This window comes from Balaenoptera musculus, chromosome 6, assembly GCF_009873245.2.
Source record: "Balaenoptera musculus isolate JJ_BM4_2016_0621 chromosome 6, mBalMus1.pri.v3, whole genome shotgun sequence".
Classification (NCBI taxonomy): domain Eukaryota; kingdom Metazoa; phylum Chordata; class Mammalia; order Artiodactyla; family Balaenopteridae; genus Balaenoptera; species Balaenoptera musculus.
In genome coordinates this window covers 101,704,078-101,776,166 of record NC_045790.1, presented here as the reverse complement: position 1 = coordinate 101,776,166, position 72,089 = coordinate 101,704,078, and positions in this window count along the sequence as shown.

Here is a 72,089-nt window from a genome sequence, read left to right as displayed (position 1 = left end):
TCTTTCCCCCTTCCTTCCGTCCTTCCTCCTTCCCTTCCTACCTCCCTCCCTCCTTCTCTCTCTCCCTCCCTCTCCCTCTCTCCTTTTCTTTCTTTCTTTCTTTCTTCCTCCCTCCTCCCTTCCTCCCTCCCTCTCTCTCTCTCTCTTCCTTTCTTTCTTTTTCTTCCTTCCTTCCTCCCTCCCTCCCTCCCTCTCTCTCTCTCTCTTTCTTTCTTTCTTTCTTTCTTTCTTTCTCTTTCTTCCCTCTCTCTCTTCCTTTCCCAGTACCACTTAAACCTCTTTTCTTTCCTTGATGTGCTTAGCATAGGGTTGATGTATGATAGTTGGTTAAGAAATTCTAGTTACTATACTAACAATAATGATAAAAAAGTGCTTCTATCATGTATCATCATCGGCTTCTTGGACACCAGCTGCTTGTCTGTTCATAACTTCTTGAGATGGTTATAAATAATAACAGCAAAATAGTAATTCATGGTAATTCTTCCTATTTATTGTGTGTTTACTTTTTGCCAGTGCTTTACATAAATCTATCATCTATCTATCTATCTATCTATCTATCTATCTATCTATCTATCTATCCATCCATCATCTATCTATTTATCTTCCTGTATCCCTATCTTCCACCTACCATATTCTCAACACTCCTATAAGGAAGGTACCATCATTTTTATTTTCCCAGAAAAAAAGGAGGCTTAGAAAAGTGCAGCAACTTGCTCAATGCATATCAGTGCATCTAGTTAGCAACTGGCCATCAGTGGGACTTGCACCCCAGCCTGTCTAATTCTAAAACCTGTGCATTAGCCATCAGGCTACACTGTCTCCCAATGCCTACTGACTGGTCTGGACTTCCTCCAAGCCCTTGCTCCCGGGTGAGTCCAAACCCTTGCCCATTTTTCTCACTTTGCCATGTACTTATCTACAAACTTTCCACTTTCCACCAGAAACAGAGGCTGAAGACATGCAGCAGGATAGAAGACCAGAGAGGTTAAGGAAATTCCCCAGTGTCTCCCAGCCACCAAGTGACAAATTCTGTCCATTAGCTCTCACTCTCTCTTTCTCTGGGTGGCAACCACTAAGCCAACTGCCTTTTTTTTTTTTTTTTTTTGCCAACAGCTGACAAACAGGAAGCCACATATTGGGTACTTCAAAATGTCACACAGTCTGCACAACACTGGAGTTCAAAATAGCAGTGGGCTCCTGTGACATTAACAGCATTGTTTCCCCGCCTGTGGAAAGTACTGAGTCAGGGAAATGCCTGGATGCTTTCAAAGGGTGAGATAATTTGTGTGACCAACAATAACGTTTACAGTTATTTAAGCTTAGATACGGGTAATTAAATCTCACGCTTCATGGGCTAAGCTGATTGCCTGCAGGGGTCAAGGAGGCCCCCCTCCCCAGCTCAGCACCCACAGAGCGATTATCCAGGTGCATTGTGGGTCCTCACAGAGGGCCCGGGATTTCCTCTAAGGCTGAGGCACCAGAGAAGGCAGCTCCCATCGCAGCATCTCAGGAGAGGGTCTCAACGCTCCCCCAGTTCACTGCTTTTCTGCACAGGATAAAACTCAGTCTCCAGAGGCAGACAGCCCTGGATTTCAATTCTAACCCTGCTAAGTGCAGGGTAAACTTGCAAGCCACTTGACTTCTATTAGAATTAGTATCTTTGCCTGTAAAGTGGAGGGAACACTACATCACTGGGCATTTAATAATACGAAGAACAATTCGTATTTTTGGATGTTTTCTAGAAACCAGACACTGTTTAAGTGCTTTTCCTTACTTAATTCTCACAACAGCGGTGCATTTCATTCTCCTTCCTTTCATTATCCCCTCGTTATCTTCCTCCTTAGGCAGATTGAGGAGATTCAGGTTCAGGAGAGGTGTGACTTGCCCAGAATCTCATTTTATTTCATTGATTGATTGGTTGAGATATAATTGACCAAAAACATTTGCAAGTTTAAGGGGTACAGTGTGTTGATTTGATTTGATACACTTAAATATTGAAAAGTGATTACCACCATAGTTATGCTAACACCTCTGTCACCGCCCATAATTATCTTTTCTTTTTTTGTGGTGAGAATATTTAAGATTTAATCTCTTGGCAACTTGGAAGTATCTAATACTGTGCTGTTGACTGTAATCACCATGCTGTACTTTAGATCTCTAGGACTTATCTTCTAATTGCAAGTTCGTCCCTTATGATGACATCACCTCTGTTCCTCCATTGTAGAAGTCAGAGTGTGGCAGGAAATGGATGACACACTCAAACTGGAGTAACTAAGGAGAGTTAAGTCTATTTACAAAGGGGTGGGCCGAGGAGGTGGGCAGTGAGTCATCCCAGGCTAAGGGGCGAGGGACGGAGCAGTTACCAGAACCTGGAGAGAGCAGCGGTGCCCTAGGAAATGGTTCCCCTAAAAGAGCTGGTGTCCTGGCCAGATGGGGAGGGAACTTGGGGTGCGGTGAGGGGGATGGTGATTACCCTGTCCTCACTCTCCTCCAATGCATTGGCTGAACCCAACCCCAGCCTGATCCTAGAGGTCAGCTCCCAGAGCACAGAGCAGGCTAGAGAAAGGTGAAAAGGATACAAAGGAGCAATCAAAAAATATCCAGTCCTCTGGCTGGCAGTGATAGAGCCCGAAGGGGAACTGGGGCAGTTTCCATGTTATGCTGCTATCACCAAAGGGCATATAATACATGTGGAATAAATGATAGCTATTACAGTTTGCCTGCATCTTTTCCCCATCCCCAAAGGAGAAGGGGGATACATCATTGTCTCATCTCAAGTGGCGAGCGGAGCCGTTCCCCACCTCAAGTTGAGAACAGAGACTTACTGACAATGGAGAATAGAGACTTATTCCTTACGGGGAATGGGGACATGTATGTCCCCGTCCATGAGGAAGATGGATAATTGCCATCGCATCCCCGGACTGGTAGAGCACTCTGGCTGCAGTGTGAAGACTGGAGGGGGACCGACTGGAGACAAGGTGGGGTGAGAGGCTGGGAAGGAAGATCCAAGCCTGGAATGCTGAGGGCCTGACCCAGGGCAGAGAAGATGCGGAGGCCAAGGAAGCAGCAGAAGCGAGGGCTACTTCAGGACGTGAGGACTGGATGCAGGGAGAGAAGAAATTTGGAGTGAGTGAATGCTGACCAGTGGAATTGTGTCCTCCCCTGGGGCCAGAGAAGTGGGGGATAGAGATGTAAGCAGACCACACTCAAGAAAAACTTTGGTGTTAGTGACCCAGTTGCTGATGCCCACAGAGGTGGAAGCTGTCAGAGAGCAGCTAGTTGTTTCAGGAGGATGGCGGAGTTAAAGGATGAATTGACAAAGACGGGTTTTCCAGCCCCTTCAGGTAAAGGCAATTCAGTCCAATTTATGTCAGGTGAAAATGCACACTTAAGAGGAAAATATTTGCAGATCGGTATAAATTCAATCTTGCCCCTAAAGCCAGCCCCAAGCTGAGGGGGAAGAGGAGGAATTTTCCTTGTTTCTTTCTTTCTTCCTTTTTTCTTTCTTCCTTCCTCCCCCCTTCCTTCCTTCTTTCCTCCCTTCCTTCCTTCCTTCCTCTCTCCCTCCCTCCCTCTCTCTCTCTTTCTCTCTCTCTTTCTCTCTTTCTTTCTTTCTCTCTGTCTTTCTTTCGTCTCAGGGCTTGGCCAGGGCAGCCTCTGGGTGGAAAGGAAATTCAGTTTCCCTATATTCTTTCACCATCTGCAAAATGGGAAGAATTAGCTCTTTCCTCCCAGTGCCAGGGGCTGTTGTGAAGATCGAATGAGTGGTTGAGAAAACCCTTTGAGAAGTGAGATGTGGTATATTCATCTGATGGATATATTATTTAACTTTTGATATTATTAATAGATTTCATGCAGTAAAAGAAAAAAGAATTGGTGACTTGGGTATCACATGAACCTGATTTCAAATTTTAGCTCTTCCATTTACTTGCTGTGTGACTTAGGGCAAGTTATTTCACCTCTCTGAAACTCTACTGCCTCATCTGTAATGTGGGAATAACAGCACCTTCCTTGCAGGGCCTGTGTATCCTATGAGGACCTGTACGTAAGCAGGTCAAGACAGTGTCTGGCACATAGATGGTACCACGTGTAGAAATGGAAGATGATAGCTATTAATTGATTGATAAGCCCAGCTTTCTCTCATTAAAGAAAGCTTCCTGAAGTATTTGCTGCTTGCCTCCTCTGAACACTGCAACTTATGGTTGGCTTCAGAGAGGCTTCTCAAGAAACATGGAATGAGTTACTTTGGGGAATAGGAAAGCTGTCAAAGATGACTAGACTCTGGGTACGGGTGGAAGAGCAGAAAATCAGATGTTCTAGAATGAGAAGGCACTTTGAGAGTGGGAGCAATGATGAGGATGAGAATGGTTCATTTGGGAGGCAGGAGGACCACTTATATAGAACTTCTGGGCTGGAAAAGTCATTGGAATGATTTAGTCCAGAAGTCAGAGGGCAAGCACACACAGGGGCCTGATGAGTGATAGACATGAGTTACAATGGCTGGGGAGACATGAGGGAATGGTGAGGACTGCGGTCACTGGTAGAGCATGTTATACCTTAAAGCATCCACGTTCAAGTGCTACAAAACCCTGTGAAGACAAATAAAGCACACAGTCCCTTGGATCACAAGTTTGAGATCCCCTGATTTAAATCCACACCTTCTCATCTTCCAGAAGGCAAGAGTGACACTCCAAGGAACAGTGACTTTCCAAGAAGTTTAGTGGCTGAGTAGAGACTTGTAGGATGAGAAAGGATGAGTTATTATAGAGTAGGGACTTCCACCCAACCAGGGAAGCTCCGGACAGACTTAGTGGAAGGAGACACATTCTAGAGGAGGCTGGGAGTTAAGCTTGACCAGTAGGATGGACGTTAACATGCATGAACCCTCAGAAGCCACCAGGGAATCTAATATGTGCTTCAGCTATATTGCTCTCATTTAAGCTTCGTAGTAATCCCGTGAGGAAAAGGTATTGCTGTCCCCACTGTGCAGATGAAGAAACTGAGGCTCAGAGAGGTGAAGTGACTTCCTTCTGGCCGCACAGCCAGATGGGTGTAGGAGCTGAGATTTGATCCGAGTCTGCTTGGTGACCACACTCCAGTTCTCCCTTCCATCCCACTCCTGACCAAATGGCCTCCTGCTTTGTACAGTCGCCCTTTTTTCTTTCTTTGTGCTGTAGAGCCTCATGTTCCCTGGGCAGCATCCTCTCAGGGCTATAAAAAGACTGGAGCCCGATGTGTTCTCTTGAATCCGTCCCCCGGTGGCTCCCCGCCTTTGTACCTTCAGGTAGGGCATGGAGTGTGGGCCACCCACAGACACTTTTAATGAAATGGAATAAGAACTAGGCCAGCGAGTCAGATGCTGTTGGAAACCTTGCGTCACTGTCTAAAATAGCCCCAGGGCAGCATGGCCCATGAGAACCAGCACAGACCCAGGGGGTGTCTGGCATTCAGTCCTTCAGTTCCCTCCATGGCCTCTATGTTCCTGGTCCTTTTTATTTTTCTGGATTACAGTGAACTCTGAGACATCATGATGCCTGCAGAGCTGCCTGCTGGCCAGCTTCAAACATTTTAGAACTCCAGAAAGGCTTTTCTATCACCAGTCTCATGGCTTAAGACGTACCCTGTAGGATGTGTCACTGAATCCTCTGGCCCCAGCTGGCCTGTCTAGTCCCATCACCTGCCATCTCCTGCCCACTACACACACACACACACACACACACACACGTGCATACACACACCCAAACACACATATATATCCGTACACACATGTGCACATATACACACAAACCCACACACGCACACATACAAATACACACATTCATCCACACACACAAACACACAATACATGCCCATACACACACCCAAGCTCACATACACACAAACACAGAGAGACACACACACCTGTACACACATGCACACACAGGCACACACACCCATACACATATGCACAGACACACAAATACACATACACACCAGTACACATACAAACACACACACATCCACACACAGGCACACAGACAAACGCACATATACACACAAACACAGACATGCACACTCATCCTCACACATACACACAATACATACCCATACACACACCCATACATACATACACGTGCACATATACTACATAAACACAGACACACATCCATATACACATGCTCATACACACACCCATACATACATACACGTGCGCACATATACTACATAAACACAGACACACATCCATATACACATGCTCATACACACACCCATACATACATACACGTGCGCACATATACTACATAAACACAGACACACATCCATATACACACGCTCATACACACACCCACACACACATCACTTTATGCTCTAGCAAGAGTAGATTTCTTTTTCTGTTTTTTGCATATTACACTTCAACAAGCCATCCCACTGTATATGCCATTCCTACTTCCCAGAGCAATCACCCAGCAGACACCTCTCGGTTACTCCTGTAGAGCACTTTTTCCTTTGGGAACAGACCTTCCTTAACTGCTGGGAATCTGAGGAAACTGTCAATCACGTGGCCCTGACGCGGTGACTTGGGGTATCTAAAAGAGTACCCCACTTCCCTTCCCTCGCTGCCTCCACACACACCAAGATGTGCCCCTTGATTTGAGGTCAGAGAGTCTTTTTGCTTTTTGAGTCCTGATGTAGCTGTTGAAGAAGCACCTCCTTCTTGCTCTGCAGTCATGTTAGCTTGGAGCTGCCTGGAGCTCTCGCCCAGCCTACGGAAGATCCCTGATTGAGAATGAAGACAACCAGAGTCAAGCTGGGTTGAGAGAAAGAGAAAGAGACCTAAGGACATAATTTCCTTGGATCCAGCCATTCTGGAAGTCAGCTCTGTCCCTTAGACTTCCCAGTTATATTGGCTAATTGATTCTCCTGTTTTTTAGCTTGAGGTATCTTAAGATTTTGTTGTCGTTGTTTTTGTTATTTGTTAACTCGGAATCCTGATGTTAGAAATAATACAGTGCCAATTGTTTGACCTCTACTGTATCTTTTAATTCTCCCGATGGTCCTTTGAGGTGGATATTATGCCCATTTTGGTGATTAGAAAACTGAGGCTCAGGGAAGTGAAGACACTTGCCCAAGATCATATCTCCCCCTGTCCTCCTAACAGCCTTCATCATTTTAAAAGCTTTTTTTTTTCTGGAAGTGACATGTGTTTCATTGGCTAAGGTGAGTCAGATCAGCTTGCCAGAGTCAAGTAGGTAGGGAAGAGCAGTACTACCACGTGCTTAGAAGTAGAAAAGCCAGAATATGTACAAATAGCCTTAAAGACCACACAGGCCACCATGACACAGTGAGCACCACAAAGGAAGGACATTGTCTTATTCATCCCTAAAACCCCAGCATCTGGCACAGGGGCTGCTGTAAAGAGGAAGCCTTGGGAGTGTGTGTTCAGTGGATCCCAGAACTTACTATGGAGTGCCCGTCATTCCCATCAATGACAAACGTCTCTAGGGCAAGGATTAGCATTATCTCTGTACCCCAGTACCTGGCACAGTGCCTGGCATTGAATAGACTCTCACTAAATATTTACCAAAGGAATTACTATGGAATTAGTGACAGGCGATCTCTGCTCACAGTGGTGGCTGTAGTTTCTTTATACCTGGTTAGGCACCATTTGAATTGCTAGGGTCAAGGCCAGATCAACACATTTGGAGATAGGGACACACCAAGTTCAGATTCCAGAGAGAGAACGGATGACATATGCCAGCCTGGAGCAAAAAGAAAGTCTTGGACAAGCCTTGTAGGAAACAAACCAGATACCAGGAGACTCCAACGCTGCGTTGGGCTGATGTAAGAAATAAAAGTGTGGGCTTCCCTGGTGGCGCAGTGGTTGAGAATCTGCCTGCTAATGCAGGGGACATGGGTTCGAGCCCTGGTCTGGGAAGATCCCACATGCCACGGAGCAGCTGGGCCCGTGAGCCACAACTACTGAGCCTGCGCGTCTGGAGCCTGTGCCCCGCAACGGGAGGGGCCGCGATAGTGAAAGGCCCGCGCACCGCGATGAAGGGTGGCCCCCACTAGCCTCAGCTAGAGAAAGCCCTCGCATGAACCGAAGACCCAACACAGCCAAAAATAAAATAAAATAAATAAATAAAGTAGCTATAAAAAAGAAAAGTGCTTTTAAAAAAAAAAAAAAAAAAAAAAAGAAATAAAAGTGTGCGGTCTCCAGTTTAGAGCATAAGGAGACATGATCAAGGGAACCAAGAATCCAAGAATATATGTGAAAACCCAAGGTTTTGTTTCTTTGTTTGTTTTTTGGTGGAGGGGCTTATCTATAGTTTGACTTGTTCCATGTCCTTTTCCTTTTTGGTGAAACTGTGGTCTTTCAGCATAGTGAGAAAAATGGAGCTCTTGAGTTGTGTTAGCATCTGATTCTTTCCCAGATCATCAACTCCTTGAAGGCAACCACTGTATCTTACTTATCGCCAGTCCCACATCAGCATCACCCAGCACAGGATGTTACATACAGGGGTAACTATGTACGTGTTAGTTTGTATTGAATGTGCACATATGAAACCCCAGAGAACAGGGAGACTATTCCCAGCCAAGTCAGAAGATACAGAGTAGCAGGTAAAACAGAAGGACTTCACTGGGCATTATTATGATTCAGAAAAACTACTGAGTCCCCATTATACTCAGGGAAGAAGTGAGTCTTCACAGTAGGGGTCATTAGATAAATAAGAGTTAACCTCTTCAAATACAGAGAATTGAAAGAAGGAAGGGAGGAAGAGAGGGAGGGAGGGATGGAGGGAAGGAAAGAAAGAAAGGAATAAGGGAGGAAGAGAGGGAAAAAGGAAAAAAGAAAGAAGAGAAAGATCACTGTGTGGGGTATCCCTCTAAACAGATCACATACTTCCCTGATTTTTAAGCTGACCATCTACTCCACCATTTTGTGAGCACTCAGCGTTGCCACTACAATCATCCCATGCTAGAGAGTATCATCACACAACAATGCTCTTGGGGGACTCTGGTGTGTGCAGGACCACCAGACCCTACACTAAATGGCACCAGACCTCTTTGCTTTGTGAATGAATTGGGCTGATGTTTACCATCCTTTGGTTTGTTTTTACTGCCCTCTCTCAAAGTCACATTGTCAGCTATTATTGGTCATTTCTCACTGGTGTTGGGGTCCTTGCCTACTACTAATCTCCTGGGGCTTCATAAACGAGGTAAATAAGTCTTTACATTCATTTGGACAAACACCCAGTGAGCACCCCTATTTTTGAGACACTGTGCAGAATGCAATTTGGGAGTTATGAGGTCTTTGCTAAGACAGCATAACATTCATGTTAAGAGTGTGTGTTGCACCTGATGCACTGGGCGTGTTCTGGCTTTAGTCACCGCATGACCTCAGGCAAATTAACAGCCCTCTTCAAGATACAGTTCCCATGTCTGTAGATTGGGGATAATATAACAAACCTCCGAGTGCCTACCTCAGAGGTTTGTTTGGGGGAATTAATTGAAGGATGAATGTAACTGTTGAATATTGTTTTATTTATAAGTAGCTTAGAGTCTGCAACGGGTGATAAAACTTGTGGATAAAACATGTATGGGAAGGTCACTTCTTGGAGGGGTTATCAAGGAAGAGGTACTGGGCTTCAGGAACCGGGAGGATGTTTGGGAAGGGCAGAGAAAGATAATCCAGGCAGAATGAACAGGCAGGTGGTACAGAATCTGGAAATGAAGGGGCTTGTGCATGGAAGAGACGGCCCTTCCTATTCACAGAGCCAGAGGAGCCATGAGGTGGGGCAAGAAATGCAAGCTGAGACTAGCCCAGGGTTTTGCAAACTACGACCTGGGGGCCACATTGGCTTGCTGCCTATTTTTAAACAGCCTGAGAACTAATTTTTTTTTTTTCATTTTTAAATAGTTGGAAAAAACAATCAAAAGAAGAATAATTTTTTGTGGTACATTATAATGATGTGAGATACAAACTCCAGGGTCTGCACATAAAGTTTTATTGGAACACAGTCATTAGCTATCATGTATGTTTTATTTCTGGCTGCTTTCTGACTACAAAGGCAGAGTTGAGTAGTTGAGACAGAGCCTATAGGGCATGTAATGCTTAAAATATTTCCTATTTAGCCCTTTACAGAAAAAGTTTACTGGTCCCTGGTCCGAACCCTAAAGTGACTTGAATACCCAACTAAGGGATTAGATTTGAGCCCACGGGTGACAGGGAGACATGGTGGGGTGGCAGCGCCAGGAATGAAAATACCATTTTCTTCTGATGATCACAGGCTCTCCATTCTCCCATTAAGCACCCTCTGTAATGTCTTCTACATATGTGCTTCCTTCCACCAAACTTCTATCTTTTGAAGAGACAAATGTGTTCTATCTTTTCATGTTAGGATTTTTTTTTTTTAAAGAATATTCACAAGGGGTTTCTACCTTACATACTAAGTGCAGAGAGATATGGGTCCCACGCTAATCAGACTGGGTGCCACTCTGTAAGTCATTTTGTGCAATTTCATGTTCTCTTTCCCTGAAAGGAGGAGAATTACTTTGATAGATTAAAGCCTTTTCCTTATTGGAATGGGCGTTCTGTCTCTCTCTCTCAGAGCCCGTCCACTGTCTCTTGATGTCTCCCAGATAGGGAGGTCCTCATTTCCCAGAGTCGCTCTTGGTGAAGCAATTTCCTATCTCTGCCAGCCCTACAGGGTCTCATTTGCAGAACGAGGGGGATTCTGGTTAGGGTGGAAAATGGAAGGGGCTGGAAGGTGACCCGTTTCTTTCTGCTGCGGTTTCATGTTGTAAAATATTTTCGACTCAGAGGCACATGCTCCTGCTTGCTGGTCAAAGGGGTTGCTTTTAACTCTGGCCTTTGCAAGGGCTCTAGAAGGGCATATGGAGACTAATTGGGCTCCCATTGTGGAATAAAGTGGACACTGGACTCAGTGAATTTAAACCTAACTAGCTACATTTGCAACCCAGCATAATACACAGATGTAATGTGAGTAAACGCCTGCTTTTAATTGCTAATTCTTCTTTCTGAGGTTTTTGATGAACTTAGTAGTGCTTATACTTTAGTGTTTTCAAGACTCACCCGTGGAGCATGTTAAAGTGCAGATTCCTAGGCCGCGCCTCCAGAGTCTGATTTACTAAGTTTGAGGTTAGAAAAATCTGTACATTTAAAAAAATCCCTGGATGATTCTGATACTAGTGGTCCCGGAACACTCCTTGAGAAATGCTGTCTCATGATAACATTTTGTCCTGGTTATTTTTTAAAGCTGGCATGAGACACAGTAAGTGCCTGGCACATAGAAGGTGCATAATAAATAGCAATCACTGTCACTACTGGTGTAGGTTTTGCGATGCTAGTCATTATTGCTACTTTCTCTCTTTCTTTTTTTTTTTTGTACTTCTGATCCCTGTGGTTTGCATTTATACCCTGTGCTGATTGATACTGGGCTCACGATGAACTTTTTGGTACTTCTGTTTCCTCCTCCATAGAACAGAAAGACGAATACCTAACTTCTAGAGAGCGTCTGTTATGTTAAATGCTAGGCATTCTTAAGTAATTAGCTGAACTTCTATTGCTTTATTCTAGTTCCTAATTACTTTTGCATAAATGCACGTATTGATACGTGAAGGCAATTTAGAGGGACCACTCTCCTAGGCATGGACATGGGCTTTGCCTGGCAATGTTCTCTGCTAAATTAAGGGCTGTTTTGGCGACCAACCCCCATGAAACACATGCAGTTTCATTCATCACTTTCTGCTACAAGAGGTGAAGACTGTGCCAGGAATCAGGAAACCTGGGTCAGCCCAGACCTTACACCTGGTAGTGCAGCTCGTTTCCATCAACGTGCAGCCATCAATAACACACACTTTTCTTTTTATTTTTCTATTTCTATCATTTTTTTCTATTCATACTGTTTATCTTTCCATTCATACTATTTCCTATTCACACTATTCAGGGTTGCAAAACTGTACTCATAAAAGAAATAATTACAACCGGATTTAAATGTCCATCTGGGCCCATTGTTATATTTTTCACATTAATAAAACCTGTAACTATCACTATGACCACTTCATCCCATCTTGGCTTCCAAATGGAGAGAAATAACTCCCCCTGAATCTTTCCCGGAGAATGTAACTTCTCCGAGGTGTGTTCAGGGTTATGATGAAGTTCATTTTAGACTTACAAACCCTTGGAACGTCATGTGAAAAGAGTTCTTTATACTAGAAAGGCGGTCATCTAGTGCCGCCATACCACTCTGTATCGAATATTGTTCTGGGCTACCTCAGGGCTACAAAAATGAACAGGACAGCATTTCTGGCTTTGAGAAAGCCTAATAGAACAGTGAGAAAGACACGTCTAAAAGAAAAAAGAAGTCTTATGGACTAAACTACAGATTTGTGCAAATCTCTTCCCTGGGGAAGGGAGTGGAGGGGAAATCTATCCACAGGTGATGCCACCTGGAATCAGACTTGAGAGGAAGAAGAGCTCCGGCGTGAACTCTGGGACTCAGGGAGAACTTAGGAATGGGCATGGGCACATGCAGAGGCCCTGAGGCAACTCATTCACTTAGTCATTTGCTTAACCATTCAAAAAAAAAAAAAAGCAAAATGATTTTTGCGGAGACGAACTAAATCAGGCATAATGTTCTGTGTTTGCATGAAGGCAAATTGAATGTGTAGGGAAATAGGATGGGTCTTATTTTGGTAGTAGGAGTGTCTGCAGAGGATGAATGTGGAAAAGGGCTTTAGGGCATATTACACAGAGTTTTATAAGTCAGTAGAAGATATTTTGGGGGACAATATAGAGACCCCAAAGTGTGAAGAAAAGGAGGGACTCAATCCAAGTAATGCAATGGGGACCGTAGAGAGGATTATGAGATGTGGAAACAGACAAATAGATCTCTGACATCCTCAGGCCTTGCCTCCACCCTGCCCTTGTCAATCAAAGACCATTCCTGAAAGTACCCACTTCACCCCAGTTCTGAAGTTCTCCCCAGAGCCTGGACTCACATCAGCCTTCTTTGGGTGTCTTTGCTATGTTTGATAATTTGTACCAAATCCATTTTGGGATGTGGTTTCTCTTCTCCGACATACATCACAGGATATTTTTATAGCTTGATGAATCTAACACATCTGTGTAATCACAGAGTTTCCAGAAATCCAGATGTTCCCCAGAGCACCTCTGGCTTCCACGCTCTTGCAAACATTTGCTGTAAACACCAAAGGCTGTTTGTTGGTTTTAATGTTCTAGCTCATCTATTACCCAGTGAAGGTGAAAGATTGAAGCCAGAAAGTGTTGCCAGTAAATGTTTTCGTCCCTAATGCATCTATTTCTACAGACTGATTAGTATGCTGTGGATGCCCACAGCCCGACGCTGCCTATATGGCCAATCGTGTTCCACCTGCTGCGGTGCAGAGAGGGAAGGCAGGCTGGGTGTGCAGAGCCCCTTCTGTTTCCTGGCCTGAGGTCCCCAGCTGAACAGAGGGCTCAGCCAGCTGAGGTGGGACAGGGAGAAACAAGGGGCCAGGATCAAGCCCCAAACCACTGGGTTACTGGGACGACTCTAAAAAAGCTAATGCATGTAAAATGTTTAACTGTACCTGGAATATGGACGCATCTAAACAAAAGATGGCTATTACTATTAATGTTACAGCCATTCGTCCATAACAGAAGACCCTCACACCCTGTCTTTAAGAAGCTCCGTGGTAATGGAATTTAACTTTGAAGCTGGAAAAAGAGCACCTACCTGGGAGTCAAGGGCTCAGGCTGGAGTTTCCTTTGGCCTTAGGCAGCTCTTCCCCTTCTCTAGGCACCAGCTTGTCCGTTTGTAAAGTAAAGAGGGTATTCCAGATGATACCTAGCGGCCCTCCTAGTTCCAATGCAATTAATTATCTTATCCTAAAACGTTTGTTATAATGTAAAGCAAGAAGAAGCACCTCTAACCTGAGATGCTGTTAACTGATCGTCGGGAACGGAGAGTGTGGTTGCTTTTCCTCTAGAGAACTTTACGCAGTAGGCAGGAGATAGTTTTGGGTGAACAGCCTTTCCCCTGTCTGTTCCTTCTGCTGGGTGTACACTTTCAACCTCCCATCTCTGTTCACTTCTATACCTTATGAGGCTTTATTTTGACCCTGTCCGATGAACCCCACCCATGGGATAAATTAGGGTCCCTCTGTTAGTACGTTGCTCAGCATCGCAAATTGAGACTGTATATTTTGTAATTATTTGATTAATGTTGATCTCTCCCACTACACTGAGATCTCTCGCCCTCTGTGAAAGCTGGGACCATGTCTGTTTTGTCCATCACTGTATCACCCTTGCCTGGTGAAGCTCAATCTGCATTAATTGAATGAGTGAGTAAATAAATGAATGAAGTCTTGCCTGGAGGAAGAGAGATGGATTAGATAGCTGCCTTCTGAGAACTGAGAGCCTTGGGATCTTTCACAAAGTAAATATGGGGATGCAAAGTGACGAGCAAAGGCAAAAAAAAAAAAAAAAAAAAAAAAAAGCCAGATGAGCAGAAAGGGACCACCTATCATCAAGGACGAAATTCAACTTTAGAGAGAGAATAGATGGCAAACAGAGAGAAATGAAGGTGCTATTAGATTAAAAAAAACAAGAAGAACAAAGAAAAACAAATGCAGGGCATAATGTCTGAGTGAGGAAAGAACGGGGAATAATTTTCTGACTAAAGCGTGAAGATCAAAGATGGCACTGAGCACATTAAATATTTCACAATGATTATCAACTTATTAAGACAGAAAGATTGATTTATTCTTATGTTCTTGAGAGAGAATTGTGAAAAGCAATAACCCATCTCGAGTACAGTAAGCTCGTCTTAATCGGAACAGATAAGGCTTAGAGGATTGAGGGAGATCCAGTGATGAAAGAATGAGTCCCTTGGGTTTCTTGGGAGGCAGTGTGGCAAAGAGACCCTGGGCAGGGGAGTCCTACACATGTGGATGGGAGTCTGGCTTATCGCTGGGCAGCTGGGTGACCTTAGGCAAGTCCCCTTCCCCATCTTAATCCCAGTTTCCTTTTCTCTCGAAGAGGTTGACAGTTTAGGACCCATGGGCCAAATCCAGTCGGGGACTTTCTTTAAAAATAAAGTTTTATTGGAACATGTATTGTCAGTGCTTGCTTTTGTGTTCCTAGGGAGGGTAATTGCAACAAAGACCACATGGCCCTCAAAGCCAAAAATCTTTACAATACCAGTTTTTACAGAAGAAGGCTTGTTGTGAGTATTCATTCATTCAGTGTCTGGCATGAGAATGTGCTCAACAACTGTTGGTGGGATTTGATTAAATCAATGGATCAGTGAATAAATGCAGAAATGACATGTTAAACTGGAAGGGTAAAGACAGACGTGGGCGAAATTTCAGCTTCACTCTCTAAGAGCTGTGCAAATTACCTCCTCTCTTTCAACTTCTTTATCCTCTGTAAATGGGAGATAACAAATCTATCTTGTGTAACGGTGGCTGGTAAATGAAACATAGTTTGATTACTCTGAATACAAACATTCAATAATTTTTTATTCAATTAAAGCCTTGGATAAAATGAAAATAACTGCCATTGGTCAATCATTGCCTTGGAGGCATTAGAGTCTCAGGGCGAGTCGCTGGTGTTCTCACACCAGGGTCAGAAACCACCTCTACTAGTTCCCGACTTGGGACCACGGTTCAGAAACAGGAAGTCTTTGAGCTGGAGCCATCACCTGAGTCTGAGCACCATGCTTGGCATATAATAAGAGCTTGATATTTGTGAGTGAATAAATGAATGCAGCTTTAGGTATCAACTCTCCATTGGGTGAAGTCATGCCTTTCGGGTCCTCTGGGGGTCATCTCTTACTCCTAAGCTATTTCAGAAAAGTAATTTGATCCTTTCCACCCTGTTTGGTCTGGAAGGGATGCTGGAGCCATTATTCAGAGGATCCTCTGACAGAGCTTTCCCACTGGCATCTATAGTCGGCAGTTCCCAATCCTGCCTATGCATTGGAAATCCTGTTGTGCCTTCTAGACAGAGGGCTAATGTAGTAGGGTTGAAGTTTTGGAAATACCTTTTGACTGCAGTAAGGAGGGTAGCCCGGAGGAGGTGGCTGAGGCCCTGCGTGGAGAATAAGGAGGCTTCTGCAATCCAAGGTCCAGGCGAGAGATCACGCTTGCACTTCCAACAACACGTGAGTGTTTTCTATGTGCCAGACATTGGGCTTGGTTTAGGGATTCAACACAGAGTCAGACGGCCACGGCTCCTTCCATTGGAGGAGATCAGATTTTGGCTAATGAAGACATCATTCAAGTGATGAAGTCAAGGAAGGGTACTGGAGTGGGGTCTGTAGGAGGGTTCTGTGTATTAGAGTTCTCCAGAGAAACAGAACCAGTAGGACACATTTAGCTATATAGAAAGACTTATTATGAGAGATTGGCTCCGGCAATTACAGAAGCTAAGTCTCACGATTTGCTGTCTGCAAGCTGGAGGCCCAGGAAAGTTGGCGGTATTCTTCCAGTCCAATCCCTAAAGCCAGAGACCCAGGGAAGCCAATGGTGTAAGTCCCAGTTTGAGTCCAAAGGCCTGAGAACCAGGAGGACTGATGTTGGAATGCAGGAGAGTATGGATGTCCAGCTCAAGCAGAGAACAAATTCACCCTTGCTCAGCCTTTTTGTTCTATTCAGGCCCTCAACAGATTGGATGAAGCCCATCTGCATTGGTGGGGGCCATCTTTACTCAATCTACCCACTCAAATGCTAATCTTCCCCCAAAACACCATCACAGGCACACCTAGAAATAATGTCTTATCAGCTATCTCAGCATCTCTTGTTCAGTCAAGTTGACACGTAAAATTAGCCATCACATCCTGTTGCCATATGTTATTTACCCCAGAAGGTTTTGTGATTGGTACCCTAGGATGGTACCCTCATCCTTTCTTCCTAAAAGGGGAGTGAGAGGAAAGTAAGTTTTACTTGACTCTGATCCATGATAGTAGCAGCTGTAATAAAACAGTAACCCTTTATTGAGTGTTTTTAAGTGCCAGACACAATGCTACGCACTTCTCATAAATTTTTCTGTTTAATCCTCACAACAACCAAAGGAGTTTGGATTATGTTGTTCTCACTGTGCTGCTGATGAAACCTCATTATGGTTCAGAGATGTTAGGTAGCTTGTCTAAAGCCTCACAGCTGATAAGCAGCGGACCTGGGACTCAGACTCCAATCTAGCCAGGCTCGGAGCCCACATGCTTTCACCTGACGCCACCCTACTCCTGTCTCTGCCGTCAGCCGCTCCCATGGGCCCCCTTTGCAGCATTAAATAGACCCTCAGGCTTTCTGATTCCACAGTGGTACTGCCCTCTGATTGTTTCTCGTTAGCAGTTGTTTTCCCTTGCTCTGTGTGCGCTTGGTTACATAATACCAGAAAATATTAAATTAGTTTGCCTTTATAGGAAATTATGTTCCATTAGAGCCACTGACATAGCTATTCCTAGACCTCCAAGAGAGTTGTGTGCTTTTTGGAAGTGTCTGACAAATCCGATTGCTCTCAGTCAAGGAGCTCTATGAAAGCCTTGTGGCTGGTTGAATAATTAGGCATTAAGTGACTTTAATAATAGACATACGAAGCCCAGACAAGAGGGTTCCACCTTTGATCATCAGAGCTGCCTTGGGTCCCGCTTCTGGTAGAGAAAAGAAAAGGGGCAGAGGCGCTCTGTGGTCTGCAAAAACCATCCTGCGACGTCACTTCCTATCACTCGGCCTGTCACTCAGCACAGATGGGAGACTAGCTCCAGGGCGGAGACTCTGCGAAGAAGCCTCCTCTTCGTCATCCCCTTCCTCTAGGGGGCGCTGCTGTGGTCAATTGCACCAGGATCCTGCTCTGCTTGAGTCATGCACCTGCTCAAATGACTTCTCAAAATGCAGGACAGGGACGTCCCTGGCAGTCCAGTGGTTGAGACTATGCACTCCCACTGCAGGGGGTAAGGGTTCAGTCCCTGGTGGGGGAACTAGGATTCCACATGCCGCCTGGTGCAGCCAAAAAAAAAAAAAGCAAGGCAAAGTCCACCTTGGCTTGACATCAAAATCCTACTAGATTTGGCTTGCATTTACTTTTTCAGAATGCTTCTTTACATGGAGCTAGTGGCCTTCATGATTTCCTATTTGTCCCCATGTTCGCCTCCTAATGTCACCCTCTTGGCCTTACCTGTTATTGTTCCCCCACCAGGAGGAACTTCCTTCTATCTCTGCATTTTCAAATCCTACCTAGGGTTCAAGCCTCAGCTTCAAGACCACCTCTTCCAGGAAACTTATTTTAAATCATCTTGCCAAAGAATTCTCTCACTCTCCTTTGCATACCCATAGCGCTTTATAGCACGTAATCTAATCATCTTATTTCCATTCACCTTGTATTAGAATTATCTTATACAAATCTTCTCTCTCTTGCTATATGGTAAATTCTTCAAATGGAAGGAATATGTTTAGCCTCTCTGTCAAGTTTCCCTGACTTCTCTTACAAAGCCTTGCAGGCAGTAGGCATTTGACAAATACAGGCTTTACATACCCATCAGTTTGGTGATAACTAGAGACTAAGGTCCCACGGCCATTTCTCCATCCACTCCTTCTTCCTCTAGTGGCACTTATGAACACCCTCCAACCTCTCTCCACTCTCATGCGTGATATCTCTAGTATCAAAATTGTATTGAGGGCTTCCCTGGTGGCGCAGTGGTTGAGAATCTGCCTGCTAATGCAGGGGACACGGGTTCGCGCCCTGGTCTGGGAAGATCCCATGTGCCGCGGAGCGACTAGGCCCGTGAGCCACAATTACTGAGCCTGCGCGTCTGGAGCCTGTGCTCCGCAACAAGAGAGGCCGCGATAGTGAGAGGCCCGCCCACCGCGATGAAGAGTGGCCCCCACTTGCCGCAACTAGAGAAAGCCCTCGCACAGAAACGGAGACCCAACATAGCAATCAATCAATCTTTTAAAAAAAAAAGAGAAAAAATTGTATTGAGGCAGGTGGGGAGATGGGTTATGGGATGTTAGGACCCGGGGTATGGACATGCTTTGAGCACAAGTCTCAACACATAGATTGATAGGCAGGCCCCTTAAGGCTGGATCCTTATTTCCCAAAGAGAGGGTGCATTTCAAATTTCAGATGGATTTGATATTTGGTATGGGGGAAAGGGCACTGAAATTGCCTGATGGCTTGGATCTTACCTGCTCCATTTCCCAAGTCCACCTTCCCAGCCTCATCTCCCACCATCCCCCACCTGCCCTGTGATCTAAGCACACCCAGCCCTGCACTGATCCTGCAGCACACGATGGGAGGGCCAGGACTGCCACTCGCTGTCTCCTATCCACCCTCCAGGTTGGACCCAATGAACGTCAAACATGAAGATTCCGGTAGGAAATAAAACCACTCTCAGATTCACTAACGGTTCAGCTGCACTTGGAACTTCTTGCCTGAATCTGGACTGTGGAAGTCACCCACCCTGGGACAGACGGACAAGCTGCACAGCAAATACAGGCCTATTGTGGTAGCAACACCCACCCCTCCTGGGCAGAGGCAGGGAGCGGGACCCCCGGGAGAGATGTATTTACTCATCCCTGGAAGGCACCGTTCTTGCTCGCTCTTTCCCATGAATGGCCTTTGGACAACAGAAAGAGTTGCCCTTCAGTCTCCCAAATCCAACTACTCCTTCACAGGGAGAGAGGAAGGTGGGAGCAGAGAGAGGAACCCAAGGAGTCCCCATCTCCTTCCAGGAGAGGACCAGAAACTCCTGCTTCTCTATAGATCGGCCATAGCAGAGCCTCGAGTGATTTTCCCTGACATATATTGTGTATCCATCTGCCACCATGCCTTTGCCCAGGCTGGTCCTTGTTCCCAAATTGTCCCTTTCTCTTATTTCCACCTGACGAGGTCGTACTCAAATGCTGCCTCTCCCCGAAGTCTTCCCAGATCTGTCCATTCTTCTCAGGTGTTATTCAGTAACCTCTTCTGGGCATCCTTTATCACACCCCTCACCTGCTTGTGTTCTGAAGACACGTGATGTATCTCTCTGCCCTCTCCCCATTCTTACCCCTGCTCCCTGGGCTGCAGTCTCCACAAAGGACGGCCCCTGTAACTCCAGGGCCCACCCTAGCCTGGCTCAGGGTCTGTGCTGCTGAATGTTGATTGGATTTGCTCAGAGAATCAGCTGTCTGGGGGCACGGGGCCAAGTGCTGTGATGTGTAACCCTGGGCCAAACACGCTGCTCTCCTGCTGATGAGAGCAAGGTTTTTCGTCAGCGTTCCAGTTCCCATATCGGGACCCCAGAGCACATGATGCTGAAGCTCTTGCTCTGGACCAGCATGTGAAGCCCTGCTTCTCAGCGGCCCGCCTAGGAGCTTTCCTGGCTTTGCTCACGGCCGACTCTCCTCCAGCCAAAACTCCACTCTCTTCCTCCTGCAGGTTAAGCAGTTCAGTGAGTGACCCCATGTCCTCCCAGGAGCACATCCGCGGCTGCAGCCTTACAGCACGAGCTTGCTACCTAGTAATGCAAGCAGTCGTGATTGTCTTTAATTGGGTGGGTGTTTTATAGCCAGGGGAGTTCAGGCTTGGGGTCTGACAGCTCCAGGCTCTTGGAATGTTCTTGGTGTGAACAAGTGGTCCATAAAGGCTGGTTTCCTTCTCTCTTAAGCTGGAAAAGGGGTACCATTTAAACTGGTCCTCACGACAACCCTGGAGAGAGTTGTTATTTTTGCCATTACTAGTATTCATTTTTTCATTGCCTGGTTTAAGCTAATGAAAAGAAAAATCTGTGCTTTAAAACAAATGAAAAAGAGAGAATGTTTATCCAGTGTTTAGGAAACCAAAGGTTATATTAGACGACGTATGGGAAATGCTTAGTTCAGCTCACAGTAAGTAGATACGCAATAAATGGTAGCTATTGTTATTATCATTATCATCAGAGAGGGGGAGTGACTCACTCAAGGTCACACAGCTGGTTCATGACAGAGCTGCACCTGGAATTCACACCTGGACTTTTAGGCTTTGGGCCCTTTGCCTTTCTCTTGCCCTCCCCCTTCTCCCGTGGATCTGTGTGTACGACCTTCCAGATCCATTTTAGGTCTTGGCCAGACTCATTCTGCCACTCAGCAAAAAAAGAAAAAAACCCTCTTCTACCACGATGCAGGGAAAAAAATTACCCTTAATTACTGGGGCTTCTCTACAATTATAGGACGTGCATTTGAACTCTGAAGGGTCCTCTCCTGAGGATAACCTTTATTTGCCTGATTGCGTCTGTTCAGTTAATTCTGGCTAATTACTATTTTCTTCCTATTAGATTCTAATTATATACAGTATTTTCATTATAAAGCGTAATGTTTCCCAGAGAACCATGTCAATTATACAGGCAATATTACCGGAGGTCTAGTTTACCTCATTAAGCCCAAGCAATGAAGCCATGCATCTGATTAAACCCGCAGTTTGCGGGGTGGACTTTAATGGTATGTGGGTACCAGTGACTTTCACCTAGAACTTGCTGGGTGTGGGAGAGGGCTAGAGTGCTTTGGAGGAGACCTAGAAGGGAGGTGGAGGGCCATTTGGTCATCTTTGGGTATCTGCCTGAAACATAAGCACTGAACCATGGTGTCCTTGGTGTTTGTGGATTTTACATTCACAGTTTTGTCTATTTCTGAGAACTCTATGATTTTAGTTTGGCTGAGGCATGGATTTAATGTTGTGGTACAAAAGCAAGGCTTACTCTCGATTCAAAGGCTGCCGGTGGGCCACCCAACGTTGCCATCTCCACCCCTCAGTATGCTAACACTGTAGCATCTTTCTTAGCTCCTGATTCATCCATCCATCCACTGTCTGACATCCCTTCTTGAATGTCAGTAGACATCTTACCCTTCACATGTCCAAAGCAGAATACATGACTTCTGCCCTCCCTGAACCCTGAACCCAATCTTCCTTGTATTGCTCCCATCTCAGTAAGTGTCACAACCTTCCACTCAGATGCTCAAGCAAACTGCCAGGAGGTCCTTCTGATTCTCTCTTCCCTTTGTCTTTCATATCCAATCTCTGAGCACATCCTGTGAACTCTAGGTCCCGACTACATCCTGGATCCCTCCTCTTCTTCCATCTCCACTGCTACACCCTGGTCCAGGCCATCATTATCCCTACTATATAATGGCCTTCTAATTGGTATCCTGTTTCCTTCCCCTCCCAGCTCCTGTATCCTGTCTCCTAACAGTAAATCAAGGTGATTTACCAAAAAAAAAAAAAAAAAAAAATCAGACCATGTTACTCTCCTGCTTAAAACTCTTAGGTATATTGTTTTTTGAGTTAAAGCCAAACTTTTTACCATGTCTATAAGACATGATTATTCTCTTTCCTACTTATTGGATAAGTATCTATTGAGGGCCTACTATGTGCCAGGTACTGTCATGTACAAATGGTTCCTGTTTGTATGGGAGTAAAATAGACAAAGATCACCCTGCTAAGTACCACTTTTTCACATCACGTTGATAGTACTTAGTACTTCATGTGTTCGTCTTATCCAGCTGGATTGTCTAAGAGATCTGCATCCATATCTGTCCCCCACACTCCTGAGCCAGGTCTGGAAGCGTCTTAAGAAATGTGAGCTGCTTTGCTATGATTTAACACTCGGGCAGGAGTTGGAAAACAAAGTTGATTAAAAAATACACTTTTATTGGATTCTAAAGGAATTAATAAAATCCTCCCTTTGGGGATTAATAAAGCAGGATTTTTTAATATTAGCTTTATTTTTTTCTACTTTGTAAAAGTATTTTAATCAACATTTTAGGCTTTAAAAGATGGACTCAAGCTATGTTCTCTACTGGAGGGATGGGGATTTCATCAGCTCATTTGTAGATAAGTCACATTTTTTATATTGGCTGCCTTGTCTGAAAAAATGTTGTCACTATTATTTCCCTAATAAAAATCCATGAAAACTGTGAAGTTCAAGCAAAAAGGGAAGTAACCGTTCTTGAGCACCTCATCATCTAGGAGTTAATTTTTTGTACCAATCATAGGCCATGATAGTATTGCTTTTGTTCAGAGAAGTTGAAGACATTGTCTAAAGTGCTTAGTGAATTAGTTGTAATAAGATTGATCCTGGGCTCTGGTGTCAAGATCCTCCATTTATTTGTTGTGTATGACCTTGAGGTCATTTATTCAACCTGTGCTTCACTTTCTCCATTTGTAAAATGAGGATAATAGCAGTTCCTAATCCCTAAGGTTGTTTTAAGAATTAAGTGAGTGAATCCGCTTAGAATGGTGTTTGGCATATTCATGCTTCCTTAAATGTTGGCTGTTAATGTCTGGATCTAAACCTAGACTGGTCGTAAATACCACCAGCAGCATCAGTACCATTCACTAAGGGCTCTCTATAACTCATTCTCTAATCCAGCCAAGACACATGTAATGCACACATTGTTGTCTCAATTTACAGACAAGTAAAACTGAGGATACGTAAAGTCACTTGTTCAAGGTGAAGCAGCAGGTAAGTGGCAGATCCAGAAATCACACCTAGGTTTGCTTGTCCCCATAGCTCACGTTCTTCATAGCAGTTAAAATGTTTTGTAAACTTTGAAATGTAACATATTCTCCACGTGGAAGGTAGTATAGACTGATCTGTGTCTGCTGCACATTCCCGTGTTGAAGCCCGAATCCCCAATGTGACTGTATTTGGAGATGGGGCTTTTAAGGATGTGATTAAGTAAAAATGAGGCCGTTTGAGTGGTGTCTTTATAAGAAGAGGAAGAGACACCAGCAATGTTCACACACAGAGGAAAGGGCCAAGTGAGGACACAGTGAGAAGGTGGCCTTAGACTCAGGGTTCTGTGGGAGCACGGGCTTGGCCTAGAGTAGGTGTTCTGGGACGTCTTCTCAGAGGAGGTGGCGCCATGCTTGAAGGAGCAGGGACTTGGGGATAGAATCCTAGTGCCTCCAATAAAATGAGTTTTGTAATTTCTAGTAGGTAGCTTACCCCTACTTCTTGCCTAAATTAAGGATGCTACTTGTCATTCTGGTCTCTGGAAGTGTTGTTCCCAGAGGGTTTTTTTCTGTCACCCAGGCTGGGTGAGATCTACAAAAGTTCTATGCTTCTCCTTGTTAAACCTCACTGTATTTGTGATACCTTGTTTTGATGTGATGCTAATGGAAGAGAGTCTGTCACATTACTATCATCTCATAACAAGCTTCAAGAAAGCAGGGACTGAATTGGTTAAATTCAGCCCTATTATCCTCATATTCCAGGAGAATGCCTGGAACACTGTAGATGTGAAATAAATAACTGTTGCTCGAATGAACAGATAAATACATAAATGAACTTAAACTCTTTGAGCCCTAGTATTATCATCTATAGACCGGGCATAATACTAGCTGTATCCTGGGGTTTGGTAAAGATTAACTGAGGTCATACACACCAAGCCCAACCTCGCTTAGTACCTGCCATGTGATAGCCCTGCAGTGTTAGTTCTTTGCTGCCTTGATGGGTAAGGACTTTTCCAGGCTGAGAAGAAGGGAAAGAGCTATGGTAGTGGAGGGAATAGCATTGTGCGAAGACGAAGTGGAGCACGTTGTATGTGGAGGCTGATTAGGGAGGGAAGGCCCACCCTGCACCGTGAGGGTCTTATGCATTCAGTGCACAAGAAATAGAAATATACAGGTCATAGCTGTGACTTAAGTCACCAAGAAGTGATGAGCTTACAAACATTTAGCAAATAAGACACACCCGCATTAATATGAATTCACATGATGAAGACCTGTGATGGCGGAGAAGACCTACGGGTGATGGGAATTTGCTCTGAGCCTTAGCAAATTACTGAAGAGAGGGAGGAAAGTCATTCCAAGTGGGAGTTAGAGCGTGGGCAAAGGGCCGGAGGTTGGGAGACATGGGGAAGTGCCAGTTTGGCTGCAGTGGAGTTTTGCTTGGGGGTTAAGAGGAGATTAGGCAGCATGGAACCAGACCACTGGGGATCTCAGGTGCCAGGTGAAAATACTTGGACTTGATCTGGGTTGCACTCTGAGCTGTACAGAGGCCAGAGCTCTTTAGAGCCTAAGGGTTGCGAGTATAAGAGGGTCATCATTTTTCGCCTCAAGGAGGCAGGAGGCTGGATCAGAGGACCTCTCGAAGTTTCTTCCAAACACAGTGCTGTGTGGTAGTCATAAGACAGAGAGAAGGAAACAAAAACCAGGGACCTTGGCCTGAATTTCTGTCCTTTATAAATCTCCTCCGTTTCCGGGCATCATCTCTCTGTCCCACAGATTAATCTTCTCTGGCTTCCTGCAGGAACAGAAGGACCTATTGACCTCATCCTGTTCTCCAGGCTGTGAGTGAGAAATGGGGTATTCAGACTGGCAAAGGCCTCGGTGTGGGCAGAGGGCAGCTGAGCCTGAGGCATGAGCCCCCAGGGGAGAGCAAAGAAAGCAGGTGAATGATGCTGTTCCAGAAGGGCTGCGCCCCAGGACTGTCCCAAGTGTCCACGCCAGACTAGGAAGTTATGGACTTTTTGCATGAACGTCTTTGACCTAAGATTGGTAAATGTTGGAGGAGATCGCAAACTCTTATCAGATCACTAACTCTTACCAGATCACTTCCCAATGCAAATGGTAACCTGAGTTCAAGGCGATTTTCATGGGATTCTTCTCTCTTTGTTCTTTCTTTCATGACATTGGTGGCTCAGATGTGAGGCCCTGCGGTTGAGTAGAAGGAGCAGGTGCTTTAAACAGGAACTCCTGTGCTCTGGCTTCAGCCTGTGGGTGCTCTGTGCCTCAGTTTCCTCATCTGTGAAATGGGAATAAGAATAGTGCCCGCCTTAGACGGCTATCGTGAGTATTAAAGTTCTTAGAATCTGACCAGGCACATGGTAAGCACAGAAGAAATGATAACTCTTATTACTGATTTCATTAGTTATTAGAAAAAGAGGATACAAATGCCTGTCACCCAGGGTTGCTGTGATCATCACATTCATTCATTCATTTGTTCAACGAATATACACAGAGCACCCATTAGGTGGCAGGCAGTGTACTGAGCACAGGGAGATGTGTTATAGAACAAAATGACACAGTTCCTCACTCCGGAGCTGACAGACTGGTGGGGGAGACGGATATTAAATGTGCAGCACAAGCATAAATGTACTGCTCGGTGTGGGCAGAGGGCAGCTGAGCCTGAGGCATGAGCCCCCAGGGGAGAGCAAAGGAAGCAGGTCGATGATGCTGGTCCAGAAGGGCTGTCCCCCAAGACTGTCCCAAGTGTCCACACCAGATTAGGAAGTAATGGCCTGTCCTTTACTGTGAAGGAGAAGGGGGATGCTATAGAGAGATTAAGGGGAGGGGGGGTCCCTGCGGTAGGGTGGTCACAGAAGTTTCTCTGGGGATGCAGCTTCTGAGCTCTCGTGTGAAGGATGGGTAAGGATAAGTGTTCCTGGTACTGCTGGAAACACACACGCAAAGACTCTAAGGGGAAACAGCGTGTGGCACATTGGAGGAGGTGAATGAGGTGGTGAGGTTATCAGGGATCAGATGTGACAGAGGCTGAGGTTTACTCTGAGTATAAACTGCAAAAGCAGTGGAGGTAAATGATTTTGTAAACAGTAAAATCCATGCACCTCTAACTTCCTATATTTTCCAGCATAAAATGGTAGGAGTTGGAATTCATAGCATGGAGGTCAGTTGAGGAAGGACTTTTAGCCTCTTTGCTTTTACAGTTGACACTCAGAATGAAACAACTGCCTAAACACTACAAATACTACATGAAAAAATCTGTGTGTGGTTCTAATTCCCAAAGTGGTGCTTGGAGACCTGCCATTGAATCTCGTCTTTTGGATGTGCATTAGCTCTTTTGAACCCCAGTTTCCTGCTCTGCAATAATGGGGGTGTTTCCTCTTCTTTGTTTAATAGGGTTGTTCTCTGAGAAGGTTGTTCTGAAAGCTCCAATAAATATTGGTTCCCCTTTCCTCTTCTTTCCTCTGTGGCTTAAGCCTCCCTGTCTGGCGCATCTGATGGCAGTCTGCATTGGAGGGAGGCGTTAAACATTCATGGCTGGCTTCTCATCAATGTGTCCTGCCCACCACCCAATCTTGGAGGAACTATTGGGGTGTGACCGCTCTAGAAATCGCCCCTTTCTTAAAGGTGCCGCCCTGACTGCCCCCATCTAGTCCTAAAATCCATCAGATTCACACACCATTGCTGTGGAGGTTAAGTTCCTTCTTTTAATTCTGATCAAGTGAGCAAAAGGGAAAACAAGGAGGGATCCATCAGAACGCCTTATGAAAAATATGTATGTTCTTTAAAGGAAAATGGCATACAAATGGGATATATATTTTTTCCAAAAGGGAAGAAAAAAACACGTAGGCTTTTAAACAGAAGACTTTAAGCAGGGAGTGAGAGAGGAAAAATATGTCTCTTAAATGCATTCAGTGCCATTGCCACAAGGCTGCCAAGCTAGGATTGTTTATTAGAAGATAAGATAGTGAAAAATGTATTTTGCAGAAAGAAAATAGTAAAGTCAGGTCTGAGGCAGATAAGAAGCCAAATTTCTATTTTATGCTCAATTGAGTGACTCAGTTACATTATCTGTGAAGCAGGGGTGAAATAACACACTTCGGAAATGAGGCTTGGGTTGCGCCGGGTCTCCTCTCAGCCTTGGCCAAGCTGATCCCAGCCCAGCTGGGACGCTGCCTTCTCCGAGCAGAGTATTTGCAGGCTGGGGATGAGGGGGAGAAAGGTTCTGATCTTTCTCTTCGGCTCCTTCCTTTCTCCATCTTGTTATACAAGCGCTTCATTTCGGCTTCATGCCTCCTCTCCTGATGCCGAAGGTGGGAAAATAAAAACACACATGCGTATAAGATGAAGCGATGCAAAGGCCAGCAGATGTTGGAGCTAGAAAGAGTATCGCTGGAGATCGGCGGGGCTCGGGGATACGGATCCTGGCCTGTGGTCAGTCAGTGCTTTATTTGGCAAGCACAAACACGTCGCTTGAATGCTTTGTAAGTGGGATGCTGTTCTCCGGTTTGCCAAATATCTCACTTCTCCCTTTTTTTTTTTTTAATGGCAGGAAAGGTTATTTATTTATTTATTTATCTTTAACTGAAGTATAGTTAATTTACAATGTGTTAGTTTCTGGTGTACAGCAAAGTAATTCAGTTATTCATATATATGTTTATAGATATATATATATTCTTATATTCTTTTCCATTATAGTTTACTACAAGATATTGAATATAGTTCCCTGTGCTATATAGTAGGACCTTGTTTATCTGTTTTATATATAATAGTTTGTATCTGCTACTCCCAAACTACTAATTTATCACTCCCCCGACCCCTTCCACTTTGGTAACTATAAGTTTGTTTTCTATGTCTGTGATTCTCGGTAAGTAAGTTCATTTGTATTAATTTTTAGATTCCACATATAAGTGATATCATGTGGTATTCATTTGACTATCCATGTGGACAAAAGTCAGCCTTGACCCTTCTTTTGCACAACATATACAAAAGTTAATTTGAGATAGAGTATAGACCTATGTGAGAAAGGTACAACAATAGAACTTCTAGAAGAAAATATAGGGGAATATCTTCAGGACTTTAGCGTAGGTAAAGAATTCTTAAACAGGACATACAAAATCACTAACCATAAAAGAAAAGAATGAGAAACAGAACATCACTGAAATTAAAACCATTTGTTTATTGAAAGACAACAACAAGAGAGTGAAAGAAAAGCCACAGACCAGGAGAAGATAGTTACAATACATATAGCTGACAAAGGGTTCATATTAGAAATATATAAAGAACGATTAATCAATAGAAAAAGACCACCCAATTAAAAACTGGCAAAGACTTGAACAGACAAAAGACTGGCACAAAAGAGATATCACATGGCCAAAAGACATCTGAAAACTCCTCAACATATTATCCACTAAGAAAATATAAATTAAACTAATAGGAGATGTTACCCCAGGCCTAGTAAAAAGGGTACAATTAAAAGGCCTGAGGGTACTAAGTGTTGTCAAGGATATGAAGCAACTGGGACTCATACATTGCTGTCTTATACTTCCTCATCATTATATCTTTTCAGTCTTTTGATGGCAGAAGCCATGTCTGATTCAATATTCAGATACCTCCCACCTCCTCATCTGCCCTTTGCCAATAATAAGTGTCCAAGTCTTTGGAATTCACATTCCAGATGAGAAGCTCTCAGCCCAGCAAAAGGTACTGACCATGATGAAAACAATAGAGAAGATCCAAACAATCTCCCAGTGTGGGAGTACAGGGAGGTGGATGGGTCAGGCCACCTGCCTGCCTGCCTTCCCCCAGGCTGGGGTGCAGCCGTTATCACACGGGCTTCCATGGCCCAGGGAAGCAGCACAGCATCGTGGACTCCTCTGGGCTCTGGAGTATCTGGAGTATGCTGGATAGTATGCCAGTTCTGCCATTTATGGGCTGTGTGACCTTGAAGCAAATGACTCAACCTCTCTGGGCCTTGGTTTCCTCATTTACAAAACAGAGATGGTAATGGTATCTACCCTATAGGATTGTAGTGAGGATAAGTGAGATGCTAGAAGCAAAACACCTGGCCCACAGGAAGTGCTCAGTAACTAGGCCATCCTTTTTCTTTTTTTGGCTTCATGAAATTCTCTGCAGAGACTTTCACATGTTGTATGACAATAATCCATTTCAGGAACATTTGTGAATTTTCTTTGTATCTCCTGGAAATCTCTTTTGTTCACATTTAAACTTGGCCCTCAATAAAAGTGCTGACCAGCCTTGTCCAAGACCTCTGCACTTTGTGGCCCGTGGATTTGAAGGCCCTCCTCTTGGGAAAGGTGGAGTTACGGGTACCCCTTGGAGGGGCCAGTACATCAATGGCTGTCATTGCCCCAGCGCCTGTGGCACTCGGGTAGGAGGAGACAGTGGTCAGGAAGGAAGCCTCAGAAAGGCAGTCTGGAACCTGCATCATCACCGCTCCTGGGGAAGAGGCAGACATGCTCTGGAACAGTTATGGGGCGGGCCCCTGCTGAGCATATGCTGGGACTGTTTATGCCTTGTAGATAAAAGAGCCTGGAGTAAATGTTTACAGTCTGGGAGCCCGGCTGATGCACTGATGGACTGAGAAATTGTGCATGCATGTATGTGTGTGTGTGTGTGTGTGTGTGCAAGAGAGAGAGAGAGAGAGAGAGAGAAGAGGGAATTTTACCTCCTTCCTCTGCCTGGGGGAGAGCTGCCAGGTGAAGTAGAAAGAACCATCCAGTGGGTTCCCATCAGGTGCCCTCTGTCTGACCCCTGCCCTGTCGCTTTTCTGGTTTACCATGTAGGAGGCAAAGACACAGACACTCCCTGAGGCTACCTCAGGGGAGACAGGTTTATTGTCTGGGTGAACATGGTGCAGTAAAGAGGGATGGACACCCCCCTACTGGGGGAATCCAAGAATAGGAAAAACTAGAACTCACAGAAGCCCAAACTGGATGGTGACTCAGAATCCAAAGAAGTTCTGGGACCTTTGACAACAGGATTCCTAGATTTGATTAAGCCTGCAGACTCCGGGGTCAGACTGCTGGGGTTAGAAACTGGGTTCCGGGATGTATGAGCTCGAACAAGATACCCAACCTCTCTAAAACCTTTCATTTCATCTGCAAGATCAGAGTAATAATACTACCTCCTTCAGAATATTGTTGGGTAGGATAATGCACATAGAACGTGCATCCATCCATTCTGTTCATAGCTTACTTTGTAAAAATCCTACCGTGGTTGCTCATTGCCCTTAGAATAGCATCTAAATTTTAGCCCCATCCCGAAGGCAGTATGTGACCTGGACTTTGCCTTCTTTCCGATTTCCTCTACCCCTTCCCCCTGCCCTCCCCGCCCCCACTCACTGCCCACCCCCATCCTTTTCCACCTTCCTGGCTGTTTTTCTGATCCTTCAGCACACCAAGCACTTATGATTCCTTCCACCTAGAATGGAACGGTCTCCTGCCGGATCCTTACTCATCTGGGTTCTTTTTATTCTTTAAGCCTCAACTTACATATTCCCTCTCGGAGCCTCTGCTTCCCTCTCTCCCTTAATCTAAAGAAGCCCCACTCCTTCACATGATCAAATCATCCTGTTTCACTGCTACCAATGGTCTTATTATGACTCCACATCTTTGTGCTTGTCTGTTTCTAAGTTTGCTGACTGTTTTCCTTCCTGGAAAATAACGTTCTTAAGAATAGGGGCCTTGCTTGCCCTGCTCCCAGTCTATCCCCAAAGCTTCGAAAATTGCCTGGCACACAGTAGGTGCTCGATACATATTTGTCAGAAAAACGAACAGATGAATGGATGGATGAAGAAATAAAGACGGTAGAGTGTGCCAGCAGGATAATGACAGAAAGCTGTCATTTAAGTCCCTTCTAGTCCAATGGTTTCTCACTTCCATAGTTTGTTTAGCTCAGTGGTTTGTAAGAGGGTGGCAGCCCCTTCCCCAAAGGGCAATTTGAACATGGGGGACGTTTTGCAGACATACTGACCGGAGAACTAAGGGTGTCAGGCATCAAGGGGCAGAGCTGGCCAGGCTAAACACCCTGCAAGATACAGAAGAGTCGGATTCAGTAATGCACAGTTGTGGCTTCCCTGGTGGCGCAGTGGTTGAGAATCTGCCTGCCAATGCAGGGGACACGGGTTCGAGCTCTGGTCTGGGAAGATCCCACATGCCGCGGAGCAACTGGGCCCGTGAGCCACAACTACTGAGCCTGCGCGTCTGGAGCCTGTGCTCCACAACAAGAGAGGCCGCAATAGTGAGAGGCCCGCGCACCGCGATGAAGAGTGGCCCCCGCTTGCCACAACTGGAGGGAGCCCTCGCACAGAAACGAAGACCCAACACAGCCAAAAATAAATAAATAAATAAATAAATTTATAAAAAAAAAAACATAAAAAAAAATAATGCACAGTCCCCTTCACCCCACCCTGCAAATAGCATTCCACTTGAGGACCGATGACTGAGTCTAATCATCCGATTTTATAGTGGTTGGAAGCTGGGGTTTGTAGGTATTTCAAAGCTCCTAGCCCCTCCTGTTGCAGCTGGGGCCTGTGGAACAGACTTACAGCTTCATCGAAGCAAACCTCAAACTGGCTCAGAGACAGTTAAATCCGGCTGAGATAGCAGCTATTTGGCTTGTGAGCTTTTCTTTTCAGTGACTAATAGGTAAGAGGGACAGGAGTGCTCTTGGCCTGTGGAGGATGCAGCATATACGACATCTCTGAGGCCCCTTCCTGTGATTTCTGAGTATGAGCAATAGGATATTTGGAGGAGATAGAAATGTCTGACCAGCTAATAACAACCAGACTCCAGCACCAGGATGGGAGTGGGGAGGGGCGGGGTGAGAGGGGCGGGGAGAGTGCAGCTTTCCTGGAGACAGAGAGGCACGGGGAGGGAGTCACACGTGTGTGCTCGAGCACACGCAGGTCAGGCACACAAGCAATCCAGACACTCAGAGATGCAGTGTGACCACTCACACACACTCACCTGGGACACAGCCTACAGACGCTGAATACATCAGGACACACCATATTTTAACCTGCAGGACACAGACTACACACAGAGGCTCACACACTCACTATATATATATATATATATATATATATTCTTACCCAGAACACACCCTCCCTGCATACACAGCAGGTCCACATACAACACACCGCCTTCAACACTGAGACACACCCATATGGCAAAGGCATATAGAACACACCTCACACAACAGCTCATGCAATGGATGGGCACACATATGTAACACACACAACACATGCACACAACTCACTCCTACAGACAATGCTCATTCACACATCATCTCCACAAGTCACCACCATATACAAATACATACTGACACACACAGTCACACGTAATACTTAAGAGATGTATGCATATAAATGCAGGTCCACTTAGCACAGGCATAAACACAGGCACCACCCATGCACACACACACATACACACATGCATACACGCCATAAATACACACACACTATGGAGGTACACATGTAAGGCACAACACACACATGCACACATGTGTATATCTTAGAGATATACAACCCTAAGACACAAACACCACATGAGACCTATACTGTACCTATGTGTGTATTTACCCTTTGCTAACAACTACGTTTTAAAATTAACTCTCAGACACATGCTCCAACGACAACAACCGATCAACACAATATACAACATTTACTTTGAAGCTGTCAGATTGAAAAAACAACCATGTACAGAAAAGTAATATGTCATTTGACACTCTCTCACTTTTGTGGATACTAATGTTTGTGATAATCATCCTTATAAAAGGCGGAAAATCAGCCCTAGCACAGCGGAGATGGGGCTTGTTCATCTGATCTTCTCCGGCTACAGGATGGGGAGAGCAGGAAGGAGAAGAGGAGGGGCCCAGGACCCCTAAGAGGCCAGGGCAACTCTGGCCTTGGGAGCAGGACACCTGGGTTATGGCTCTGCAATCTGGTGCTGTCCTACTGTGCGACCTGGGATATGTTGTTTCCCATTTCTGAGCCTCAGTTTCTTCACCTATAAAATGGGTATGAACCTACCTCAAAGGGTTAAGTCGGATAAAATCTAGGGTATAATCCAAATGTGAATTGTGGACTTGACCGCTTCATATTCCTAAGAGAAGATGAACAGGCCTGTGACAAGCTAACAAAAGCATCAATTTTCAGTTCTATCCTCCTCATTTTGTCTTTTCTCCCAAAGGAACTCCTGCATGGTGTAAGTAATTAGTCTATCTGGGCCTGTCCACAGAGAAAAGCTATAGCTAGTTTTTTTATCTTTATTGAGTCTTTATTAAGTGCCAAGTGATGTACCTGTATTATCTAACTTAATCCTCAAAACGACCTCTTGAAGTCGTTCTGTTATTACCCTCATTTTACAGATGAAGAAACAGAGGCACAGTTTGGTCAAGAGAATTGCCCGAGATCTCACCAGCTGATGAGTTTGGGAGCCAGGGTTCAAACCCACTCTGCTGTGATGTAGAGGGCTATCCCCCTCCACACGCCCCACCAAAGCTGGACACAAAGGTTCTGTTGAGTTGGCAGGTGAAACCAGCTTGAAGTCAGAACTGAGGAGGATTCTAAGAAGCCCCCTTATGCTGGCTCACCCAGGCTATAACTTCCAGGCTCATCCAGGGGATAACTTACCTCTCACTCAACACAAAGTCACTATGCAAGTTCATTGCACACTTTCGACCCTCTTAAGCCCCACCTCCTCCATCTATAAACCCTTACCCTTCTCGATGGTCGTGGAATAGTCAACATATGCCATCAAAAGAACACTGGGCAGTAGGTCTTTCTCCAGTTATGCCCTTGTGCCCACTCTCCACTACCTGTGATTGGTAACTTTGGGTTGATCAATATACAGTGTTTCTATAAATGACACTGGAGGCCCATGTGGGCCTTAGGACTTTCTTTTAGGCATTTAATATTGCCTTTTGTATATACTACACTGCAGCGTGGCTGGTGATTGAGAAATGAGAGTTTAGAATCAGCCTCCTTGGGTTCAAATCCTGGTTCTGTTACTCTGTGTAACCTTGAATATATTCCTTTATTTTATTTATTTATTTATTTTATTTATTTTTTTTGGCTGCATCGGGTCTTAGTTGCCACATGCGGCATCTTTGTTTAGGCACGCGGGATCTTTCGCTGTGGCATGGGCTCTTCGTTGTGGTGTGTGGGGCTTTTTTTCTCTTTCTAGTTGTGGCTTGCAGGCTCCAGGGCGCGTGAGCTCTGTAGTTTGCGGCGAGCGGGTTCAGTAGTTGTGGTACACGGGCTTAGTTGCCCCTCGGCATGTGGGATCTTAGCTCCCTTACCAGGGATCAAATCCTCGTCCCCTGCATTGGAAGGTGGATTCTTTACCACTGGACCACCAGGGAAGTCCCTACGTAACCTTGAATATATTTCTTAACTTTCCTGAATCTCAGTTCTTTCTCTGTAAATTGGGCTTTAATCCCAGTACACAGACTTCATGGGGTTGTTCTGTGGTCTCAGTGAGTGAATATTTGTGGAGGGTTTAGAACAGGACCCAGCAAATAAACATTAATCATCATCGTCGTCCGTCTAGGCCTACAGCTCCTTATACTGTCTCAGTTAACTACGCTCTTCGCTCTTTCTTTTATATTTCAGCTGGTTCAAGCTAGAGCCCCTCCTCTGGGTGAGCCTTTCTCCAGCCACCTTTGTCTTCTTGATCACCATCCCTGACATCTCATTTCCTGAAAATAACAGAAGGTCTCCGGCGCACCTTGACTTTCTCTGCCTCCTCAAGATTCAGTGCAAGCTCTTCTCTATGGAACTGCCTTGGCTCCTTTTCATTGAGGGTAAATCAGTGGACCCAAATCCAGACGTTAGAGGTGCACAGTTCCCTACCTCTGCTGGTGGGCAGGTGACACCACAGGTGGCGTGGTTAATTTGAGTGACAAGGGGCACTGGAGCCTTTTGGTAACTTGAACACATGCTGCTGTTTCCCATTTAACGTACTTCCTGAAGCTCTTTCCCACCTGCTCCAACCGGAGAGCTTCGATTTCCATTCTCCTTGCTTTTCCTGAGTTACCACTTTCTCCTTCCTTTCATTTACAAAATCCTCCCACCAACTTTGCATGCTACATTTTGTCACAACAAGCCTTGTGTTTAAATTACTGTGTAATCCAAAGATTTAGAAACTTTTATTTCTTTCTTTGATAACATTAGATCTTCTCCATGCATACATCTTTGGTACAAAATTCACTGTTCTCCTAGTCATCCGCTGTACTTTCCCAGTGTTCGTGGTTTGGTAAGAATAAGTGGGTAGCACCCCCGTGGGAACAAATTCAGGTCATGTGTGTTTGTGTATGCATGTGTGTGTATGCATTTATGGGTCCAGACCAGTCCAGTACAGGTAACTTAATGTGGTTCATCCTCAGAGGTTTTGTCTCCCACCAGGAGACTACTCAAATGTTCAAGAATATGGGGTTTCCAGCTTCATAAGTAGATTGTCCACTCTTGAACTTAATTCTTCTCTTTCCTATATTTTTGACATTGGTTCCACAGCTCATGTCTTTGTCACAGAACCTCTAAGGCTGAACTCCAACTTCTTCGAAACCCTGTACACATGCAGACACTCATTGTCTCTTTTTACCATTCTAACACCACCTAAGGTCAGTTGAGAATATTAGAAAATCTAAACAAACTGATAGCAAGGATTATTAAAAATAGACATCATACTTGATGCTAGAGAATGTCACTGTCTTTCTCTAAGTCTTACTTTCTTTATCTGTGAAATGGGTACAGTCTTTAACACGATCAGACATTGTGAGGATGGAAAGGATCTGGGTCAGGATATATATATGTCTGAGGTCATATTTCTGAGGCTGGAACTGAGAATGAGCTGGACTTTGGACAGCATAGGAAGTTTAGAACTGTATTCTACAGATGATGGATAATAAGGTACGCTAGCTTATGAATACTTTCATTCCATATTTACTCACTGGAAAGATAAAGGTGAGTAAGATAAACAAGGTCCCTGTACTTTTGGAGCTGAGACTGTTTAATGTACAGCAAGCATTAATCATATAATCACACAAATAAATATAATTTGGTAGAATTTAAGAGAGGAAGGGCAATGTAGACTGGGGGGTGTGGAGATGGGGAAGATTTCCTTGAAGGAGCAACAGTTGAGCTGAGATGTGAAGGTAGGTATGTGAAGAGGTGGAGGATCATTCCAGGAAGAGCAAACAGCATCTACAAAAGTCTTCATGAGGTGACATGGGGCATGGCCCATTCATAAAGAGGGCCAGGATGATTGGAGCCTATGGCAGAGGTAACATGTTGAATGAGATAAGGCTGGAGAGGTGGGCGGGGTTAGGCCAGGCAGGACCTTATAAGACACTGCAAAATTTTGGTCTTTCTTTTGAGAGCAATGGGACACATTTGGAGAGTTTTTAAGCAGGGGAATGGCAAGCTTACATTTGCTTTAAAAGGATCTCTTTTGCTGGTGAGAATGGATTGGAGCAGGGAGAGAAGGGAAGATGGAGATTGGCTAGGAGGTGACTGCAGTAGTCCAGGTGAGAGATGGATGGATAAGGTTCCACCTAGGGCCATATGGTAGGGCTGGAAAGAAGTGGGTGGATTCAGCAGACATTTAGGAGATAAAATTGTCAGTGTTGGATTAGACACTGAGGGTGGTGGTGAAGGGGCGGAAGGCATGGAGGATGACCCCCAAGTTTCCTACTTGCCAGAAGGGTAGTGGCGGTGTTCATGGACACTTTAATGATAGAGAGGGAATGGCATCTACCAGTCTTGTTGACATAGACTTTTCTTGTTCTGTGGTTGTCCTGCGGGATCCATCATATCTCTCCACTTCTATCTTTTCTTCTTTCTAGTGTCCTCTGTACTTCTGGGCTCATAGGAGGGCCTCTAGCAAGGACATAGAATTGTAGAGTAAGAGGCACCTTGGAAACCAACCATTCCAGCACCCTCACTTCACAGAGACAACGAATGAAGCAGCCACAGGGCTGGGCTTACAAACCCGTCCAACTGCTAGTCCTGGGTCCCTTCAATTGCCTCTGATGCTATGTATCCCTTGACTAGATGATTAGAACCCTCTTGTTAAAAAACCCTCAGTACTTGTTGTATACCAATTAAAGGTCTTATTCTTTGACCAAGCCTTCAGTCCTGGGATTCAAATTGGTTGTGAGGATTAACTGAGTTAAGACAGATGAAACACTTAGAAAGTTTCTGCCAAAGACAAAGCACTGCTTTTGGAATGCTCCAACTCTATATGCCCTGTAACAGAGACCCCCAGTATCCATTCACCACTCTTTGCTTTTAATAATTTCTTTTCGACCACCCTTCCTGCCAAGTTCTGTAGAGCAGCAGTCCCCAACCTTTTTTGGTACCAGGGACCATTTTCGTGGAAGACAACTTTTCCAAAGACCAGGGGTGGGGATGCTTTCGGGATGATTCAAGAATATTCCATTTATTGTGCACTTTATTTCTAATATTATTACATCAGCTCCACCTCAGATCTTCAGGCATTAGACCCCAGCGTAGAGCACATGGCTGCCCAGCTAGACACTACATTTCCCAGCTTCCCTTGCAGGTGTGTGATCATGTGACTCAGTTCAGGCCAATGGAGGGTGAGTGGAAGTAAGGTGAGTGCCGTTCCCATTTCTAGTAAATTCCAGGCCATTCCTACAAGGCAAACCTGCCTTCCCTGGGCTCCATTTCTCCATTTCCTTCTGGCTCAGAAATGGCAACATCTGGGGCAGCTTCCTTGGACTAAGGATGGAGCCTCCATGTTGAGGATAACAGCAAACCCATCGCCCTGGGTCACGGGATAACCACGTGTGTCAGAGCTGCCCCTCCCCTTAATTCCTGCAGCCCTGGGACGCTCACCATCGATCACTCATGTGAGAGAGAAACAAACTCTGATCTTATTTAAGCCCCTGCACTTTGGAAGGTCTCTTTGTAACTGCAGCTTAATCTGAACCCAACCAATACAGGCCAAGGTACCTTTCCCACCTCTCTCCATGACTGCCTTTCACTTACTCTATACTTTAGCTACTATCACACTAATGTTATTGCCACTTCTGTAGCATCAGCGTTTCCCCCTCCAGTTCTTTGCTCAGGCTGTTTCTACAACTGGAGTGGCCCTTATGAATGTCCAGAGTGTTGCTTAGTGAAAAGCATACAGACATTGAAACTGACAGGTTTGCGTTTGAATCCGGGCTCTGGCACTTTCCAATTTGTGACTTTAAGTCTTTTCCACTCCCTGAATCTCAACTTCCTCATCTGCAAAATGGGTCTAGTGATACCTGTCTACCTCGTGGGAATGTTTCTGATGATTAATGGGAAGTGTAAGCACAGTGCCTAGTTCACAAAAAAGCTCGAGATTACTATTGCTATTGTCAAGTCCCAGCTAGGATGTCATTCATTCCAGAGTTTTCCAAATTTCCTTCATGATAAATTCTGGGGTGTTTTTAAACATGCAGCTTCCCCAGCTCATTCCCCAGCCCTTCCCTAGAAATAGGACATGGGCTATGGCTGATGAACTTTTATTTAACACGATCCCCAAGTGATTCTTACCATCAGGGAAGTTAGGGAAACACAGACCCTGTTTGCTCAGCTGGAAGCAGCTGTCTCTTTCTCCTTTGATCTAGCTGAGAACTCTTTGTATTCTTTTTAATCCATTTCTACTTTGCATTATTATTATTTTTGTAATGTACATGTCTTTATCTCCACTAATGATAGCCAACACTTCTAGAGCCCTCGTTAGATGCCAGACATGATGTGAAGTACTTTACATACATTATTTTACCTAATCCCCTATCCACCCTTTCATCAGCTGCTGATGAAGAAATTAATAGCAGATATTCTATATTGTGCCTTTAAAATGCACCATGCCTGAAGCTAGGCACCTCTCGCACATTATTTTTTCTTTTCCACACAGCAGCACTCTGGGACAGGAATTAGGATCCCTATTTTAAAGGAGAGGTAGCTAGGTTCAGAGAGGCAAAGCGACTTGTCTAAGGACGCTCAGCCTGGGTGGGGTGGTGGGGGAGAAAGAGTGAAGGAGCTGATCAAAGGCAGATGGAGAGAGCAGTATAAAACTCCCAATGTCTGCAGGGAGAATGTAACTTCTGCAAGCTGACGCCACTCATGATAACTTCATAGATGGTCGGTCCTTACCCAGAGGCAGTAACCAAAGAGAGATAATTTACTGCCTGTCTTTTTGCATCACTGGAGGTGCCGACAGCTGTGGCACCCATCTGGGCACCTGGGGAGAGGAATGGGAGAAGGGAAGGAAGCCCCTACGTACTCTTCATCAGTGTCGAATTTAGGAAAAAAATAAGAATGGCCTCTCTTGCTGGGCGTGGGTCAGGACTGACCCCCAATAAAAGTTGTGGATGCCTTTAGGGGCCTGAATGTATTTGGAAAATCTTCATATGATTATAATGGTTTCTAGTTAACAAAGCTTTTATTAATCAAATATTTACTGATCACATAAAGAGATGAATTTTGTGCAGATTCTACTCTCAAGGAACAAGGGAGAAGAATTAACCATCACTCCCTTTTCAGTTAAAGAAAGTAAAAGAAAAAACAAACAAAAATTTGTTTGGTCCATGGCACAAGTGCATATGAATGGCAGCTTTCTGCTCTGAACCCCGTTGTACACACTAAGACCTTGACTTTCCCTTCCACACTCTACTTCCTCTTCATTGGGTCCCCCAGCAGAGGTTTGAGCCTTCGTCTGCCCCTGACCCCTAGGGACCAGCCCTCCTTTTGAGGGAAGCAGAATTGCTGCAGGATGATTCCATACTGTAAAGAAATGCAATCTAAAACTATCAATGTATTCAGAATGTGGAATTTGTCACTCCTTGTCACTCCTGTATGAGCGAAGACAGTAATTGATCAGCGGCAAGCTTCTCTTTAAAAACACTTCACACCCTAAAAGATACTCATCATTTACATATGAACCAGCACTTTGGAGTTTCTGAGCACTTGGTACCCATTATCCCATTGAGCCACCCAGAAGTCTAAGGAGATGGTTCAGGAGAGAGAGACTGAGAGGTTTGGTACCTTCCCCAGCATCTCTTGGAGTCTGGGAGTTCATTGCTTCATCCGCCAGCCAAGCTGCTACTCTAATCAAATCACCCTTCAGATTTCTGTTTGCTTGACTGAAAACCCTCATTTCTCATAGGAATATTTTCCCCTGCCTTCAATCATCTCTGATGTGGGGTAGAAATGCAGCTATATTAAAGAATGATTCCATCAAATCCGGAGCAGAAGCCTAGCAAGAGATGAAGTGTTTCTGGTTGAGAGCTCCTCATTCTTCCGAGTTAGTGCCAAGTCCAAGAGGCTTCCTGTACCATAATCGAGGAGAAGAAATCTCCAAAAGAGTCCTCTGAGGTGACCAAGCTCCAGACTGTTCTGATAATTAGAGTCACCAGGTAGAACCACTGACTTCTCAGCAAGCAGCTCACGTTCAAGTTAAACAGATGGTGGGTATGTTTGGAAATAGATCTTTCCAGGATTTTCCCGGCAACCAGATCCTAAGAGCCAAGCAGACAGCTGAGTCATTATCTCATCAACTTGGCCTGCATAGACTGCCAATCTGGGGAACTCAGGATTAGGATCCAAGTCATGTCTAATAGACCAGAGGGTCAAGAAAAGTCTGGAAGATATAGGGCATCAAAGATAATGAGGTTAGCTATGTCAGGACACTTCAGACTCGGGACAGTGAGAGGGCAAGGATGTGTATTCCTACTCTGCTATGGGGATTTCACCTTTTGTTCTGTTTTGTTTGCCTGATGGATGGAGAGAAATGGCAGGTTTGCCTCAGGATCAGCTCATGAGAGCACCATGGAGATTCAGGGAGCTACCCTGTAATATCTCATCCTCTTTTGTTTTTATTGATCTATCATGATCCTGCTTCCCTCTCAAACAGATGCAGCCCAGATTTCTCCCTGACCCACTGCATTTCATTGAATAGGTTCTTCCGTGGGGTCCCAGCATTTCTAATACCCGAACAGGATCAGGTCTCAGGAACAGATTTTGTCCAAAAAATCAGAGTAGGAAAAGCTTTTACAAATATTTGGTGTAGGCAGGGCATCCATATCTCAGAGTTACCAGGACAAAGTTTACATCTGTGGTCCTGGTGTGATTATTATTAGCATCCACTTTCACTCTCAAAAGTGTTCCTGTTAGAATCATAAATTTTGGGTAACTGTATTGATAGGGAAATGTGAGTGCAGAGAAGGTTAAGTGTCCTGCTCAAGTCACAGGGCGGGGTGGTAATGGAGCTGGGGTGGGGACCAGCTCTCCCTCCCAGACCAAGGCTGTCCCCTGCACCCTTCCTTAGGCATTCATTTATTTACGCATCACCTTATTCCAGAGAGGATCTGAGGCAGTCACTCCCCGACAAAGTTTAATACCTTGTCATTACCATTTACCACCTTCGAATCATAGAAGTTTAGAGCTTCCCCTCATAAAACCAACTTGGAAATGTGGTAAGCTTGTATATCAGCAACATACATTAATTCTGACCTCTCTGGGGATTTAAAAGTTTTTCCGGAGAAGTCATTCTTTATTCTGGAGTTTTACAATGACTTTGGTCAGAAGCAATAATGCTCTTAGCAGGATTCTAGCTGTTGGAAGGTGATTCAGAGGGATCTGAAACACCAGTTAGGAGCACAAGATAAGGAATTGGAATTTTCTCAGGTAAATCCCAGCCTTACCATTTATGAGGTGTGTTCCCTGGAGCAAGTTTCATTGCCTCTCTGAGCCTTGACTTTGCTGTCTGCAAAATGGGGTGTCTAATAACAGCCGGGTTCTAGGAGTTAAATATTTTGTAAGATTATCTCTTTTAATCCTTACAGCAACCCAGTGAGAGAGACACCATTAGGATCCCAAGTTTATAGACAAGCGAACCGAGGCTCAGACTGGTTAAGTAACTTGCTCAAAGTCACACAGCAAGAAGGTGGCAGAGGCGGGATTAAATCCAGGTAGTTGTGCCTAGGGCCATTGATGTCCACTCTCACCCACAGGGTTACACTGAACTGGTTACTCTGAAATGACACCAACAACAGTCATGACTAGTGTTTATTGAACACTTACTCTGCACTATGCACTATGCTAATCACTTTATATGCACTAACCTATGTAATCCTCACACTAAATCTATGAGACATCTATCTTCTAGTGTATGATAGGTACTCAATACAGAGAAATTCTTTTGATTTTGCCTACATTTTCCATTTATAGGGGGAAACTGAGGCCCAGAGTGGGCAAGTGATCTAATTTCCCAAAATCATACAGTAAGGAATCAAACCTGGGATCAGAAGCCAGTTCTTAGCTCCACCAGGGTGACACAAGGGTGACAGCTGAGAGCTGCTCTCAGTGGGAGATGGGTGGCAGAGGGGTCCCAGGAGGTGGCGTGGCCTCCCCTTCCAGCCTTCTTTGGCACCCATCACCCCTCCCAGGGGCCTCACCCTTCCCCCTCATGCCCTCTTTTTCTGGCCATTCCTGCCCTTTATAGCTCCCCAGGCAGACCACACACCTCCACATCTCCAGCCTCAGTTCACTCTGTGCTCTCAGCCTGGAGGGCCGTTTCTGGTTTTGTTCCCATGGGGAACTCTTTTTCTTCCTTCCAGAGTCAACATATCTGCACAACCTCTTCTGACTCATTGCTGCTCCTGCCTTCCCACCCCAGGCAGAATGAATACCTCCTTTGTACAACTCTGCGGTATCAATATCCCACTTAGAGCGAAGTGGTTAAGCCGGGTGTGAGTCTGGTTCTCTCTCACTGGATGGGACATTTAACTGCTCTGTGCCTCAGTTTTCTCATCCATGTAAAGGGGACACTAGTAGTGTCTTCCTCCTTTGGTTTTATGAGGATTGAAGGAAACACTCTGTTTAAAGTGCCTGGAACACAGTAAATGCACAAGAAGCTGGAGAGGCTGTTGTTAGTTTCCGTGTCCATCTCATCGACCAGGCAGTGAACTCATTCTAGGCTAGAGAATAATCCTTTTCCCCCTTTGTCCTCAGTATTTAATATTATGCCAACCTAGCACATGGAAGCTACCTGTGAAGGTGAATATGGATTTGATTTCCACCCAGAAGTGTCTGCCTTTCAACTGCTAATGGGGTTGGTACAGCATGTCTTTCCCAGGGGAACCGAATAGACAACATTCATTCATTCATATATTCATCCACTTATTCAGTACATATTCATTGAGTGTCTACTATTTGCCTGACACTCTTCTAGGCACTGAGGATACAGTGGTGGCAAACAAGACCACTGAGGCCCTGCTCTTAAGCTTATGGTCTGTTGAGAGAAAGCAGACATAAACATCCGTATATCTGTTAGCCAAACCACCTCCAAAAGTTAATGACTTAAAATGACACCCATTTATTTAGCTCACAATTCTCTGGGTTGGCTGGGCAGTTCTGGTCTACGCATGCTCAGCTGACCTCTGCTGAGCTTGCTTATACATCTGCGACCAGCTGGCTGGCTGGCTGGCAGCTGGATGATCCAGTATGGCACCACACGTGTCTGACAATTTGCAGGATGTTCCCTGGGAGTAGAGGTGACTGCTCCAAACGTCTCTCATCCTCCAGCGGGCTAGCCCGGCTTCTAGGGATCACGTGGTCTCCAAGGCAGCAAGAAAGAGCAAGCTCCAACGTGCAGACGCTGTTTAAATCTCTGTTGCATCATGTCTGCTGTTGTCCTTTGGCCAAAGAGAGTCTTATGGCCAAACTCAGCATCCATGTGGCAAGGGACTACCAGTGCCTTGGATACAGAGAGGGGAAGAATTTGCGTCCATTTTTGCAATCGTACTAATGACATCATCGGAGAAATTCCCTAGAATCTGTCACTTCTCTCTATTGCTACCACCACCTCCACTGGGGCCCAAGACGCCATCTTCTCTTGTCCGGCCCCCTCTTTCCTCCCCTACTTTGATCCAGCCTATTCCCTACTCAGTGGCCAGAGTAACTTACAAACCACAAAACTTATTTGTCACCCTTCCTCTTAAAACCCTTTGGTAGCTCCCTTGTCCTGAGAATAAAAACCAAGAGCCTTACCGTGGCTGCAAGACCCTGCATGACCTTACTCTGCCTGCATCACCAGGCGTTCTCCCTTCCCAGTCATTCTCTGGCCATCCAGGAACCCTGATGTCCTGCCAGCTCTTAAAACACTGGTGCTCCCTCTGGCCCCGGGGCTTTGCTCATGCTGTTCCTTTAACCTGGAAGACTTTTCCTCCCTCCTCACCCGGCTGACCCCTATTCATCATCCTTCAGGTCCCAGAGCTAATGCCCCCTCTTCGGAAGTCTCCCTGACCCTAACTGGGTCAAGTCCTAGTTACAGGCTTTCCTAGTCCCATATACTTTTCCTCTGGAACAGATGCTCCAGATTATAATTATGAATGTGGGTGTTTATTTGGTCATGTCTATCTCCTTCACTAGACTTTAAGCTCCAGGGGTGACATAGTATCTGTTTTGCTTGTCCTGGAATCCCTGGCACCTAGCCCAGGACGCAGCACACAGTAGGTGCTCACTTAATGGCCATTTAATGACGAACACTTAGGCACCTCACACATCGACTCTCTCATCTCTTCTCGCCTCTCCTCTGTGCTTGGGTGGAATTTGTCAGCAAGAGAGCCGAGAATTTGTCCTGAATTTTAAATAACATTTGATTCCAAAATGGGGAGATTTAGCAGACAAAGCTCTTTCCTTCATCTTTTTTTTTCTTTTTTTTTAAACTAAGGCTGAGATACTGTTCACCCTCTGGGGACACTTCCACCCCCCCGGCCCCCGCCCCTGCCAAATGGGCACTGTGAACTGCGCTCTCGGAAATCTCGTGAAAAGGGCAGGGTATTGGAATTTGAGACAAAGGGAAGAAAAATGAGCTGGCTTGAAAAGTCTGCCGGCATCGTAATGAGCGAGATTATTCTGGGAAATGCAGGAGTCTGCTGTAAAGGCCCTGGTAAGAGGCAGTTTATAACCATCCTCGGGTCAGACACACAGCCCACGCACACACACACACACAGACATGGCCACGCGGCCAGCCCGTGGTCAGATGCCTCACTCCAAGACTGGTGGGAAGTCTCAGCATGGCTGGCGCCTCCTCTGATGGGAGAAGGGGCAAGAGGGCTAATTCTTGAGTTGAGGTTACCTGGCGTCACCTGGTACCACCATATTCAAGAATTGGGCTCTAGTTTTCCTGCAGCTCAAACACTTCCAATCTCTGAGCCTACCTTGTGGGAAACAGCGGGGATCAGCTCCATGAAACCTGTGTCCACTGGACTCAGCCTGGAGACGTCGGTATGAGGTTCAGCTCTGCTGCCAACATGCTGGGTGCTCTTGGGCATGCCTTTCTTCCTGCCTCAGTTTCTTCACCTTTAATAATACTTTTATTTTTATCTTCATATTTATTGAATACTAAACTGCATGTCAGTGTTATGGACTGAATGTTTGGTGACCAAGTGTCACCAAAATTCACATGTTGAAGCTCTGACCCCCGGTGCAGCTGTATTTGGAGGTGGGGCCTCTAAGGAAGTCATTGAGGTTAAGTGAGGTGGGAAGAATGGGGTCCTGATCTGATAGGATTAGTGTCCTTATAAAAAGAGAGGGCAGAGTTCACTCTCTCCCTGCCATGTGAGGACAGAAGGGAGAAGGTGGCCATCTGCAAGCCAGGAAGAAAATTCTCACCGGGGCCCGATCCTGCTGGTGCCCTGATCTCAGACCTCCGGCTTCCAGAACCGTGGGAAATAAATTTCTGTTGCTTAAACCCTCCGGTCTGTGGTATCTTGTTCCAGCAGCCTGAGCAGACCGATCCAGCCAGGAGCAAGTGCTTTGAACTTGCTTCATCCTCATGACAACGTTAATGGTAAACATTCTTTTCATTTACAAACACAAACACTGAAGCTCAGAGAGGTTGAAATGGTTGTCCTGGGTCTCATAGCAAGTAAGTGGGAGAGTGCCAAGACTCAAACCCAGGGCTGTATGTCTCCAAAGCCATGGATTGACGCGCAGGCTGTGGGTCCTCTGGTAGGGAGTCCTGACTCATCCTCACGGCTCAGCCTCCTATCCAAATTCAAGCAGAGCAATGGGGACCTTCAGACACATGTCTGGTTCTCATTTAGACCCTGGATGGCTGCCTGGATTATTTCCACGGTCTGGAGATCATACTATCTGTGGATATTTGTCTTATCCCTGTCTTACATATAAGAAAACAGAGGCTCAGAAAAGCGAAGTGAGTTCCTTCAAGGTTTCTTAGGAGAGCCACGATTCAAAACTGTGTTGGTCTCATCCCAACACCCGTCCTGTATAATCCACACACTGTGCTGTAGAATTACGTGAGGGTTGAGCTAGGGGTTGTCCAAGGTCCTCCAGGTGACATATATGAGACTGTGAGCACAATGGACTTAATAGTCTAGAACAAGGCTGGACTCTTGGAAATGATGCGGCATCTTCTAGACTCTAGACTAGGGTGAGGCAAGTGAGGCACTCACCCCAGGAGCAAAATTATGGGGACACCCAACAACTCAGTAATTAAGACAAGTCATGTTTAATTCAATATATTTTTTTAAAAAACCAAAGTTAATGCAAAAACCATCCAGATGGTTGAAGACAGAATCAGACACCATACTTGTAAAACTCATCTCCCTGCCTCCCCCGGCCCTGCCCTGCACAGGAGGAAGCCTTTTACTTTGAGGTCTGGTTGCTGATCATGGACTCCTATGGTCTGCAGTGGGAGGGGGTTCCCTGCAGCTACGACCAGAGCACAGACAGCCTGGCTGCAGAGGACTGGTCTACGGCTGGGCATCGCATAGACCATCATTAGAGGGCAATGGCAAGGAATGAGAAAACATGGAGCTCGGAGACCAAGTGTCACTCAATTTATACATTTTTTCCTTGGGAAAAATGGATGGATGGGCAAAGATGGCCAGCCTATGGATCTCCTTGGAACACTATGTAAGTCCCCCAGGCCATTAGGGGGAGCCGTACCCCAGTGGTTTTTTTAACTTCTTAGGGATTTCAGTTCACCTGAGAGGGTTGTAAAAATGTTGAATTTGTTACCTAGAAAAAAAAAAAAATACCCACACTTGACACTTGTTCATGCAAACCAAATTTGCATGAAAGTTCCAGAAATTCAAGGATACCCTGGACCCCAGTAATGAAATTCCAATAACCCCCACTGAAGGAGATTTAGTGACGTAGAAAGCACACTGTATTTGGACAGAGAAAATCAGAATTCACCAGTTATAATCCAAGCAAGCCTCTTTACTCCCTGAGCCTGTTTCCTCAGCTGGTAAATGGAGGTGTTAGCAATACACCTAGCTGGTAAAATGTTGTGAGGTTCAAACAAGTAAATGAAAGTGAAAGTGCCTTGTAAGCTCTAAAGTGTTTTCTTCCCAGTGGGCTGTCAGTTGGAATGTCATTGTTATCTCTGCTGGTCTTTGAAAACTTGGCCGGCCAGGGAATCTACTGCCCAGGGATGCAGGGGGCAGCTTCTATTCTGATGGGTAAGGTGAGCCGGGCCTGGCTGGCTCGGAGGCCCAGGGCTTGGTCCCCCTTTGCCTGTTCCTGTCCCCCTTCACCGAGCACCCAGAGCCCCTTGGTGAGCTCTTTCATGCAAACATGCACCTCTCTCTGCAGATTAGTCACAGTAGCGGATAAAGAGGGTTGAGTGACTGAGTGAGGCCACAGATGAGCTCCCATTAGTGGAGGCTGCATGTCTCTGGTGGAGGGGTTGGTAAATAGTTGGACTTATCTCTCTCCTCAGCATTTAGCTGATTTCCATAATGAGCTCCATTGAACTGCAAGGCCCCAGAGGTGTCCCCAGGCTTCTGAAATGCACTGTGTTCTGTAAATGTGATTTCTGGAGAGGTGAACACTTGTGTTAACAAAGGGAAAGAACACATCGATGCCAGGCTGTAGCATCTGGGGACACTGAGGCACCTGGAGACTAGGCTGACTCTGGTGGGGACGATGTGGCTGCGGGGCTCTGCAGGGCCCCCCCCCACAGGCACAAGGTGAGAGGAGCTGAGCTGAGTGCCTGCAGGTGTTGGCCAGACAGACATCTGACAAGGTCTGACAAGCCTGGACTCTGTCAACTTCTATGCTTTTTTTCAAGGGCAATTGACATAAAGGAGACAAAGTGTCCCAATTCCTCCTGCATCAAAAACTCATGTTATAGCCAACTTAACTACAGTTAAGCAGGATAGGGCCGGCTTACAAACTAAGGGCAAAGACCATTTGTCCTAGTCATTTATCCTTCCTTCCTTCCTTCCTTTCTTCCTTCCTTCCTTCCTTTCCTTTCTTCCTTCCTTCCTTCCTTCCTTCCTTCCTTTCATCTTTCTATCATCCAACAAATAACAATCTGGGGCCTACAATGTGCCAGACATTGTGATATGTACTAAGGATAGCAGATCTGGACCCTCCTCTCATGGAATTTACAGTCTGGTGGGAGAGATGGAAATTAATAAAATCATCAAATAAACAAAGGTAAAATTGCCACTTTGAGAAGAGCTATAAAGGAGAGACATTTGGTAAAATGAGAGCCTCTGATAGGAAAGAATGGCATAATTAAGGAACACTTCCATGAAGAAGAAATGCTTGAGTTTTGAGCTCTGAAAGAGATATTTAAATGGAGAAGGAAGAAGCTTCTGGGAAGAGGCACCAGCTTGAGTAAAGACCCTGTGGCTGGAGGGAGGATGGTTAGTGTATTAGTCAGATAAGGCTAGTGTTTGCTTCAGTAACAAAGAGCCCCCAAATATTAGAAGCTGAAAGTAATGAAGATTTATTTCTTACTTGTGCTACATGTCCATCATTGGTTAGCATAGGAGTTCTGTTTCAAATCATGCCCAGGCTGATGGAGCTGCCTTTATTGGGAAGTTTGCAAGTTGCTGTGAAGAAGCAGGACCAGAAATACTTGGTAAGCAGCCCTGATGACTCTACAACTGATACAATGGAAGGAAATCAGGTCATTGTGACAGAGCTGCAGGAACAAGGGGAGGTGTGATGCGAGCTGATGCTGGAGAGGCAGACAGAGGTGGGATCCTGCAAATTTCACAGGCCATTGTCAGGATTTGGATTATTATACTCATAGCAATGGGCAGCTGTTGAAATTTTGTGAGCACAGAGATCATAGGAAGAGGAAACTACCAGCGTTCTCATTTTACAGATGATGATGTTGATACTGATAGTAACCAATTACTGATAGCCACCCTGCACCAGGCACTCATTACTTTCTCCGCAGTATCTGAGATATTTACTATCTTTATCCTTGTTTAACAAGGAGGAGACGGAGACCTAAAGAAGGAAAACAACTTCACTCAAAGTCACAGCTACTAAGTGGTATATGCTCTTCCCAATCCATCATCTAGTCTGAGACAAAGTCAGGCATCACTAAGGCTGCTGAGGCTGGAGGTTATTGGAGGAAGAACAGGCTTCCAGACAGAGCACAGTTAATAGCGGGCATGGGGGAATGGGAGAGGGAGGTGGCACACAGGGCAGCCATGTGCCCTGCCTGTCTTGGTAATGGCTGTATCGCCAGTTCCAGTACAGTGGATGGTACCAGAAAGACACTTTATATGTATGCAAGGGAAGGATGGAAGGATGCGGGGAGAGAAGAAAGAAAGAATGGATGTTTGGATGGATAAATAGAGGTAGGCAGCATCAGGAAAGCTGATGAACAGACGGCAGCTTCCCAGTCTCAGGACTGTGTGTGTTTCATGGACAGCATCTCAGTTTTGCAGACAGGAGGTGGGAGCTGAGAAGAACAAGAGTCTGTTTGCATGTTAGGGGCGAGGGAAACCAGTCTGAACAGGCCTACGATTTGGAGTGTCTCATGTGTGCTAGGTATTTCAAAACATTATCTTGTTTAAACTGTGAGCTAGAGGCCCAGAGGGTAAAAAAAGGCCTGCATTCACTAGGAAGACCAGGATCAGATTTTGTGTCCCCGAGAGTCGCTGAATGATCAAATTTTTGCACCATTAAAAATCTAAATGCAGGAGAGAGGAAGCTTCGGCTCCATTCTCTGAGGTCATGTTCAGTGCAGTTCATGCAAATGCATCAACAAACAACGCGTTCATCAAAGAGCCGCCGCTGACGTTTTTGGGAGCCTTGTATCTCTCACATCTTATTTTAGCTGCTATTGATGGGGTTATTGTTCTATGACACCCTTCCGGAATACACACTTCGACATCCTGCGTGATTTCTATCTCTGGCAGAAAAGTAACAACAAAGTGTGTCATAGGCGTGCAGTCTCTTTGTTAATCAACATGTTGCTTTAGGAGAGACGTCCTTCATGCTTCTTGCCCCGGTTTTCACTGCTGCCAGGGAAAAACTCATTCAGACTCCCTCGGCTGTTGTAAAACACAAGAAGGCTGAAAGGGAAAGGAAGAAGGTCTTGGCATTTTCTTTTCTCATTACCCACTTCACCCAGTGCGCTTGTAAGTCTTGCCAAGTCTTTCCCAGCAGCACTCAGCCCAGGTCTCACGGCTCGCGGTAACCGGTGGTACCCCAGCTACCAGCATCTCCCTCATCCATAGGTTTATTTGCCTATTTATACATCCAGTCACTCAGTTATACACTTATTAAGTGCCTAGTACGTATCAAGCCCACTGCGAGTGCCGGGTTCCCCTTTACAAATTCCTTCTGTGTTCTGTGTGCAGAGTCATCTTTTTAAACATGCTTTCCGTTACGGCTTTGCTGAGCTCAGGACCTGCAGTGGCTCCTTTCTGCTCGCTGGCGTTCGGGCGCCCCTGCAATTCTATCCCCCATGCCTGCAATCCTGTCTTCCGCTTAGGCTGCTCTCCACTTTTGTGCCTGCCTTGCCCTTCCCGTCTCTGCGTCTTTACTCATGAGACTACTCTCTGTCCAGTTCACCATTTAAATCCGACCAGGCCTTTGAGACCTGAGTCCATTCTTCGTTTTCTTCATAAAACTCTTTCTACCCATCAGACCCGCTTTCCTTCCTGTGACCCCTGATGGCAATGATTTTTGCTTATCACCAGAGATTCAGTTACTTTCTCCTGGAGTGTTAGTCTGATTTATGAACTAGAGGGAAGCACAGTGAGGTGGCAAACTAGACTCTATACATTTTTTTTATTTCATTCATTCGTGGTATAGCGGAAAGAACTCTGCTTTCAGAGCTTGAGAATGAGGGTAGTATTTGGCTTTTTAAAATTTACTAGCTGGGGAAAACTGGGTAAGTTCTCAGAGTCTGGTTTCTTCTTCTGGAAAACCAAAATAGTAATACTCATCTCAAAGCCTGTGAGACTGCCCATGAGTTGGTTAAAAGAATCTGGAACATAGTAGGTGTTTATTTCGTGTCAGCTACTCTGGAATACATCTTTACTATGAGTGTTTACTATGTGCCAGGTTCCGTGTGGCGTCGGCTTCCAATCTTGCTCTCAGGAAACCTACAGTCACCTGGGGACGATGACATAGGCAAAGAGAAGATTAAATGAGATGTTGAATGGAAAATGCTTAGCACAGTACATGTAGCCATTGAGGACTCAGTCAGTGGCATTATGATCTACTGATGTGCATTTATTCCTGCGTATCGTTGAACATAAAGCATGTGTAAGAAAGTATGGCTTGGTGATGAGTCATAAATGGTTGCTTTTTAATCATATCATGGTACTGAGTTGGAGCTGATTTTGAAATGTAAAGCCTGTTACTGCATATTTGCAGCTTTGTGCTGTTAATGGACAGAAATGGTGTGGGTGAGAGAATAGGTTGCTGAATAAAAATACAATGCCTCCTAGGAGCAGGGTTTAGATGACAAAGGAATTGAGGGTTACTGACAGGAAGTGCCTGTGGGAACGAGGGAGCTGGCACCTTGTGCCCTAAAACTGTGTTTGTGGAGAGTTTTTCTCTCTGGGGCATCTTCCAATCAGAATGGGCTTCCAGAGGCAAAGCATTTGAGTGTTCCATAGAATGGGCACCAGAGTCCCGGGTGAAGCCATGCGGTTCCCAGTGACCCACAACTACCCACTGATCACCAGGAGAAAACTGAAGCAGTAGACGGACCCAGCTGAGTAATCTTCACTTCTGTGAATTTCAATTTCTCATCTGTAGCGTTGGGGCAAACTCATCCACCCAAATTGTTACAAAACTCAAAGAAAGCTGAGTAAGTGAAATCATTTTGTAGACTATTGAGATTATGGATAAGCTAGCTGTTATTAGTTTTTAAAAAGGGATGGGGGGAAATAGTTGAAATCATATATCTGATAAGAATTTAATGTTCGGAATATATAAAGAACTCCTCAAACTCAACAACAAAAAGACAAAAGAAAGTTTTAAAGAGGCAAAGAACTTGAACAGACATTTCTCTACAGAAGCTATACAAGTGGCCAATAAGGACATAAAAAGATGCTTAACTTCATTAGTCATTGGGGAAATGCAAATCAAAACCACAATGAGGCATCACTTTTTATCTACTCAGATGGCTATAATGAACAAACAAATAAACAAACAAACAAAACCCCAGAAAATAACAAGTGTTGGTGAGGATGTGGAGAAATCGGAACACTTACACTTTGCTGGTGAGAATGTAAATGGTGCAACCACTGTGGAAAACGGTTTGGCAGTTCCTTAAAAAACTACACAGAGAATTACCATATGATCCAGCAATTCCACTCCTAGGTATACACTCAAGAGAAGTGAAAACATATGTTCACACCAAAACCTGTACACTAATATCCACAGCAGCATTATTCATAATAGCCAAAACAGGGAAACAACCCAAATGTCCAACAAAGGGTCAATGAATAAACAAAATATGGTCTACACATGTACTATTATTCAGCCGTAACTAGGAATAAAATCTGATAATTGCTGCAACATGTATGAACCTTGAAAACATTATGCTAAGTGAAAGAAGCCAGATAGAAAATGACGAATACTGTCTGATTTCACTTACATGAAATATCCAATATCTACACACAGTAAACACTCAATAAATGGCAGTTATCATTATCATGATCCTCACTATTACTATGTAAAATAATTTACAGCGATCATCCTAGACTAATAACCATTGAAGTAGGCAGAGCAGATATTAATGATTAGTGAAATGGGAAATTATTGAATTTTAAAGATTAATCAGGACCTGTTATGTTCAAGACAGGAGGAGACACTGTAAAGTTTAAAAAAGGAGTGATCCTGCCCGGGGCTGGAGGGAAGAGGAACGAAGAGTGACTGCTTAATGGGTATGGGTTTCCTTCTGGGGTGATGAAAAAGTTCTGCAACTAGATGGTAGTGATGGTCGCACAACATCCTGATTAACGCCACTGAACTGCACACTTTAAAATGGTTAAAATATTAAATTTTCTGTTAAATTTAATTTAAAATATTAAATTTCCTGTTTTGCCACAGTTAACAACACCAATAACAGATCAGGCAGGTTCCATGTTCTCAAGGAGCTCACAAAGGCAGAGGAAGCAGTTTGGCTGTCATATAAGCAATCCACACCAAGGCTGTGAGATTTCAGAAGAGGGAAGGACCATTAGTTCCACATTGTGTCTGAAGGCAAGAGGCCCAAGACTCTGAATAACCTGCCAGGACTGACAGCAGGTGAGGGAAGGGACTGGGGCTGGGACCAGCATCTCTTAGACTTGGGCTGCTCCTCTTGCCCATGTGACAACTAGTTCTAAGAGATGAGCAACTCCACAAGGAAAAATGCAAGCCTGCCTGCTCCCCCGGCTCTGCCGTGGTCCCCGATTTGCGGGGTAATGGAATTGATGGTGTGTATGTGCCTGGAGAGGGAGGTGGTGATGGGTTGCTTGGGTGCAATTGTATATTTTAAAGTTTGTGGAAAGTATACCATGAGCTTTTCTCCCCACCCTCATTTAATATTCCACAAACACTCACCACATAAACAACATGTCTCTTCTCAACCCTTATTATCATTCCCAGAACCACTTGCAGGCTTTCAGAAACCCATTATTATAATTATAATCAAGAATCTTAGGACAGAGCCATTTGTGCCAAAAATACATTTACACTTGGAATTGTTTGCCGAGGAATGAGAGCGAGAGATGTCATTTTACAGCTCTGGAAAATACTGGCAGGAACTCCTACGCCATTCAATTTTTTTTCCTCCATTTAATGTCTTAATTTAAATTTTTGTTGTCAAATTCCTAATATTTGCTTTTGTCTCTTTGTTTTTTTGTTTTTTTGGTTTTTTTTTTACCCCCCTTGGTTCTTAATTTTCCAAGGCCTAAAGAACGCACTTGCTATCTTCATCCTCTTGACTTTACAATAAGGGACAGCCACAGGCAAAGGCAAAAGGGGCTGATTTCAAAAGTTTCAGTGGGGTCTCCCAGAACCCCATCACCCAACAGAAATAACTGCCTAACCCCTGATTCTTTTATAGTAGAACAAAGGCTTTCATTCCATAATTAGAGATAAATCGATGTAGAATTACTTTAATTTGATTCCCATTTATCTAGGTTTTTTTTTTTTGGTCTGTAGGCATATATAGATGAATCAAACATAGCTCTTGTCCTCAAAAAGAACATGGTTCATTATGGGACACAGACTGTGAATAAATATTCGTGACGGGAGGTAGGCTATAATGAGAACCGCAGAAAATGGAAAAAACAAAGCAAAACAAACAAAAAAAATCACGTGTTGTGGAATGAGAGGACAGGATGAGTTCTGAGTCTAGATTTGATGGAAAAGAGAACAAAGAAGAGGGCTCTTTTATTATTATGTGTCAACGCGTTGTTACTACTTGGTCGGATCTAACATCAGATCGTGGCCTTATATTTACCAACAGTGTCACTGCAGGTGAGCTAGATAACCTCTCAGAGTCTCAGTTTTCCCACTTGCAAAATGGGGGACATAATAATATCTACCTCATAGTTATAAATATTGAGAGGTATAGTTATAATTTGCCTAAAGTCTCACCAATTCCACAGCCAGTGGGAGTCCAAAGGTCTTCCGGGTGTGGAGGTCAGTTTCTCCAGGAAGCAGATTCTGAGACAGAGTTTAGCGTGTGGGATGTTTGTTGGGACATCCTATAAGGCCAGGGAAGGAAGAAGGACCGGGCAGAGAGAGAGACTGAGCTATGGAGCAGCCCCAGTGGCAGCCTCAGCTGACCCCTGGCCAGTTCTGCAGCTAAAAGAGCTCTCAGAGTTGTCCCACCTGGACCCAGACAGTTTGGCCTTTATACTCCTGACTCAATCAGTCCTCAGATGTTAGCCTCCCAGGCAGGGCGTGGCCTTGGACCAGTGGACTCCACAGCTGGGACTGTCCCTGCAGGGGCTGTCCCAGCAGCTGAGGCAATAAGTCCTTCCCTGAAGGCACATCCAGGCCATGCATCTCCAAACCCATCACACTGGCGGACCAGCAAACTTACTTACTTTCATAATGTGAGACTCGCTTTTTAGTCTTACTTCCAAAAGTACACTTATTTTCCTAGGACCTCTCTGATTCCCGAGCTCCTGGTTTCATATTGGGGTTGCCTTTTCGCAGGATTCCCTGAGAAATACGCATTCATAAAGCATGCAGTAAGGTCAACAGATTTTACGGATGGCCTGGAAGTCTAGTGGAAGGGTCACACTACACAACATGGGCTTTTACCACCTACTGGTACCTTCCCCTCACTCTGCCTCCCCTTCTGTTCTCTGTCTGATGCACAGCAATGCAGCAGGTAACTTTTGTGTCTGGAGCAAGCCTTGCACGTAAAGATTTATCCCAAATACAATGCCATCAATACTCCACAATCTGGGAAGGTAAACTTTTCTCTTCTGCTACACAGGTAAAGCTTTAAGCACACAGTACATATCAGTTATGATCATGATTTATTACTATGAACCTCTGTTTTACAGGGTCGGACTCACCCAGAGATGGGGCATCTCAGCCCCTCTTCCTGTATTTTTTGGTCCTCTTGCTTTTTCCCTTCTCCTGGCATCCTGCTAGTCATCTGTGAATCCATGGTCCCTAGAATCTGTAAATTGAAGCCAGTGTAGTTTGATTTAGTGAGATGCGCACTGGAGTTAGATCCAGAACACCTGGGGTTGACTCTCCCTCAGTCCGTCTTATGCTTTTCTTTGATCTCTCGGTAGCTTCTGCTTATTCACTTTGAAAGGGAGATGATAATGCCACCTCACAGTGTTGTTCTGAAGACAAAGTCATCAAAGTGATTCATTCATTCACTGATTCACTCATTCACCCCTTCTTCATTCAACAGTTATCAAACACCTACGGGTGCCAGTACTGAGGATACAGTAGTGACTAGGACATATACATTCACGTCCCTATGGAGTGTTCATGCTATGGAGGCAGAAAGACAAGCAAATAATTAATTCGTGACCACAGGTTGCAAGCAATGCTGTTGAAAAAAAAAAAAAGTGAGCAGGGCACAACAATAGAGAAAAACATAAGAACAGCATAGATGGTAAGGTCAGAAAAGGGCTGTTTAAGGGGATAATTGTGCTTTTAGGGGGCAATATGTACAAAGACCCTATGGCAGAAGTCTGCATCAGAGGTTCCTCCTTCTTCTGAGCAGCTAAAACACTTGGTAGATACCTTTATGATGGTGCTTGTCACCTTTCACTGTAATTATCACATGCTAAACCTAATCACTGGACACAGACTATTCTCTTCCCTCCTCCAAGGTTAGGAATCCTATTAAAGGCAGCATGTGAGAGCAGAAAAAAAACATCACTTCCTAATCAAATAGATCTGGTTCAAAATCATATCAATCGCATCTCAGTCACGTGGGTGATTATAGATAAGGTGCATCGGCATAAGCTGGACATTAATAACATCTACATAATGAATGGCACTTTTGATGAGGGTGAGATCACTTGAGTCTACGGAAAAGCACATAGTAGGTACCCAAGATATGTTGACCGAACCTGTTACTTTTAACCATTGGCTTGTGTTCAAGGTTTCCCCAGCCTACAGCTACATCACAGGTCTAGGAGAGAGTCAAGTGAGATGTTGTTTGTGACAATCACAGTGGTGGCCCTTAGTAGGTGCTCGACAGATGCCACCGGGGAGTTATTTGACTGGAGAGGGTGGGGGGAGCTGGAGCCCCAGGGGGGCTATTGCAGTGGTTGTTGGGAAGTCTGGGGTGGAAGAGACTTTGTGGGAAAACACAAATGCAAGCCGTTCCTGGGTTTTATTAGTCTGTCACCCACGTCTTCCCTCTTGAAACACTCTGCAATCAAAAGAGTTTGGAGTGGACTATTTTCAGCCCTTAGCCTTCACCCTGAGCTGTACTAAGAGGAAAGCTGATTAGGGAAGCTCTGCGGTGTGCACATAAGTCAGAATCACCAATATCCATCCTCTGCAGAATTAGACTGTTAATTTTTCCCCCCGAAACATTACAATCATGTTTTCATTACCCTAGTGTCACTCTTCGTAGGATTCATTATGGCAAAGACCCTAAAATCTATGACTCCTTTTAGCCAACTTAAAACTTCTTTCCGGACCTGGATCGACATTTCTCCTTGGCTAAGATGCCTTCTCTAACTAACCTCTCCCTCCCTGGAAAGTTCCCGTCACCTTCCTGCCGTCCCAGAACCTCCAACTTACGCTTGCAGCTTATGCCATGATAACGTGCATTCGCCTGAATGTTTTCTCTTGGGTTTTCTCTATAAGTGAAATTACAATTTTGAATTTGATAGTTTTCAAATTTTAGCGCACATTGGAGTGCACTGGGTGGGTGGTGGTTAGTGATAAAAATGCATATTCCTAGGCACCTAGGCAGAGATTCTGATTTAGTAGGACTAGGGTGCAGCTCTGGAATATGTATTTTTTTGCAAACTTCTTGGGAGATTCTGACATATGCTGTCTCCAGACGCACTTTGAATACCATTTAAATGGATGATCCCCTAACACTAGCCTGCTCCCTATTTGAGAACACTAGCCTGCTGCCCACTTGAACCAGTGTGAACTGGTTCAAGACTGATTCCTGGCAGGCTGATTCCAAGGCCTCTCAGGAAAGGAGTTAGCAAAGTTCCTTGAAAACCAGCTATAGCTCAGTGCCTAATCAATCAATTCAGGTAAACCACAAGAGACTCCCAATCATAACATGAGAGGGGCTGGTGCTCCCTCCAGCCGCAAATGCAGAACTGACTAATGTGTCTCAGCCCTAATCATACCAGCATATGGACCTTAACCACAGAGCTTCAAGAACCATTAGGGAAAGCAAATCAAAACCACGATGAGATATCACTGCACACTAATAGGATGGCTATTCTAAAAACAAGACAAAACAAAACAAAAGACGATAAGTGTTGGCAAGGCTGTGAGGAATTGCAACCTTTGTACACTGCTGGTGGGAATGCAAAATGGTGCTACCATTATGGAAAACAGGTTTCTCGAAGGTTTCTGAAGGTTCCTTGAAAAATTAAAAATAAAACTACCTGTGACACAGCAATCCCACTTCTGGCAATTTATCTAAATGAGTTGAAGTCAGGATCTCAAAGAGATATTAGTACCCCCATGTTCATTTTGGCACTCATCGCAATGGTCGAGATATGGAAACAATGTAAATGTCCATTCGTGGATGAACAGATGAAAGAATGTGATATATACATACAATGGAGTATTATTCAGCCTCAAAAAGGGAGCTCCTGCAGCATGTGACAACATGGATGAACTACTACTTCTGTCCCCATGAATTTTTCCCCAATGAGTGTTGTTTCAGTAAATCTGGGAAGTGCTACATGACCACTTGCCTTAGCCTGCATAGCATATATCTTTAAGCTTGACATTCCCTGAGTGATACACATAAAATCACACTTTAAACTCTAAAGATTAACCTTTGTATTACAACCCATATTCCTTTAGGTCTGGGACCAGTTCTGACCATGCTGTTCCTAGGATTTTCCCCATACCCAAACTCAGTCCTTAACCATTCACTGCATTAGTTTCCTACGGCCATTGGAAGAAATCACCACAAACTGTATGGTGCAAAACAGCAAACGTTTATTATTTTACACTTCTGAAAGTCAGAAGTCTGGACCTTTTGTGCTAAAATCAAGGTGTTGGCAGAGCTGTGTTCTTTCTGCAGACTCTAGGGGAGAATTTATTTCCTAGTCTTTCAAGTTTCTAGAGGTCGCCTGCGTTCTTTGGCTCATGGCCCCTCCACCATCTTCAAAGAGCATCTCCCTAACCCCTACTTCCATTGTCCCATGTCCTTCTCTAATTCTGATCCTTCTGCCTCCCTCTTATAAAGATCATGGTGATTACATTGGGTTTATCTGGATAATCTAGAATAGCCATTCCATCTCAAGACCCTTAACTTAATCACATCTGCAAAGTCCCTTTTGCCATGTAAAGTAACTTAGTCATAGGTTCTGTGATTCACACGTGAACATCTTTGGGAGACCGTTATTCAGCCTACCACATCAATCAAATATCTAATGAGCTATTGCTATGTGTCAGGTGACTGGGGATGTGGTAGACAATAAGATAAACATGATCCTTGCCTTTTAGAGCTGTATTGTCTAGCTGGGAAGATAGAATAGCAAACAGGTAATGAAAATAAAGGGCGAGGAAGGTTTGAAAGGAAGGATAGATAAGGAGATCTATTTTGGAACATAATAAGTACCAAAAGGACTTTTTAAAAAAAATTTATTTATTTACTTTTGGCTGCATTGGGTCTTTGTTGCTGTGCGCAGGCTTTCTCTAGTTGCGGTGAGCGGGGGCTACTCTTCATCGTGGAGCACAGGCTCTAGGCACACGGGTTTCCATAGTTGTGGCACGCGGGCTCAGTAGTTGTGGAGCACGGGCTTAGTTGCTCCGTGGCATGTGGGATCTTCCCGGACCAGGGCTCGAACCCGTGTCTCCTGCATTGGCAGGTGGATTCTTAACCACTGTGCCACCAGGGAAGTCCCCAAAAGGACTTCTTGATGCTGCCCACTTGCCTAGACTGAATCGTACTGGTCCTGCATTACTACTATCTGTGTTCTGCTTTCCTGGAGTACTATCCACTAACAGATATGAAAAACTGCTGGTTGACTTGGGTTGCCATCTATTTGCCAGTCTGCCAGTGGGACCCTGTGTCCATCTGTCAGATTGGACAGGCAATACTGAGTTTTCTGTACATTCATGATAGCAGGGTTTTCTTTTCTGGGTCTGCCCTTATCCCACTCCAGGAAACTGGGTCATGTCTCGTCTAGTCCTAAGCCACAGCAGAGCTAAAATGAGATAATTAGTGCAGAATATTTATAAAATGGACACATAATTACAAGAGATCCTCGTCATTTCATCTAAGTGTGATTATGTCTCCCTCCTGCTTCCCACCTCATCATGGCTTCATCTTGGCCACTGTCAAGTCTTAGCTTCTTACCACAATATTCAAGGCCCTTTATGACCTGATACCTGGCTCCCTCTCCAGGTTCACTCCCTGCCACACACACTTCCAAAGTAAATGTCCTCACAATGCATTTATGGTTTATTGCACCCTAAAAGGCCATGCTCTTTCCTGCCTCAATATCTCTGCCCGTGCTTTTTTCTCCTATTAGAATAGCATAAGACCCATCCCCAGCTCTCCCAATCTCATCCGCCTGAAGGACTCCTATGCATTCTTTTAAAACCCAAATCAGACATTGCTGCTTTCCAGAAGTCTTCCCTGACTCTCTCTGAGGCAGTTTTGCATACCATCAGGATACCTGTCTACCCTGAATGTGCTTGTATTTTACTCCTGCCACGGGGTTGGTAATTTAGGTGCTTCTGAGTATTACTCTCCTACTTGCCCATGAACTTCTTGAGAGAAGGAGATTGTATCTTATTCATTTCTGCATCTGTCTTTTGCAGGGCTACCATGTCAGGAAGTTCAGTCCCCAGGGGGTGCACCACCATTGTATAAATTATATGAATGATGCCTCTGGAGCTGTGCAACATAGTTGTTCTGGCCACACAGTATTGATTCTCAGCAAGTATTTGTTGAATGAATGAATGGACGAATGGCTAGAAGCCTAGTTGGTAAGCCTCCCACACGGTCCAAAAATGCACCTGTCTGTCTGAAGATGATAGTGACATAAACTCCCAGCACCAACATCATCTCCATAATCATTATAAAAAGGCAATACCTTATGGGCGCCCTTCTAAACACTGTGTGCCTTGCCTGTGCCATTCTGTACCAGTTCCCAAGCAAACACTCTTTGGAGAGGTGTGCCTGTCTCTGCTGACACCATTAGCGCAGACAAATAGGCAACTGAAAGAGTCATGTTGGCTTCTGCTTCATTAGAAACTCAAGGCGAAGGGGGAGAAAACCATCAGTGTTTGCCACTCAGAGATCACATCAAGAGAGGAAGGAATTTTCATATTTTTGAGTTAGTGAGAGGTTATTAAAGTAGCACAAGGTAAATAGAAAGTTGTGTGTCTCTGAGATATAGTGTCTCTTCTGACTCAGAGTGACATCCATGGGACACTTCACTCGAATCCTCCTGAACTGGGATAAGCCACCAGCAGCAGAGAATGCTGGAAAACAACTCTCTCTCCTGACTTAGGAGGCTTCAAATGGATTTATTCATTCAGTCATCTATTAAATATTCATGAGTACCTGTGCAACCAACACTGCACTAGGTGGGTAGGGAATTCAAAGGTGACTAAGATCAAATCCCAGAGCTCAAGAAACTTGTAATTCAGTGTAGAAGACAGATAGATACACTATCATTAAGTTACACAATTTCAAGTGCTAGAGGATAGCAAATATTTGCTGAGTGCTCAGTCTGGGTGTGGTACAACCTTCTACACTGTGAGCTCATGAGCTCTTTTTTGTCTTCACAACAATCCTGTGAGATAGGACCTATGGTTCTTTCAACTTTGAAGGTGAGGAAATGGACGCACAGAGAGGCTGAACAGCTTGTCCAAGATCACACAGCTGCTGAGTAGCAGAGGAGGGATTTGCACCCAGGCCACCTGTCTCCAGAGCCAGTGCCCTTAACCCTCCTGCTGTATTGCTGGAATAATGATTTATGCATTGGCTCTGGGATTCATTCAATCTAGAGAGTTGGGGACAACTTCTCAAAGGTGGTGGTGACTCTGGAGCCAGGTTTTGAAGGTTAAATCGAGGTGCATGCATGCATGGGCACGGGACATAGGGAGCCATGAGTTTAACCAAAGGTACCAAAGCAGGTGTGTGCAGGATGTGTTCACCCAGCAGCTGACAATGCTGTGACCAAAGCAGGAACTGTAACCGACGCAGCCTTGTCTCTCCACACTGTCACATCTAGGGCAGATATTGCCAGTCATACACAACACCCTTTCTGAAGCAATGTCTGGGCAAAGAAGAAAAGACACCAATTATTAATGACCCATTAGTAACATGTGGGGGTGAGCTGGGAGTCAGCACTTCCATCCGGGTGCCATTTGCCCTTCCCAGTCTAGGCTGCCGGATGCTTGAGAGAGATTGGCAAAGGATGAGGCTGGGAAGGCTGGCTGAGCAGACTGTCGCAGGTGCTAAGGGCCATGTTCAGAACAGGGGTTTTTGTTATGTAGGCAATGGGGATTCAGGGAAAGTTTGCAGAAGCTGAAAGGAGGATGGATGTGTGTATGGAGGGATCAGAGATTTCAGTCATTGCCCCTCTGCTCTCTCCACATTGAACTCTGGCCAGGGGAAAAGTCAATGAGCAAGGATTCCCAGGGACGATAGTCAGAAAAAAAGGGTGTGGGATCCTCACAGAGAAAGACTCAAACTCACCAAAATGCCCCAGAGTTCACTAATTGTAGATAATCTTGTTTGGGGAAGATCAGTAGAACAATATCCCAGCCAACAATATCTCTCTCCCCCTCTCTCTTAAAGGGAGAGAGATAAAAGTTGGGAAAAAAGAATGAAGGGATAATAACGTCCTAAAATCGGCTAGGGATTTTTGATTAAGGATCTTTGGGGGTTAGGGGAGTTTGCTTCTTTATCATTGAGGTGAGAATTTGCTTTCTGCCATCTCCAAACAATTGATTCCTCCTTGATCCTGCCAACGTGCTTTACCCTCTTTCATCAGAGTTCCTCCATCATGGAAACAGCACTTGGCTAGAGTCAAGAGGAATATATTCTGGTCTTGATCCTGTTGCTTATTCATTGTGTGACCTTGGAAGAGTCATTCACTTTCTATGAGCCTCAGTTTCTACATCTGTAAAATAAAGGGGTTGGATAATAACACGGAGGCATAGTTGTGGCATGTATGCCCCTACTATTCCAAAGAAGCCCATGGCAGACATTCTTAATCAAGCATGGCATTTTTTCACCCAGTGGGCCTGGAACAGACCTCAGAATCCTTCTTAACCCAGTGATGTCAATTAGAGTTAGCAGATGATTCCAATTCTACTTGCAAGTCCTGGAATAGATGATCTCAAAACTCTCTTCCACTTCTGACATTCTTGGATCCTATGAAAGATCTTGCATGGGAGTAGAAGAAGAAAGATCTGGGAAGATATATTGGTGCCAGATATTTTAGGAAGGACTTGAGTATCAACAGCTTTGGCATTACAAGCAGAACAACTATTCAATATGCTCAAAGGGACACAACAAATGACAGCCCAGTGGCTTCATTTTAATCGGCCAGGGCATAAGAGGCCATGTTTCTATTACAAGGAGATCTATAAGAAATCACACCCATTAATGGTTCCCATTAAATTCAGGGCATGTGGGGAAAATTGTAGTTTGATTTAGTTTAGCAACACGAAGATATTGACAAGTTAATCACATAAAAGCGACACCTTTTATGACTGGGCTATTTGATTTTATGTCAGCAGGTTTCAATTTCCCACATTTTTATGATGGCATATAGGCTCCCCAGCCTAATGTATGCATTAGCCAGAATAAAGGTTACATAGATTGTTTTCGCATTCAGGATTCAAACCTGATAATAACTGATAAAATAATAATAATAACCCACCCCCACCCCGCAATTGTATCTCCCACCCCTCCCAAGTCATCCTCATGCTGAGGGATGGTGGGGCTAGGGACAAGCCAGTCAGAGAAGAGAGGGAAAGGAAGGGCATGGGTCGAGCAGTCAGAGGCCTGAGTTCCAATTAAGCAGGGTGACCATGGTTAGGGTATTGTCCTCTCTGTAAAATGGAGAGTGTGAGACCTCCGTCATAGGGCTCCTGTGAAGGTTAAGTGGCCAGTGGAGATAATGTGCACAGGATGATGCTGGGTTACAGAATAAATCCTGCAAAATTCACACTCACTCATATCCTGTAAGACAGAGAGCGGAGCAAAAGTGAGAAAGCATCTTCTCAAGTTAAATTTCTTATTTCGAAAAATGTATATAAAAGGGCCATTATTTCTTCCTTGGACCATAGTTCTAAAGGCCCTGGTGGCTTCCTGCCGTACATCAGGAGATAACAGCTGGGCCAGGTCATCTGACCTCTCAGGACCGCTAGAAATTAGCTCCTCAGTGACAGAGACCAAGGCAGTGAAATTATTTAATGGGCATTGTTTTGGGGCCTGAAAGGAGGGAAGCCAGAGGGGAGACCCAGAGCTATTCTCTTTTAATATCCCTCCAAGTCCTCCGGTACATTTAAGCCCTAATTCATCTTTATGCCTTTTCCTTTTCCTGATAGGTTTGTGAAGAGTCTTTGAAAGAAAGACTGATCTTACCCAGGCCGAATGTAATTGGCCGCCCCCCGCCCCCCTCCCCCCCATTGTGACGCCATTGTCACAACCCTCTCCCTTCAGAAGCCTTGGTCTCTATCAGGGGCTGAAATCTCCAGCCATTATTGGGACGGCTCCTAGAAGAGAATTTGAGCTGTCCGTTTAAATCCATTCCTCTGACTCTCAGTTTGGGCCTATTTAAATATTCAAGACAATTTCAAGACTTAATAATGATGAATACGATTAAGATTAGGGTTTAATAAGAGTGTTAAGAAAAGATTTTTCACGCCGATGGAGGTGGGCTGCTGGGAAAACTGAACTGGCACCAGGCTTCCCAGGCCACACTGACCAGGATGGCTCCTCACCTCGCCCAGCGTGTTAACCCTCTCAGTCCAGAATCCTAGGAGGAACGCCATGCACGAGTTCACATCCCTTGTAGATTAGACCCCCTTCCTCACCGAGTTGACCACTGGTCATCCCTCCCAGGTCAACCTCCCGCTGGGCAACAGTGAGGTCATCCGAATACACAACCTCACCTGGTCACTCCTTCCCTTAAAGCCCTTTGTTATGGTTTAGGGGGAGGCTTGGATGGAGAGGCCTGGGAAACCTGGACACCACGAATCTCTGTATTAAACCAGACCCACTGCCCCACTACAAGGGGTGTAGGTGAGATGTAGCACAGTCAGCAATGCTGAATGGGGAAGTAAAATCATCTGATTCCTGGTGCATCGAGTTCCCTCTCATCCCAGACCTGAATCTGGGGATTGTTGTATACCTGGGCCTGGCCATTAGGGAGAAGTAGAAAAAAACAGAAGCAAGTGCTGAGCTCAAGTGAAGAAGGTCTAGGGACTTCGCTGGTGGTGCAGTGGTTAAGAATCCACCTGCCAATGCAGGGGACACCGGTTTGAGCCCTGGTCCGGAAAGATCCCACACGCGGCAGAGCAACTAAGCTCATGCGCCACAACTACTGAGCCTGCGCTCTAGAGCCTGCGAGCCACAACTACAGAGCCCTTGTGCCACAGCTCCTGAAGCCCGCGTGCCTAGAGCCCGTGCTCTGCAACAAGAGAAGCCACCGCAATGTGAAGCACGCCCACGGCAACAAAGAGTAGCCCCCACTCGCCACAACTAAAGAAAGCCTGCATGTGACAACAAAGACCCAACGTAGCCAAAAATAAATAAATAAAATAAATAAATTTATTTTTTTTAAAAAAAGAGAAGACGGTCTAGACCAGGGTGAGGAATTTTTTTTCTCTAAAGGGCCATGGCACATATGATAGGCTTGACTGGGGGGCACATATCCTCTGAGGCAACCACTCAACTCTGCCCTCATAGCTGGAAAGCCGCTACAGACAATACCTGATCAAATGGGTGTGGCTGTGAGCCAGTAGGACTATTTATGGACTCCTAAATTTAAATTTCATGTGTCATGAAAAGTTATTTTTTTGATTTTTTTCCCCAACCATTTGAAAATGTAAAAATGATCCGTAGTGGTCTGGATTTGATCCATGGGCTATAGTTTGTGGACCTCTGGTCTAGACTTTTTGAATGTAGAATGACTCTCACCCACCATGGCCCATTCATTGTCCTGGAATCTGAACCATCCAATTAGAAACTATTCCTCTCTATGCTTTGGGGCTGGAGTGGGTGACTGTGACACACTAGGACTTTTTGATCCGGTCTTTTGCTGCCTTTTACTGAGCTTGTGACCTATTCTTTGTTCCCTTGACATCCACTTAAAAGACAGCAGCCACTTCTTGCTGGTTTCTCCCTTTATTTCTTCCTGCATTCCCAACATCCAGCCCACTGCCTCCTAAGCATGGTGTTCCTTGGGGTTCTTCCTCTCTCCAAATCTACACAGACTCCCCAGTGTATTATAAATCAACCGTAAGTCCTCATTCTGTCTTTCAGGAATCCCCATAGCGAAGACCCAACTTGTCTACCCATCCATCTGTCTCACAGCTCCTAAGAACAAATCTTCCATTCCTGTCCAGTCAGTCTTCCTCACTCAGGTCCATCCACTCATGACCTTTCTCTCCCCTGCACCTTTGCCCACGCAAGTCTCACTGCCTGGGATGTTCTCCCCTTTCTCCTGCCCATCCTTCAAGTCGTCGCATAGAAAATTTCCTGACCTCTGTTTCTCTGCCTTAGTCTCCCTACCTCTCTATTTTTCTTTGCATGTGCTTTTCTTTGTCAGATGACTATACCTTTTGCTTTCACTCACTTACCCAGCAAGCCCCCAGGGTAGCCACTCTCTCCTCCCAATCTCCCGTTTACTCCTTCTAAGTCTCACCCGCAGTCACACTCTGTGCCAAGCATTGTGCTGGAGGGTTTGGCTCTCCAGACAAAATCAGATATGTTCCTTGCTCTCCAGGGTCCTGAAATGGTCCCGTATCTTGAAGCCCAGCTTAAAGAACAGCCCTGTTCTGCCTATAGGGAAATCAATGGTCATGTTTTATGCTACATTTGTACCCTCCCTCCTCCCTTGCCCATGGTGCCTAGGGGAGGATTGAACGCATAGAAAGCATTCAATAAATACACATTGAATTGGATGGTTTTTCTATGCATACAAATATGTGGCTTTCCACTGAGTTTAGGAAAAAGCTCCCACTCTCTAAGATTATTGATAATGAGACCTTTCGTGATCTAGCCCTTGCTTACTTCTCTGGCCTCATCTCTCTCACACCTTCCATCTCTCTCTCTTCACTTTATCTAACCTGAACTTCCTCAGGTTCCTTCCACCTCCCATGATCACTCTTTCCTCCAGTACTTTGCATGCTGTTCCTGCTGTCTTGCCCTCTTTCTCCTATTCACCTACCTAGTTCTTGCTCACCTTTAGGATGTCAATTATAGAGTCTATTTTGTTTAGGAAGCCCTCCCTGATAATCACTAGACTTGACCTCCTTCCAAGTCTCACGTAGGTGTCTGTTTTCGGCACTTCCCTCCTAGTAGTAGCAGTAACAATCACCCTGGGGTTAGGGACCTTGTCTCTTTGTTCATTCCTGCATCCTAATGTCTGGCATGGGGTCTGGTACATTTGTAGTTAATGCTTAATAAATTGATTTTTTTTTAACTGAATGAATTTGGAATCTGGGAATAATAGGCTGGAAGGTTTTTCTTTGTAACATTCCTTCTGGGGCCAGAGGAAAGTGTGTTAAATGTGAGTACTATTAATTTGTGTGACAGTGGGTGACACTTAGAAGGCATAAACTGGGGAGACAGAAGGGCTATAAAACTGATGGACACCCAGTGGGGTGAAGAGTTTTGCAAATTAGTCCTGGGAAATATGAAGGAGGCTGACATAGAATACACCAAGATCTGGCTCAGCTTCCTGAAACTCACTTGTGGGAAAGAAGAAGCTGAGACAGGGGAGAGGGTCTGGCACAGTCTGGTCTGTACCAGCCACCATACTCTGGCTTGGAATTACCAGGCCCGAGGATGGCAGAGGTTGTCATATGGAATGTCATGAGGTAAGAAGAACTTTCTTATTTAGCTGAAGATTGGCTTATGTTAAAAATTCCAGGAGCTTCTTTCACCTCAAGAATCCAAATTATCACTCATTTTCTGGATAGCAAATGACTATTTCCAGATAGGGCCCATTAGGCAGAGTTAAGAAAGAACTGCCCCCTCCCACCAAAGCCAGTTTAGCAGATGGACCTCTGTACAGTGAGAAAAAGTTGGACTCTGCAGGGGAAAGGCACCTCTAGGCATTATCTGCTGCAGTTGTACTGCTGTTAGTCCTGGGAGGGGGGCCGTCTTTTCAGACATCATCACAGCCACCACCTACTTGGCGTCTGCTATTGCCGTGCATTGTGTACTTTACGTGCATTATCTCAAAATCCTTATGAGGCAGGGACTCTAATCTGCTCCTCTTTACAGATGAGGAAACTAAGGCTCAGAGGGTAAAATTCAGGGTTACACTGCTTGTAGTGGTGGGGCTGGATTTTAACACGGGTCTGATTTTAGAGCCAAGCCCAGCTTACCCCACAGGGAGAGTCTTATAGCACTGAGAGCTTATGTACTAAACTCCCAGGTAGGAGGGAGGTAGACAGTCACAGTGATTCGCAGGGCATGGATGGAGCTGCGGTGGCAGTTTGACTGGGAAATGGTGATCAAATGTCTGTGAAGCCCAGGCAGAGGCAAGGAGCCATTTGAGTTCTGGAGATCAGAGATGTGAAGATGTCTAGCTTTGGGATTCAGGAAAACTGGATCCTACCTACTAATAGGGTCTGAGACCCTGGACAGATCATAGCTTGTTTCTAGACTTAGGTTACCCACCTGGACTTCAGGATGTGATCCCCAAGGCCCCTTCTTGTTAGGCCTTTGATCCACCACGATGGTGGAAAAGCGGCATTGGCACTGAATCCCTTCATGACTCCTTCCCAGCTTGTTTTAGTGGCCATACCTCCCATGAGTCTTTGAAACAATGACTTTGAATGCCATGGTGAGAGGCGATAGGGAAAGATTGCGCCATTTCCTGTAGCTCTAGGGCTGGGTTTCTCACACTTGGAACTATTGGCATTTTGAGCTGAATAATTCTTCATTGTGGGGAGGTTGTCTTGTGCATTTTAAGAAGTTTAGTAGCATCCCTGACCTCTATCCACTAGATTCCAGTAGCAGCCTCTCTTTCTGTTTAGTGGTGACTGAACTAAACTAAACTAAACAAGTCTCTAGACATTGCCAAGTATCTCCTGGGGGGAGAGGGTCACTTCACACTGAGAATCACTACTGTAGGCAGTCCACAGGTATTCTCTCCAAATTCAGAGATGTTCTGATTCTCAAGATTATTTAGTCACGCTCCCTCACTTTGGCCATGAGGAAGCTGTGAAGCCCAGAGAGCAGATGGGGCTTGCTCAAGCCTCCACCACCTTGGAGCCTCATTGCCAACCATCCCCCCATGCCTCTTGAACTTGAACCACACTCAAATGTTCAAATCATCCCCATCCCTTCAGGCCTTCATGCCTTTGCCCGTGCTGCCACCTCCATTTTCTCCTCCTTTTTTTCCCTACAACTAGAGAGTTCTTACAGGAACTTCAAGATACAGCTGATACTGTGTTCTCATACCTCTACTAATGCAGTCGTCTTGGTGCATCAGAATTACTTTCTTTCCTCTCAACTGTGAGCTCTCAAGATAGAGGGATCACGTCCGACTCGGATTTGATTGGGCATGGAGGTTGGCATGTAGCAGACACTCAGTAACTATTTATTGATTAAGTAAATTAAAGGTCATCTAGTTCAGCTGCTTTCAAGTTTTGTTTTTTTTTTTTTTGGTAGCTAGTGCATCCTTTGTTCAAATGCATCTTGCATGGGAGCATAAATGAACAAAAGAGATAAAAGTAGAGTGCTCTGATTAAAACTGGGAGGTGGGGTCTAGACACTCCACTTTCCTTCCCACCACCACTCCTTTCCCACAACCTCCTTTGCCCTCACCACCATCATGCAGTGGCCCTGAGGGAGCTCCAGGGAGGAGATTTGTTTAAAAATCACTCATCTGGTCCAGCCTCAATTTGATGTTTGAATTCTTGCCAATTCATGATCCTCAAACTTGGCTGTCCATCAGAATCATCTGGGACAGTGAAAGGTACAGATTTACAGACCCTGTGGTTAAAGATTCTGATTCACTAGGTCTGTGATTGACAACACAGCTAGGTTTTGGGAAACTCTACACATACATCCTACAGTGAATACTTCCTCTGGTGCTGACCACATTCTCCTCCTGCAGCCCAATCCTTTTGAAACTGCTCGCATAATTAGAAAGTTCTTATTACCATTAAAGCTGTCTTAAGGTGTAAACTTTTTAGCATCCTCCATGGCTCCTTGGGGTTCACACATTCTAGAAAATATTATCTAATGGGACGAACTTTATAAGCAAGTTTTAAAAGGGAAGACAGAGGGAAGGGGAAGATTCCATTGATGTTATTTTTTTTAACATTTTTTTATTGTGGTAAAACATACAGAACATAAAATTTACACCTTTAACCATTTTTAGGTGTACAATTCAGTGGCATAAAATACATTCTCATTGTTGTGCAACCATCGCCAATATCCATCTCTAGAACTCTTTCATCTTTCCAAACTGAAAGGGTGTATCCATCCACTCCTCTCCCTTCCCCCACCCCCCGACCCCTGCCCCTAGCAACTGCCATTCTGTTTTCTGTTTGTATGAATTTGAGTACTCTAGGTACATCATATAATTTTTTTTTAATATTTGAATTTTATTTATTTTTTATACAGCAGGTTCTTATTAGTCATCAGTTTTATACACATCAGTGTATACATGTCAATCCCAATCGCCCAATTCATCACACCACCACCCCCATCCCCCCGCTGCTTTCCCCCCTTGGTGTCCATACGTTTGTTCTCTACATCTCTGTATCAATTTCTGCCCTGCAAACCGGTTCATCTGTTTCATTTTTCTAGGTTCAACATATATGCGTTAATAAAGGATATTTGTTTTTCTCTTTCTGACTTACTTCACTCTGTATGACAGTCTCTAGATCCATCCACGTCTCTGCAAATGACCCAATTTCGTTCCTTTTTATGGCTGAGTAATATTCCATTGTATATATGTACCACATCTTCTTTATCCATTCATCTGTCAATGGGCATTTAGGTTGCTTCCATGACCTGGCTATTGTAAATAGTACTGCAGTGAACATTGGGGTGCATGTGTCTTTTTGAATTATGGTTTTCTCTGGGTATATGCTCAGTAGTGGGATTGCTGGATCATATGGTAAATCTATTTTTAGTTTTTTAAGGAACCTCCATATTGTTTTCCATAGTGGCTCTATCAATTTACATTCTGACCAACAGTGCAAGAGGGTTCCCTTTTCTCCACACCCTCTCCAGCATTTGTTGTTTGTAGATTTTCTGATGATACCCATTCTAACTGGTGTGAGGTGGTATCTCATTGTAGTTTTGATTTGCATTTCTCTAATAATAAGTGATGTTGAGCAGCTTGTCATGTGCTTCTTGGCCATCTGTATATCTTCTTTGGAGAAATGTCTATTTAGGTCTTCTGCCCATTTTTGAATTGG